Raw genomic sequence first — 72089 nt, 5'->3', positions numbered from 1 at the left:
AAAAGTAGTTCCTGAGATTAGCGCTTTCAATTAAACAAACATACAAACTCTTCAACTTGTATAGATGTGAATATAGAAGAAATATATGAAGATAGTTTGTGTTCTGTTTTTAAAAAAATCTGTTCAGTTTTACTATCGCTGTGAAGCTATAAATTAGTTCCGTTGAAATATTTTTTGAGTTTTTTTGTCAGAACAAAATGTTTATTCATAACAAAATACGTTTTACGAAGTATTAAATTGTTCAAAGTCCAAAATAGACCACACACAAGCTATAATATTGTGAAATAAACAATTACAGAACAAAGCAAATAAAATAGAACAAACAAACAAATTATTCCACTAACTGAGGTTAACCCTTTTACAATATCGTGAAAAGTTATAAACTATAACGTAGGTATAAATTGTGAATTGTGGCCACGAAATGCTCGATCAAAGGGGTAGTTTTCGAAATAGTTGGCGCCGGTTTAAACTGGTTCTGAGCTTAGGAATCCAGTTCAATGCGGTGCAAGTGAAAATAAGTAGGAAACAAACCACATGCCGCATATGAAAAGGCGGTTTGGCGTTTTCGAACTTTGTCGAGTTTAAATTTATAAAAGTGTTAATTTATTTTTACGTTTGAAATTGGAATTCTCGTATTACTTCCTTTTTTCTTTATAATTTTCAGATTTTAACCGAGTTCGGTGCTTTTAATTTCGTTCCAAATGTAACAAATTACTAGTTTTTCACACTGCGATATACATCTGACCTCGACAAGTCTTTAAAAGTGAAATACTAATCCTTTTGAGTGAAATATTTTTATGTTTATTTTTTGTGCTATTAAATGGTATTATAACAATTTTTAATATTATTACGTTCAAAATTAGTCCAAGAGTTCGATTTCCATTAATTTTTTTCTTTAATTTTGGCTAGAGCCTTAAAAAAATCAGGAAGCATTTTTTTTAATTTTTAACCCAAAATTAAAGAAAAAAATTAATGGAAATCGAACTCTTGGACTAATTTTGAACGTTACGTTAGTTTAACTATAGTCAATACAACTGAATTTACGAGAAAAAAGAAATTTAAGTGCTAGAGCTGTCAGAAGCTGATCTAACGATTATGCTGGCATGTATTATTTGAAAGTCCTATTGCTAAGTTTTCTTCTTAACACAAAAAAAATGAAATCCAAAGAAATAGCATGGACAAAACTATTTTTTAGACTATCGGTAATCAGTCTTATATTAATACATCTAACTAGATTTACTTTATTTATTCGTAAATGCTTGCTTTTTATTATCTAATTTTATACTAAATCACAATCAACTATAATGAACAATGCAGATATATAATAATCTCTTAAAATATACAATTGAAAAAGGACGAAATCAATGATAGTGATATCAATTGCGTACATGATTATTAAAAAAATAAATTGTAAAGTATACATTAATCATCTTAATAGATGGAAAGACATTCCTCTACTGAATATTCATAGAACTATTAACATATGTATACGTGTATTAATATTCCTCAAAAAGAATATTATAAACGGTGTCATAAATATTAATAAATATCTTATAACATATAAACGGTTGTCTATTCCTATGGCAAGCAACTTAATGCTTGTGTTAGACCTAATTTTTTTTATAAACATACATAGAAATAATACATATATAAATACAAATATCACACCCAGAATAAGGCGGGAATCGAAACAGCAACCCGCGGAGGGCTAGTCAAATGTCACTAAACCCAAAAAAGGGATTATTTATTATTAGGGATTAGGGATTTAAGACAATAAACTATTTAAATATAATATTAGTTATTAAGTGTCATTTAAGGGATCAGCTGTGGTTGTGATGAAAATCATACTAAGTAAATTATTATGTACGACACGTACAATCACACAGTTTGTTCTGAAACCATAAAATTGGTAGACAATTATTGCTGTCGCTTATTTCTTATAGCTTGATTCACATTTCCTGCTTCTTGATTTAATTGTTATTTATGATTCAGAGCGTAGTTAGAATTTATTATTAGTTAGAATTATTAATTTACAATATTGAATATTACAAACTGGAAGTGTTTGTTTTTCAATTCGAAAACGCTCATCTTTGAATTGACCAAAAAAATTATAAAAAATAAATCAAACATGTAAACACACTATCTCCAACATAAAACAAGTTCTCCAACATCCTAGCAAGACATCAAGGCTCACACGTCTTGTGGTGCCTAAGCGTATCCATCGTTTAATATTATGCTATGTACAGCCCTATATTTCAAGGACAGTCTAGACCAAACAGTGTACTTACTAGAAAATAATCTTGGTGTCTTGTGTGGATCTTCTTGAAGGAATGGAATAACTCTAGGCTATTCTGCTCTCATCTGAGAACAGTAAGTTCTTCCAGTGTTCCATAGTCCAAATACATTTTCTCGTGCAAAGGCAAGTCTAGTTCTACGGTGCTGTGGGAGAAGCTGTGGAAGCGCGAGCTGGACGCAAAGTCAAAAAGACGGGAACGAGCTTCAATAGCGGTGCAAAAGCGATTTTTCAACACGTTACTAACAACAAAGCGGTCATCTGTGTCTCGGTGTTTGTGAAGTCCTTGTGGGCGTGCCCATCTTGCCTCGGAGAGCACGTTAAGCCGTTGTTCCCGGCTGTTATCGTGTACATCTGATAGCGATCGTTACTCATAGTAGGGAATATATCCGCCAAGCCGCATTGGTGCAGCGTGGTGGATTAAGCTCTGTTCCTTTTTCTACATGGGAAAAGAGGTCTGCACTAGGCCACAGCAGTGGGATATTACAGGCTGAAGAGAAAAATATTAAAAAAGGGAATAAAGTTTATATATATATCCACCCAAGCACCGTTCAAAAACATTTTTGTACATAATAAAAAAGCACAATAATAAGACAGTCGACAAACACTGAAAACTTTTAAATATTCTAATGTACATAATACTCGACTATAATTTGATTACAGAACGTCGCTTCCTTTCATGATTTCAACGTACATATTGAAAACAAAAAAAAATAAAACTCTTAAGCTCTATGCTTTTGGAATAGAGCGTATTTTTAAATGGTATGTAATATTTAGAGAGAAAATAGTTTTAAAACGATTTTCATGTAAAAGAAAACGTAATGACTACTATTAGTGTTGCGATGTCAGCGTTTTTGAATCGAAATATCACGAAATGTGTAAAAATATAAATTAGGTAAAGTGTATTGCGGATGTTGAAGTGAAACGTTTGTGGAAATGGTAAATCATTTATTCATTTGTCAGTATAGAACTGTACACGTAATTTTTCGTTAATAAATTCACATTAAGATTTTTAAACATTTTATACAATTACAACAATTACAAAAACACGATTGTCTATTTTACTGGTGAAGTACTGTTGAATATGTATGCTGATAATGTCTACTAAATTACTTAATATATAAAGATATATAGCATTATTTCTTATAAAATCCTAATTTCTTTATAATACCAATTCAAGAAATGGTCGATACTTATCAAGTGAAAGTGTTATAATGTACAATAGTACAAAAACCTCAAATAAAGTTCTTCATTCAATTCAGACTTTAACCTACTTACACTTATGCAATATTTTTATTTGTCTAATGCAATTTCTACCTCATAGCTGCTCTATGGTCATAATGATATATATAAAACTAATTACGTGAATTACTTTACATATAACTTTATAGTTTTTTTTTATGAAATTGTTAGTAATCAAACTGTTCCATTTAATGTTCACATATTTGTATTATTTGTGTATTGTTGTACACGAAAACACACACATACAAACACTTATAACAGAGCACGCACACAAAGACCTGATTGATAACATTTTTTATATGTCCTTGTTTTACAAGTCGACAAGGAAGATCTGAAGGCCTTTAATAATTATAGACTAATAAATAACCTAGATTCAAATCTTATTACTAGCCATTTTTACCTTTACATTTTTTTCCAAATAATAACCTTATCTACCAAATTTAATACAGTAATTAATATTTGGAATGTCATACTGATTTTGTTCTAAATTTGAAAATGACAACAAGTCTAGATATAGAAATTAGAAATCTGCGTTGCATCATTATGTTTCGTATTACTGACATCGAAACACAGCGAACTAAACAAAAGTTCCATACGTTCTACAGTAGATGTTTTGAGTAGTTAGTAGTTCGACGTAATAGCATGGATGGTCAAACAATTGTGGTTCTATGCTGTAAGTATCTAGAAACTGTTTTAAGATCGTCTGTCCAATTGTTTATTGTATCTATTAAAGTTGCGATTTCCACTTTTATTTATACTTTAAGAAGGCAAAACAAGCATGCAGCCATCTTACATCCCCTCCCTTTTAACTAGAATCATTTTGCCGTCTGTACTCCCGACCCTCTTAAGGAGGTTTGGCTAACTTATTTATTTATTTATTTTTTTAGGACAACTTACAAAACATACACTAATACAGATTTTAAAAATAAATGTTTACAATAATTTGCTGAGTGTTGTTTTATTTACAAGTTGCCACGGCGTGGTTAAGGACAGTTCCATCTAAGTGGTAATTATTTTATTTATTTTAAATTTAAATAAATATAAAAAACAAAAAACCTAAAAAACTCCAAATAACTAATTCTTATATAAATTAAAATTTACAAAAAGATAGAAAGAAAAAAAAATACAATTTATCTATAAATAATAACAACTTAACGTTAAAGAGAAGAAATATAGACACTCATACATCAACGAAAAACATACATACATGATCGATATTGAAAGACATAGACATTTAATGTTAAGATAGAGAAGTAAAGCTTGCAATAAGTTTATTTTTAAATTTTGGGAGGCTGTCTGAAAAAATATCCACATCAATGTCGTTGTTTTTTGTTATTCGGTTATACTGTTCAAATAATCTATTCATGGTAGCGTTCTGACCTAATTTTGTTTTTGAACGTTGAATCGAAAATGGAACGTATTTACTTGCACGGGGAAATCTAGTGGGCGCATTTATATATATTTTTTCTACAAGATCGGGGCTGTCCAACATACCGTTAACCAATCTATACAGCAAAACCTGATCCAATAAATGTCTCCGATCGAACAAACTATTAAGTTTAAAATGTTGTAAACGACTATGATATGTCGGTAACTGTTTTACTTTATTACATTGATAAGAAAGGTGCCATAGAAAACGCTTTTGGACCCTTTCAATACGCTTTATATGTACCTCGTAGTGTGGTGACCAGATCTGAGCACAGTACTCCAAACCAGATCGAACCAGGGCCGCATAAAGGCTAATCTTGGTCTGCGGTTTTTTAAAATTTTTACTGTTCCTTATTACAAAACCCAGCATTTGAAACGCCTTAGTTGTTATTCTGTCAATGTGTGTGTGGAATCTAATTTTACTGTCCAAACTAACTCCCAAGTCTTTGACAGCAATCACCTCCTGCAACGTCTCATTATTGATAGTATAAGACTGCGAGTTCGGGTAAGTTCCACGTGAGAATCGTATATATTTGCATTTATCGATGTTCAGTTCCAAACCGTTTCTCTCACACCAGTCGACTAAGCTGTTTAAGTCCTCTTGCAGAAGGATAGTGTCATGTTGGTTTTTTATTTGTTTTGCAATTTTGAGATCGTCGGCGTAAAGAAAACATTTGCTGTGTTTAAATATTCCTACAATATCGTTCACAAATATATTAAATAAAATAGGCCCCAGAACTGATCCTTGGGGAACACCTGATTGGGTTAAAAATGTTTGAGACGAGTATCCACTGACAACCACCCTAGAACTCCGATTGCTCAGATACGAGCGAAACCATTCCAACAAGTTACCTGCTATACCAAAGGTTGAAAGCTTGTGAAGAAGAATAACGTGGTCCACGGTATCGAATGCTTTGCTTACTTCTGTATAAATTGTGTCAACTGGGATATTAGAATCAACTGAATCTGTCAAAAAGGTCACAAATGAAGCAAGGTTGGTTGTTGTGGATCGAGCCTTGAAGAAACCAGACTGTTGTTCCGATATCATTTGTTTTATATGCCAGGAAAGTGTGGGTCTTATTAGTCTTTCAAATACTTTACCGAATACAGGTAAAATAGAAATAGGTCTATAATTTTTTATGCACGCAATATCCCCAGATTTTGGGATTGGTACAACCCTAGACTCTTTCCAAGCAGCAGGAAAATATCCAGACTTTATTGATCTGTTGTATATTATTGAGAGTGGTAACGAGAGCGCATCACAACATTCCGTTGCAAAGAGAGATGGTATACCATCAGATCCAGCTCCTTTACTTCGGTCCAAGTGTTTCAAACCAAGTAATACGTCATTTTGTGAAAAGAATAAACTTGTCAGACAATTTGCAAATGAAGAGGTTGGGAATGTAACGTCACTATAAAATTTTGAAAGAGAGGAGGGTGTCCTATAAACGGATGCGAAAAATGACGCAAAGAGATCGCAAACGCCAGAGCCGTTAGAAGCTCGTCTATCGTCTAGATACATCGACGACGGGTACGTACCTTTATTCTGACGTTTATTTTTTAGGTAAGTCCAGAATATCTTAGGATTTTTGGATAAAGAGTCCTCTATGCTATCAATGTAGTTCTTGTAACATGTTTCGATTAATAATGAACAGCGTTTTTTTAATAACAAGAAAGACAGCTCATCCAAAGGATTTTTATATTTGCGATATCTTTTATGTATCTTATATTTTTCCTTTAGTATATGTATAAGTTCCTTGCTGTACCAACAGGGATATTTTTTATGTGTAGTTTTACTTAGTGGCACGTGCTTCTTGATTGCCTCTTTAATTATCCTATACAACATGTCCACCATATCATCAACATTAGTCAAGGTTGAGAATTCATCGACCCACGAAATAGAGTTAAGTTCGCACACAATCTTGCCAAAATCCGCCTTGTGAAAATTAAACTTATCACTGGGAATCATGGGAGGAAGACCAGGTGCATCGTAAAATGACAGAACAAATTCCAAAGGCGGGTGGTATGGGTCAACATTGCTGAGTATGTACTTGCTTACTTGTAAGTGATCAACATTTTCGGTCTAAAGAATTAGGTCTAGAATCTTTCCTTGGTTATTGAGGACTGTGTTTTGTTGCTTTAAATTGTTGAGAGCTATAAAGTCAAGTAACTTGCTACAGAGTGGGTCACGTAAAGAAGCCGGCAAGATTAGAGTGTTATTATTGCTAGGCCATGTTATTGAACTTAAATTAAAATCCCCTAATATTAGTGTGTTATAGTGAGATTCTAAGATACGATTAGTATTGTCAATAAAATGTTCAAGAATGTGCGTTTGAATCGGTGGGGGTAGGTAGACTGCACATAAGTATAATTTATCTAGGAATGTTCGGCTGCGACACATATCTAGTTCTACCCAAAGGTCTTCGCAACCACTCTCGAACTGGGTTAGTCTACGCGACTTAAAGCGTTTAGATATAGCAATTAGGACACTACCATCCGACTTATTTTTATGATATTCACTAGTCTCTCGATCACGTCTATATGTCTCATAGCGATCATTAAACAATTCTGAATTATATATAGTATGGTTTAGCCATGTTTCACACAGCACAATAACATCATAATCACAGCACAATACATTTTTATACAAGTCTAAAGTCTTAGTACGCAAGCCTCTAACGTTTTGAAAATATACATTTAAAGAAGAGAATTCTAACAAAAGTGTAACATTGACTAAAGATTAATTCACAAAAACAAAAATCAAACTTATCAAAGGATCACAACGAAAATCGTAAGCAGTATTATTTAATTGTGATCTTCTGATAGGTTAAGCGGACCCAGTCGGACTTCTCCTAATATTGAACAGACAATATAACAAGATCAAAATTATTTCGAGCTTTCGTGAGTTACAATTTTTTTCAAATTTCAAAAATGTTCACAAGCAAAGAACGTGGCACGTTGGCTTCCGTAAACATTACTTTATCAAAACGCGAAAAACGAGGTAATTTTTAAATTGAAATAAAACACAAACCGTAAAAAAAATACACACAAAAACCGTAACACAAAGCCCTTCCTTATAACAGACTTAAACATAATTTAAACTTGCATGCAAGTACCGTTTCAAAACTTTTTTCCTCGAAATTCCTGCGAGATAAACAAGCTTACCGGATTCAGCTCAACTTCATGAATATTAACCGTATAATTAGGAAATGCGGATAGCCCACGTAATGTGACTTACAAAACGTGTGGTTAATTTAATTTCCCTCGCTTATACGGTTGTGGATGTTAGTCGATTTTATTTAAATGTCATGTTATTATTATTGTTAGTTAAGGAAGTTGATTGAGTTAATTTTTCATACTTAAAGTAACAATTAGATATTGTATTTTAAACCAGTGTTTACATTATATATTGTAATCAAACATATCAGCTATATACTATCATTTTTGATTTAATACGTGAAGCATTACACAAAAAATTACACACACTACCGTGTATTTCACACACAAACGCATATATATATATATACTCTTTTGTTTATTATTATAGAAGTATTACCGTTGACAACAGAACCTCAATTATGTTCAAACTTAATTATGATCGAATTTCGACCACTGGGTGACCACTAGTGCAAATTAATTTATAAATCAAGAAAATAAATTAAAGTTTATATTTAAAATTATTTAATAGGTTAAGCATATTATTCGGTTCGAGATTATAGTAATCATAAATATGTGTGGGTTCAGTATAGCTGTATTACACGTAACACATGAATCAAGTTAAAGTCACGTCATTTTAGGCACCTTAGCCCCAATCTACGAAAAAATTCCTAGTGAGCTGAATTTTTGTATACACCTTAATTACTGCGTTGTAATGAAGATGTGAAAAATCGACATTGATATCGTGCCGGCTAAAAAAGTTATAAATGTCAAAAGATCATGAAAAAATCATGTTTCACGAATATCTCTCGATCTCGGAGGTCAATAGAGGTCATTATAAAAATAGTTTGTCGTAAAATAATCTACAAAAAATGCATTTTACATTTTTCAGTAAAATTAATCGTTTTCGGAGTAGAACGCTGAGAAAGCGACTATAATGCACTCACTATTGTTTTGTATACACAGATAAAACCTAAAATGAGTGGACTATATAGTGATAAACGGTATTTTCAAAGACTAAATTGCCAAATAAATATTTTTGCCAGTTTTTTTTTTAGGTTCACGATAAAAATTCTACTTACTGCTTAGAAAAAGTTTTTACAAGTATTACATGTACACAAAGCTTCCCTTCACATCCTATTTTATAAGCAGTCAAAAGCTCGAACACTAATATTTATTAAATTTTTATCAATTCACTTATTTTCCATTGTAATATTTTATAATTCGATTATAGGACCCCTATGCTGCGTACAATTTAAAATCAATAAATTGATGAATATCGTATTATCTGTAATCGCGTAATGACAGATAATGGTGACAAATTGAGTCATTTCCATTATAACCTGACCTCCTTTTATATTTGATTAATATCTTACGCGGATGTGCTTGTCTAGGAAAAAATCTATAGCAATTGACAGTAGTAATTTCATTCTATTTTATCATTGGTTCTTTTTAACTATTAATAAACATACTGTCTGGATAAACATATTAGAATCAGATTTTAAACTAAATATTTTGATGGATTAATTGATTTAGCCTTTTAGCAACTCTTTGCCCATGAAGGAAAAAGTTCTGTGAGCTGGCGATAATTAAATATATATAGGTAAATTCCCCGACCTTAAAAAACAACACAGAGTTACAACTAAGCGAGCAGTCTCATAGGTCTAGCCCACAAAATGTGAAACATAAATGTCGTATATAAAGAGGTCGTAAATTTATGTACTATGTGGCTACGGTCCTAAAGAATATAGCCACCCCCTCTCTTCCCGTGGGTGTCGTAAGAGGCGACTAAGGGATAACACAGTTCCGCTTACTACCTTGGAACTTAAAAAGCCGACCAGTGGCGGGATAACCATCCAACTTCTGGCTTTGAAATACACAAGCCGAAGACAGGTGAACTTGTGGAGCCTATGTCCAGCAGTGGACTGTATAGGCTATAATGATGAAATTGATGTAATGTATTGTACATTATTTTAGCCCCTCTTTTTAAAAATTATCAATTTCTACACGAGTGAAGCCGTGGGCAGTTGCTAGTTATATCTATGTAAACTATATTTTGATTTTTAAATTAAAATGTGAATTTTTTGCAAAACAGCCATAACCATCTTCATGACAAATCTTAGCGTATTGATTAATTGATGGATTTACACATTCAACATAACAATGGAACTTTTTATATTTTGATTTCGGATATAATATATACTAATCTAACTGAGGTAGGGCACAGCAGGAACTTCCTGCTCAAAATATGGAGCAGCCCGACTGGGGTAGTACCTCGACCTTACAGAAGATCACAGCAAAATAATACTGTTTTCAAGCAGTATTGTGTTCCTGTTGGTGAGTAAGGTGACCAGAGCTCCTGGGGGGATTGGGGATTGGGTCGGCAACGCGCTTGCGATGCTTCTGGTGTTGCAGGCGTCTATAAGCTACGGTAATCGCTTACCATCAGGTGAGCCGTACGCTTGTTTGCCGACCTAGTGACATAAAAAAAAAACTAGTCTAAACTTTAACAATTTTAGTATCACATATAGAAAACAAGTAGAAAGTCATAGTAGTGTTCATTACCTTTCTTCAGGTTTTAGAAAGCAGTAGTAATAGACCGACCGGTTTAAATCCTTTTCAAAGTAATTTGAAGCTTAAGAGACAAAGAATCCCATTTGTATCAGGTGTCTTTTTATTTCAAAACTGTTATTTTATAATTAAAAGTGCTGCTGTATATTGTCATTACATGTTACTAAGCGCTGCGGTGAATATAACGTTTTTATTTATTAAGATTCTTTGGTCCTAATCTAGGTCATGAAAGTAACCTGTCTTGTGTTTTGATTTTTTATTCTTAAACCAAATTGCTTCCGATGTCATAATAGTAAACAACAAAGCGTCAAATTTGAATTACTATGAAAAGTAAAAAGACTAGATTAAGTTATTTATATTGGATATTTCTTATGCTCACGCATATTATTTTATCTTAACTTGCTGAGCCCAGCGCTTTCACCCGCGTAATTTGAAAAAAACTCGCACTAAAATATTACAAGTCTATAGACTTTTTCGGTAAATGAAAACTACCCACAACAAAAAGAATTTTTCAATTGACTATTTTTTTTTTGTTTTTTTGTTTAGTACCTTCCGTGGGCCTTAAAAAACATACGAAAAAATAAATTAACCGTATTAGTCGAGCTGTCCTCGAGTAAAACGCTTAGCAACACTCATTTCTATCAAAAGTTAATAGGTTTTTATTTATATATATTTTTTTTAATTTTTAATTTTTTTAGTATTTAAACCTTCCGTGGGCCATTAGGAACATACAAAAGAAATTAGCCGAAGTGGGCCCAGCTATACAAATATTTTCGTTTTGGTTTACTATAATACTGTACCAAAAATGACTTCTCATTACGAGGTACTATTTTTCTTTACAACTTTTATGGTTTATGTCGAAAGAAATTTGAAGTGTGTGTGCACAGCAGGAATTTCCTGCTCAAAATATGGAGCAGCCCGACTGAGGTAGTGCTTCGACCTTACAAAAGATTACAGCAAAATAATACTGTTTTCAAGCAGTATTGTGTTCCTGTTGGTGAGTAAGGTGACCAGAGCTCCGGGGGGGGGGGGGGGATTGGGTCGGCAACACGCTTGCGATGCTTCTGGTGTTGCAGGTGTCTATAGGCTACGGTAATCGCTTACCATCAGGTGAGCCGTACGCCTGTTTGCCGACCTATTGTCATAAAAAAAAATTGAAGAACTTTTATCTATACCTAGTGTAGGTGAGTAAAAAAGTATCCATAATAAGATCACTAAGTACAAATTATATTTAATGCAATTAATACCTTTTTTTTAGTAATAAAAGAAATTAAGCTCTGATTTATTTATTAATATTATCTTTTGCTACAGTAAAATAATATTCTATCGGCCACTTTCAGTACTCAATCTGTCTCTGAATTTGCTTACTAAAGATAGAATTTTGACGTAAACTCTTTAAAAATTATGTCAAAAATCTGACCAAATAAGGAAAACCAAAAATAAATAGAATATTGAAACCGGCCGTAAGTCGTAACGGTACGCTTAGTACGCTTCTTACGTAATTAGATTTTTTCGTGACGTTAAATGTTAGAAGTTATAAGATAAATTATATCTTAACATTTTTTAATATCATATCAAAAGTCCGTTTCAGTGGGGATCGAACCTATAAGAAAATGTTTCATCACTTTATCATCATCACTTCAATCTATGGCAGTCCACTGCTGGACATAGGTCTCCCCAAGTTCGCGCCAGACGTCCCGGTTTTCCGCAATTCAAAAATGTTTCAATGTTTTCATGTTCAATTCAAAAAATGTTGAGAGTTTCCTAATTTGTGGTTAACACAAAAACAATAATAATTAAAAATAGTATGGTGTCGTCTCCTGTCAAAGAATTCATTGAAATATGAAACTTTGAATAGTTACGAGTGCCCTAAAGGAGTCACTATATATGGCGCCGCAGTCGCTTGGAACCGAATTTAAAATCATCATATCAAAAATTTCGACCTAGCGGGTTCATCGTTCCATAGCGTAATTGGCTAAAACACTGACACGGTTAGTCGGAGATGCAGGTTCGATCCCCACTGGAACGGATTTTTAATACGATATTAAAAAAATATTTAGGATTCTCTAATATGTGGGTAACTCAAAAACAAATATTAAGAACTTATATCTTATCGCCAGTTATCTTTTCAACGCCGGAACCACTATAATTCCAAGTTACTTATGTTGTCAGTAAAACCGTTAACTTGTATATATACATATTTAATTTGTTGATAAGAAAACTGGTACGTAGAGACACACATCAAAATGGAGGAATATAAGCTTATAATGTCTGAAAATTTCAGATTCTACTGGTTTGATTTTAAAACTACACTTGACATTACCAGAACAGATATTGATGTTATGCTACTCAAATCTAAGCAATCTTCGGCTGAAGACACTTTTTAATACGGCAATCCAATGCCACCAAATTGGGAGTAAAGTTACCTTATTTTGTTATAGAAAGTTTACCTTACAGTTGAGTTAAACAACTTACAAGGGATCAGTACGCTAACTTAACTACATGACAACCCTATAATTTGTACGGACTGGGAAACAGGCAATCTATGACTTGAGGTGTGGCGGTGGACTTGATGGGGATTTTCTGGGTCATTCTCTCAGCTAATGCTATGGTTTTTAATTAAAAAAAATCGAAGAAGTCGATTGAATATGTTTATCTAACAATTCTATTTATTAACATTGTCTATTCTATCGACATTTTATTAGAAAACCTAGTAGATATATAAACGATACATAATATTTCATATATAGTGGGTGATTATCCTTAAACACACGATTTTAAAGATGTTTGCGAAATGTCGTAAATGCTAACTAGCTTATACTCGTATTTATATAACACAACTACCTGAGGCTGTCGTAAATAAATGTCAAGATATTATCTGTTTTATATAGACTTATAAAAAATCATTAAAATCAAACCAGATTTAATCTTTATAAGGATAAATAAAACCTATGTAATATCTACAAAAGAATTGTAACCGTAAGCAAGATATAAAATTAACAGCACTATCTGAATGTACGATTTCACGATATGAACAAAACAGTCAATAAAATCAGATTGCTTCATTTAATATTCTATCAGTTAGAAAAATAAGGTTTCGAGTTGGATGCACTTTTGTCTATGCGCGGCTGCTCCGCTAGAGCTACGAAAAACAATGGTCTTTTGTCTTTAAAATTTTTAAGAAATTTCTCTGTAAGCAGTATTTTAATTTCACTACAATTGTGAAAACGGAATTTTTGAATAAGGAATCGTGCATTCAAATGTTCTGGAATAAAAATACTTTAACCCTTATTTCAAAATCTTTTCGATTATTGTTATTTTTAAGATTGTGTTCATTTTACTTATTTTTTATAAGAAAAATTAAAGCAAACAAAGCCCTTTCACGATTGAATATTTTATTTTTATTTAGAAAACAATATAAATCATTTCAACAGCTAAACGAAAATTTTAATTGTTAAATTTAAAACACACCGAAAAGTCTAAACATCCAAAAGATTCTAACTCGGAACCCGAGTCGCATTTCAATTAGTTTTATTAACGAAATGAACTCGCGAAAATTATAAAAGGTTGCGGGTGAATTTTAATTAAATAATTTATTGAACTAAATTAAGAAACGCTCGATTTAAAACTTTGCTACTGTTTCTCGAATGACCTTTGTAAAATAAGCGTTCGCAAATTCTTTGAGTTTGTTTAAGTTCATATTGTTAAATCAATTGAACGTGCTTAAAGCTTTATTTTAGAACTTGATTTATTTATCCAAAATGAAACAGATAGTAAAAAAATAATTGTGTTTGCAGACAAACGAAGAAAAACCGACCCTAAAAAAAAAACCCTTCAATTATATCGACAAGTAATACAACGTAGGTAGACGAAAAAATAGTCACGTAAATACGTATTATTAAAGATTACTCCAAAAGTTGTAATCAGATCTCCATGAAATTTAAATATGACCACATGATAAACATCGGCTTTCGATTAAATTAAAAATCATCAAAATCGGTACACCTAGTAAAAAGTTATGCGAATTTTTGAGAGTATCCCTCGATTTCTCTGGGACCCCATCATTAGATCCCGGTTTCCTTATCATGGTACCAAACTAGGGATATCTCCTTTCCAACGATAAAAGAATTATCAAAATCGGTTCATAAAAGACGGAGTTGTCCCCGAACATACATTTAAAAAAATATACGGTCGAATTGAGCAACCTCCTTCTTTTTTTGAAGTCGGTTAAGAAACGAGTGTGCTTTAGACCACTCATTCGTGTGTAGTAGAAGTACGAAACGTAACTTTCTCTCTTTCTATCTTCACGAACTTATATCTTCCTCTCAACTTCCGTTCGCCTGGCCAGATCACACTCTTAGTTACGCTCTCGTCACGTATTCACCAGCTTACTCCCCAAGTCAAGCGTGCGTAAAGAAGTTTTACTTAAATAAATCAAGTAAAAAATAAACAGGAACAATTTAACATACCCACTGCATAAAATGAACTGAAACTGTAAAGATTCTTCTGCTAGTCTTAGCTCTCTTTTTTCGTATATAAATATATATATATAGGTGTCTGTGTGTATGTGTGAGTGTGTGTGTGTGTGTGTATGTGTGTGTGTGTGTAAAGAAAACACTACACTCATTTTATATTTCGTCACTGTTTATTTTATTGTCAACCTTTTTGTTTTTTTTTATTGTCAGGTCCATTATTCGGACCTTTGTCGTGATGACAGAAATATTTTTACCTTCAGATTGTAAGAAAATTATAATTTAGTTTAAATGCTAAAAATTGTAAAAATGTAATAATATAAATAAATTTCTTGTTTTAGAGAAACGCAAATAGCACGTTAAGCCGTCGGTCCCGGTTGTTATCATAAATACCTGATAGCTACCGTTACTCATAGTGGGGAAGCAGCGTGGTCGAAAAAACTCCAACCCCTTCTCCATGGAAGGAGATCCCTATCCTTCCTTCCTATATGGAAAGAGAGCCCAGTCACATGCTCAGCAGCGGGATGTTACAGACTGAATCGTACCGTGTAACAACATCTTGTCACATTTACATCTTACGCGAGATTTAGAATATTATTATAAATAGGCCTCATAATATTTTATGTATTATGTATGCCTTTTTCCGTTAAATTTTAAGTAATATTTTTTATTTTACACCTACACACTATACTTTCTTCCACATGCCTAGGTCGGCTGGTAAAAAATGCATTAGCGTTAAGCCCGCCGTTTGTACACATTTGTATTAGTGTATTTATTATACAATAAAGAATTTCAATAAAATAAAATAAATACCTTAAAACTATTAATTATAGTTTTTAGCCAAAAAATAAATAAATAAACGTACGATTGTGGAATCGACTCGATTAAGTAGATTTGGGATCAACAAATTAGCTGTTTACGTGTATAAATTTGTGCCTAAATTCTTTGTAATTGCTATACCATGAAGGTCGAAATAGACTAGTCGCTATACATATAAATGATATCACGTACTCTGGTGGAGACGTCTGAAGAATGACAGAAGCTGACAATACATTAGATTGTTATCAATGAAATCAATACAATTCTGGTTTATTTCGTTAGAATCTCTTTATAGGATTACAACATAACTGCTTAACTGCGTAAATGATATCGTGAGAGATAAATAAAATGAACTTTGATAAGAAGAAATTATATTAGTTACAGTCAGTTCAGTATACTGCATTCCACTGCTGGACATAGCGCTCCCCAAGTTCGCGCCAGACATCCCAGTTTTCCGCAATCCTCATCCAGCCCATACCGGCAATCTTACGTAGGTCATCGGTCCAACAGGCCGGAGGACGTCCCACACTGCGTTTGCCAAGAATCGGTCTCCACTCCAGGACCCGTCTATATTGGTTACAGAATTAGTTTAATTTTTCAGTTGTTTAAAAACTATAAATACCTTTTCGTTTTTGTATATGATATATCATTAAAATTAAATCACAAAATAGGAAGGTTACGATTGATAATTCCATTGTGTAAACATTTGTTAATCAAATTTAATATTCATAGAAAACAATAACTTTTACATCTCGGGAACGATGCATTAAAAAACTGCGATACGCCACGGACAGAACTTTCTCGCAAATTTGTCCCGGATGAGATAAACAAGCCCGCCCGGAATACAACGCGTTCACTTCATGAATATAAACAGTGGAATTAGGACGGGTTATATGATATACAGCATACGCGGTTAATTTAATTCAACTCGCTTAGTGCTAGCTATCTTATTTTTTTCAGGACAACGTAATTTGGTCAGGTTATTTTGCTTTGTATGTGCGAATTCTAATTTATCTAACACAAAGCTGAACCTCGTGATAATTGCAATCAACTTTGTACTCAGACAAAAGTTAATCAAAGATCCTTTCTCGAACGATAAATTAATCCCCTCGTACATTAAGTAACTAAATTACAACTTTTCTTGTACGTAAAAAGTATAAATTAGTTATTTTCTGAGTACAGCATTACAGTAAACTAAGCACAATGTTCATGTAATTATAATTTGAATAAGTTTAAAATACTCTCAACATTACATAAGAGTAGTGGCACACATTAAGTTAAGACATGTGCTCTATCCGGGGCTATTTCAGTTGCTGCGTCGCTGAGTAGCATTAGTTCCTGCTATTAAGCGCTGACAAGGGACGGCGGACGTGCGACTACGCCTCTGAAATGTCTTTGTTCTAAGCTATTTTTATAGCTTTCACCTTTAAGATTGTGAAAACTGTCTTCCTATTTTTTACAACTAGATATTTTGATTATAATCTAGATTTTTTAAATTCTTTTGAGAAAGCAAATTAATTCCTTTTATCTATACTAATATTATAAAGAGGAAAGATTTGATTGTTTGTTTGTTTGCATTGAATAGGCTCCAAATATGTTAAATCGATTTGAAAAATTCCTTCACACGGGCGACAAAGGCTATATTATATTTCTTTTCGATTTGGGAAAAAATGTTTTGGAATTTTTGTTAAATAGCCGTCCGAAACCGGGGCGGGATGCTAGTTTATTATACAGTAACACTCACAGGCTATGTTATAAGTATAGCTTTGAAGAGAATTTACAAACGATATTCATAATAAAAATAAAAACAAAGACAACAAAAAAATATACCGGAACCGAATGTGGCAAATATCATATCAAAATAAAATATTGGTATATTGATAACACTTCGAATAACACATCGATGTCTCTAATTCGATCACGGCTTAAAGGAATGGAAGTCGATGTCGCAATTTGTTTCACAAATGAAATCCAACCGTGAGACAAAGAAGATGGATTAACGCGAAAACGTCCAAGTAATTGTGAAAAATGCGAACCTTTTCGTTGGAAAAATAAAGATTTCAACACGATTTCAGCGTCAGAGAGTAGCGAATTGAAATTTAAACTTTACCGCGAGAGTATTAAATCACATTCGGAGTCGTGCGTGTCAGGATGATCGGGATAGGTGAATGAATTCTAAACATTTTCGTTAGCGTTTGTTACTAAATCCATTCGAATGACGTCCCACAGGAATAAATGATGAGAATATCCTCTCAACAGTGCGACTAAACTTTAATTAGGCTGTATTTCGACTAAAATGGGCTTCTCTTTCACATTTTAATGTCTTCCAGTCAAATACCTAACTTTGTATTTGAGTCCTCTCATTTCGAATTCTGAGCGTTTTATATGATCGTGTTAAATGTCATGAAGCGCACTTAACTTTCAGATTTAATTTTTATTACAGTTATTTGAGAAATGCTACTATGCATGCTATGTGGCACTTTTAGTGTTAGAAATCTTCATTTTCGAATTTCGGCCTTCCTTGAATAAATCATGTATTTAATTTGCCATTTTGGCATGTTGTGTGACAGAAACAGGAATTGTGATTCCATATATCCCTATCATAAAATCTCCTAATAACGCTATGTAATATCAAGTATTATTGCACTAATAAAATATTATTTTCATAGAAGCATCACAAGAGACACTCGAGTATGTCTGGCACTAGCCTTGGAGACCAGCGAGATTTAAGCTACAGGCTTACCAAGTTATTTGATCAGTTTCTACTCTGAAATTAAACTCTATTACGTATGCAGTAAGGTTCGAATGAATGTATATAGATATTGGTGCAAGTTGCACATTTGGCAGGCGCCCAGCTGAGATTCGCTACGTTTCAGAGACAAATCGGTAGAAAACAGATTCACGCTGCCATAGCACGCGAAGCCTCTTCAGTTATGCAGAAAATATTGTTGTTTGCTTCACGATATGTAATTTACATTTCTAGATAAGGAACAAGATTCGAAAAATAAGTTAACTAATGTAGAATAATTTAAAAATCTTGTTATGTTTTCAATAATATTTTCTTATTCATATTTTTGTGAAATTATTTCATAATCGGTTTTCTACAGTGTAGTACTTACAAATCGGATTGACCCAATTATCGCATTGAATAGAAATAAAGCAAGGCACCAATTTTTTTTTAACTAATTAATGTGAACTTACCTTAATTAAGTTACTTTTATTATGTCACCTTGATTCAATACTGAATTCTTAAAAGTGCTCAAATGTTAAACAACTTATTTTAATGAAACATTATAAAATGTATCTTTTCTTTTTTAAATTTAATTTTCATCGATTCATTCAATAAAGAAAGTTCAAAGAAAATTCCAGTTATCCATAATTAAGTCATGACGGTAATATCTGTATTAATATTATAAAGCTGAAAAGTTTTTACGTTTGTTTAAATGCACTTATCCAGTTATATTTTTAATAAATACAAAATTATGGTTAGAAATGTCTTTAATTAATTCAAATATCAACAATAAGAAACTAAGTAATTTTAAAGGTTAATACAGCGTGAATAAATCATTAGTTGCATTACTCATAGTACTTAAAAAAGAAGAGGTCAGTAACCCCTTTTGACGTTGCTAGCATTTATTTTAACAGATCATCATATTTTTTTAAACAATGTAAAATTTTAATTAAGTATTAATTGCATTTAAATTTCATATAACATTTTACAATCATATTTCGAAGGCAAATGAAATACAATTCAGACGAAATGTGATGTGAAAATATAGAACCTGTATTATCATAAAGATGAAACAACTAAAGAGAATAGAAAGAATAATGACAAAATGGTAACTTTAGTACAGCTTAGCGTCGAATGCACTAACATTAACAAGCATAGGGAAACGTAAGCAAGCATGACGCGATACAAAAAGCTATCGGAGCTAATTGTGTGCCAACAAAAAGAGAATTTCGATGGAAAAGCCCAGATTGCCTTTGATAAGGGCCCATTACCGTAAACTTGCTGTGTTTCACAAGAAACTTTGTACACACGGCCCTATATTTAACTAGTTCTAACGAGTTCACTTTTATATTATTTTCGCGTGCGCGTATTCAGGAGTCGTGGTTTAAGGTTTTTTTTTTTTAATCATAGCGCGATTTGTAGCCTTGTTGGTTAGCTTCGCTAGTTATGATATATGGCTTTATTATTGTAAAGTGAAAAATTCTTGTTGAGGAAATATGGTGCAAGCTTTTTCGTTTGGAAACTAGAGGTGTTAGTTTTTTTTTATAGCTAAAAGTTTACGATGACTTATCATTGCACCATCTTAAAAGAATATATTTATTACAATCATCAGCTAATGTTTAAAATTACGTTTAATTTTATTCCAAAATTATTTCGTTTTTAACAAAATATTCATTTTCCGGATAATATCTTGAAGATTTAAATTAGAAAATAATCATGATTAAGAATTTTCCTGTAACGAGTAGGCTATGTCACTATATGTTTATTTATGCAATACAAGACAAATTTTAAACAAACTTCGAACAACTAAGAATAAGAAGTTTTAAGAAAAATTATCCGCCAACCCGCAGTGGAGCAGCGTGATGGATTAAGCTCCAATCCTTCTCCTGCGGAAAGAGGCCTCTGCCCAGCGGTGGGATGTTACAGGCTGAATGCGTAAGAAAATATAAGATTAAAAATATATAGCAGCCGGACTGGGGACCTTACAGAAGATCACAGCTAAATAATACTGTTTTCAAGCAAGGTTGTGTTCCTGTTGATGAGTAAGGTGACCAGAGCTCCTGACGGGAATTGGAGATAGGGTCAGCAACGCGTTTGCGATGCTTCTGGTGTTGCAGACATCTATAAACTTCGGTAATCGCTTACCATCAGGTGAGCCGTATGCTTATTTGCCGACCTAGATACATAAAAAAAAGTACCTGCTAGGCCATTTTGACATATAAGTATAAAATCTCAGTTATATTTACACCCTGCCTAAATTATGCCCGTGTTTAACTCATTACAACTTAAACATAACCAATTAAACAACTATCTTCCTTTTATAATTAAATTTCTGAATATACATTTCACTGCGGCTGATACATACGAAACCTTTTCCTTCGTTAGTATCCGAATACAATAAATTAATCCACACAATGTTTTAGAAAATTTAAATTACAGACCCAGAATTATATATAAGTCAGCCGCATATATTTACGCCATACGTTCTGGCATTCACAGTAAATAAAACACGAGCTCACCCGTGTCAAACAAATGACATGTTTTGGAACTCATCGCTCAAGTATTCTCATTACGAGAAATGAGAATATCTGAAAGCAATTTTTAGTTAACCACAAAAAATCAAAAGCTCCGCAAAACAACGACTTATACAAAAAAAAATCTGCTTTATGGAGATTGGATTGATAGTGCGTCAATCAAAAAACTCCCGATGTATGGAATGTCTGAAATATTGTCGGTGTGTACTGTATCTGTTCAATTTGTTAAGTAAAAATCATTTTTTTTTTCTTTTTATAGTAATATCGAAAAAAACCTCTATCTGGTAGTTAAATTAGGTAAAAATATTTTCATTTTCTCTTAAAATGAAATCTTTTACTAAATTCTAGTTACTGGTAAGATAATTTGAATTTTCATCTCATCCCGAGTTTAATTTACGACAGTTTTCGTATTGTCGACAAATACGAGAGCACTATAGAGGCAATAAAATGGGACGTGACTGAATGACGGCGCAGAAGCGCCAGAACTCCGTATTCCGTATCCGGGTATGTAGCTGGCGGAATTGTGTGAAGATTGTCAACAACTTTATTAATACTTGGTGCACCGTGATGACACCGCATTGTTTCATGATTCATTTGTCTTTAGGAGTATTTCGTTTTCATTTACAATTTTCACAATACACTATTTAGTTGAATAAATTTTGTTTGATATTAACTTCATAAGTTTAGCTTGGTTACTGCAGTAACTTAGTTACAGTTATTGTTGGACTTATTCGAGTTTAGGAGTGGTTTTGATTAATTTGTGACAGCACAACTAGTAATTTTAGAAATAAACGTAATCTTTAGAATAATAATCACTTTATAAACCTAGCTCGTATTTGTATATATACGAATTATTTTTGTTATTTTGGCCGAAATGCAAAACTAGCTCCGATGTGCTTTGTTTATGCTAAACAAACTCATGTGTATTGCCCATAGCTACCACGCTGGGCAGGCGGGTTGGTGACCGCAGGGCTGGCTTTGTCACACCGAAGACGTTGCTGCCTGTTTTCGGCCTGTGTATTTCAAAGCCAGCAGTTGGATGGCTATTCCGCTATCGGTTGGCTTTTAAGTTCCAAGGCGCTAGTGGAACTGTGTTATCCCTTAGTCGCCTCTTACGACACCCACGGGAAGAGAGAGGGTGGCTATATTCTTTGGTGCCGTAGCCACACAGCACACAATACCTACATAATATGTATAATTATATCGTTACAATTTTTCTATAAAAAGAAAAAAAGAGTTATTGACGATAAACTACCATTGCAACATTTGACACCGCATCGTAAGTATAACGGCACACAGAACGACACAAACTTTTGAAAGCTTTAAAGCATCAAAAGAAAGCCATGTATCGAAATTCCGCTTTTCTTTTAACTTTTCCTCAGCTGTAAGCTAATGCTATTGTATTGTTTTAGATATTTTTTGTTATTTAATATATCATTGAGGTCATTTTTTTTCTATTTTTTTTAATAAATTATGGATTTAATTTGATATGCCTTTATGGTTTTAATTTAATTTATAAGAGCCTTAGCTATAACACATATATATATATAAACAACTTCAAATAAATTAATAGTACAAACAAACCTAACTAAAATAAGAGAAAAAGTATCAAAAATCATCCATACCATTTAGAAATTTTTCTAGAAGAATCCAAGTACCGATAGTGAAGTAAGATTTTAAGCAATTGCATTTCTTAGACTAGGTACACACCATTCACACACACGCGCTCGGACTTTTACCTTCAATTTGCAGAATCTAAAATTAGCAATTATGTGTGTCGGAGGACTGATGGATACTGAAGCAGACTGTAGTGGAAACGGCGTGTTGGTGAGAGCTATGTGTGACGTCCTCCGGCCCGCTAGGGTGACAATCGACGTAAGATTTCCGACGGAGACTGAGTGAGGATTGCGGAAAACTGGAACGTTTGGCGCGAGCTTGGGGAGGCTTATGTATAGCGATGGACTGCGATAGGCTGAAGTGAAATTTTTCACCACTGCAGATTCTTTGGTATTACCACCAATGATAGTAATAAATGCGCGCATGAGTATTTTTAACTGTGATGGAAAATATACATTATGAGCGTGGTTTTATGTCGAGGGAGCGTACCGTTTTAGAAATATTAGTTTAGTGCACAGATTGCATTTCTGTCACAATATAGTCACCACGAAATTATCTCATAAATCACAATCAATTTTTAGTATATTACTACTACTTTCAACATAAGTAAGAGAGAGACAGATGGAGAAATAACTAGAGGGGATAGCGACGAAGCAAATAAGTCGCTGGCAAGGACTCTGTTCAAGATGCTGAGGGCGGGCGTGGGGTTTGATATACAAATAAAGTAGATATAGATATATAATTATGTAGGTGTATTTATGTAAGTACGCAATGTAGTGAAATTTAAGTAAATAACAAAAATAAATAAATCATAAATAGATAAATATAAATAATAACAATATATAAATAAATATATTAAAAATAAAAAAAAATCCCTTACTAACAGTAACATAGGTTAAGTGTATATTGTAAGTAGAACATAAGTGTACATATTTGGTAACTAGGAAATAAGTTTACATATATGATAACTAGCAAATAAGTGTATATAGACATAGATAAAAAAAAATAATAATATGTTCAGAAATTACAAATGAATGATGTGTATACTTTTCCATAAACAGTATTTTGTAAAAAAAAATCGTCAGCGTCGGACCACGTCCTAGTTTTACTAGGCAGTCACAGGACTGTCGCTCTTGGTAATAATGAAAAATCGCCTATGGTATTATTATAATGCATGCTTGCCTAACAAAAAGCATGGGCATTTTGAGCCCGTGGATGTAAATTTTTAAATAATAATAAAAAAGATAAAAAGAGACGGAGATTGAGAGATAGGAAGAGATAGAGATAATATGCATCATATTTTAACATTTACTTGTCTTTTTAGTATAAAATTAGTAATTTTAGTACTTTGTGAAAATATTTGCCAAGTTTTTGTAACTCAATAATAATAAAAGTAATATAATATTTATTAAAAATTGTTACGTTTGTAAATTGTTTTTATATATTTAATTCTAAATAAAAGCACACAATAATAAAGTTCAGTTCAGTTTGTGTACGTATCCTAAATCGCCCGAAGGTTCTTTCGAGCCATATGTTGCGACTTGCGATTTCTTCTTGCATTTTATTTATACATGAAGTACGATAAATTCGAAATGAATGAATCGTATGAAATAAATGTGCCGATAAAACGTGTTTTATATTTAATGTTCGGTATATAATGTAAGATTTATTTTAATTTATATTTTAATGTAGAATTTTGTGCGTGACAAGATTACAGTTTCATGGAGTTTTAACACGATTTAGTTGTTGAGTTTTTTATTTTGATTTAGAAGAAATTTGATTTTGAATTTAATTTTATTTTCTTATTAGATGTTTAAAATAGTACTTTTACTTTTATATATAGATTGACAAACAAACATACGGCTCACCTGACGGTAAACAATTACCGTAGCTAGTAGATATAGTTGATTGTAGCTTTAGATATAGTTGCAGATGGCAACACCAAAAGCATCACAAGCGCGTTGCCAACCCCATCCGCAATTCTCCCCAGGTGAGTAAAGTCATCATCTCTGGTCACCGAAACACAAATAAAAAATACCGAAAAACAAGAACACAACACTGCTTGAAAAAAGTGTTATCTATCTGTGATCTTCTGTAAGGTCGAGGTACTACCTCAGTCGGGCTGCTCCATATTTTGAGCAGGTAATTTCCTGCTGTGCCCTACCTTAGTTAAATAAATAATACTGCGTGACAAACATTTTTATATTGTATAGCAATAAGTCATTTTACGAATTATTCGTATTTGTAGAGTCCATATAATTATTAATAAAAAATAAATTTATAGGTATTTTTTTTTATTCAAAAAAAGGTGTTCTATAGAATATCCAATGCTTAGTAGGCAATGTATATAAATAAACAAATAAAATAAATGCCTTAAGCGGGATGCCTTACCTCGCAATGTAGAACCATGCAGTGACCTTGTGACAAAATGTTACTCACGCGTTCTCTTTGTTATACTTTTTTACTCGGCTTTTAAAAAATCTAACGTACCCAACCCTTAGACTCGGAGAGATGATTGAACCCAGAGACCGACTGCTGGAGCAAAAGGATTATTGCTAAATTCCATGTCAGGAAAACAGCTTTAAAAGCGGGAGTCGTTGCGAAGAAAGCTGAAACAACTAAACGGTTCAAACAATCTTTACTAAATCCAATTGCAGTAAAACACTTGATCCTTGAAGTAGCAGGGAAAATTATTTTTTAAAGATTTAACTCCACGTCTTATTGCCTCTACTGGTTACAAGAGAGCTGGTCCATTTTTTACCCAGAGTATTGCCATAGCGATTCAACGGCGAAATGCTGCCCGCATTCTTGGCAATATTCCACGCGGACATGATTTATACCGGAACTATCTTTAAATATTTAGTTCTTAAGTTGTGAATTGTTAATATGTATTAAATTGTAAAATTTCAAATATAATTTATAAATACCAGAAATCGCGTTTTACAGCCTAAGTAACCAAACTGTGTATTGACTAGTCAATGTAATACGTATAATATAAACAATATTTTATACATTAGTTAGACGAACTCGACATTATTTAGAACAGTTTTGGTATTGTGTAGAATGCCAGATTTGTATAGCATATACGTACGAACTAATGTACGAATTTCTTAAAAGTACATACACCCTTTAATTATCTAGTTTATCACCACAGGGACATTATTCTGAAAATTATTTTTCGATATAATTTTTATACTATGCACACATACCCGCCAACTCACAGCATCTGCCGACCCGGAGTGAAGCAGCGTGGTGGATTAAGCTCAAACACTTTACTTACATGGAGAAAGAGGCCAATGCCCAGCAGTGAGATATTACAGGCTGAATCGATCGATCGTACAATTATTCTCCAACCGTTTTTGTTCACGGATTTCGTTTCTCGCTAACACATCTTTATTTCATTGTACTAATCATGAAAACTATTACACGCTCTAGTAAAAAAATATAATTATATATTATAATTTTTTTTTATATAATAGTATTTTGTATAAAAAAAAAACATCTCGTTTTATATCTTTATTAAATTTTATGAAATAAATGTAACAACAATCACAAAATTTCTTTTTTAAAGTTAATCTGAAAGTACAAAATGTTTTCCACGAATAAAATATAATGATTATTTGATTATATCTTACATAAAAACCCTCTATTATGTTAAAACGTAGCGCCCAAGCACAGCGCCGCTTCAGCGTCCTCGCTACACCTAATTAAATTTTTAATATACCTCAGTACAAGGAAATTTATGACATAATAAGTTATAACAGGTGATTTAAAACTTCCCCCTTAACCCTGACATCGTAAATTTCAACATGTTTACAAAATAACTATAAAATCACCATAAACGTTGACTTGTTAAAAAATCGACCCCATTTCACCTTTTGCGTGAGAAACGTACATTAGAACCCTATGGTTTTAATTTTCACATATCACACATATGTTGTATATAATTATTGTGACAAAATAAGCTCTTATTGCCTTCAATATAAGGTTTAAAATGTTTGTTACAATTGTTAAATTCTTCGGTTACATGCTGAATGTGAGTTAGGTTTTTCTCACGGGGATTAAACGAAAGCTGTCAGTATTTTTATAACTCAGTTAGCCTTTTCATTTAATGCTTTTTTAATTCTTGCATAATTTTAATTTAACATTAATAATAAAAGATAATAAATTTTTACGTATACAATATTATGCAAAAATTACTTTTAACTTTACGACTTGAATTTCGAGTATTTTGCAGTAAGATCGAAAAACACAATTTTACTAAAAGTTTACTAGTGAATTGACTGAGATGCGTTCATTTCTTAAGAAGGCTAACATTTCTAAAGAATATAACAGCGAAGTAGGTAGTTATTGTATTTCAGATTAATTCCTATTTAATCCCTGATGTATTTTGATTAAACATAATATAAATATACAAATTAAAACCTAGTTTTACAATTCCTTTCTATGAAAACAAAATATTTAACATTTATTTTTTTAGTAAAAATCTCAATTCTCGTCACAAGCGTACATTCCGTGAGATAGGCTTTTAAATTAATTTCTTGACCAACATTTATGTAAATAACTAACTGACCCGGAAAACGTTGTTTTGCCATATATGTTATAAACTCCCTTAAATTACCCCCCCCCCCGTAACTTAAGGATATGAAAAATAGATGTTAGCCGTTTTTCAGACCTACCCCATATATATATGCAAAATTTTATAAAAATCTGTCCAGTCGTTTCGGAGGAGTATTGTAACTAACATTGTGACATGAAAATTTTATATATAAGAATAGCTCAACCCGCAAACGTTGTTTTGCTATATATGCTATTGACCCCGTTGATCCCTTCCCTTATAACTTAGGGGTATGAAAAATAGATGTAGGCCGATTCTGTGACCTACCCTATATGCACACAAAATTTCATAAAAAATTTATCCAGCTGTTTCGGAGGAGTATGGTAACTAGCATTGTGGGACGACAATTTTATATATAAGATATATTGCTATTATAAATGTCTCATTGTAATTAATTATATACTTAGTGCATAGGTCACTTTGATAAATAAGTGAAATAATTCTCCACAGGGAAATCAATTTCCAAATATAAAAACGTATCATAATAATTTTAACTTATTTCATACATTTACCTTGAATATATTGTACATGACTCACTTATGAAAAAAATATTATATCTGAAATGATATTATACGATATATTTTTTCTATTACAACGTGTAAAATATATTATTAGTCTAAGATCCGAGCTAGATGATCTTCACCCATTTGCTTAATAATTATCTTCTTTAATATGTTAAAGGTAAATTACAACAGGATTGACTGGAAAATTCCTGGCCAGGCTATATTATATTTGACAACCGCCATTCAAACCAGACTTTTAGTAGCCCTATGCCATCATATTTGCAATGAAACAGCGCTCATTTTGATGTAAAGTTTATTAACTAAACATGCGAGTGAAAGTATTTGGAACAATATATATTAATATACTGTTTATATTGTCTAACCCAGTAGTTATGCCAGGAAAATAATAAACAACCTTTCCATTTACTACTATCTACAGGCTTCATACTGTCGGTAGGTATTTATTTTTTCCTTTAAGCTCGTAGGTGTATTTTTAAATAAAAATAAGTCTAGCAATTTTGAATTAATATAGCCTAGGCAGGAATTTCTTAGCCAACCCTTTCGTGATTTTCTATTATACTCAAATATATTTAAATTAATTTTTGTTCACTTAGCATATGGGTGAAGTTCATCTCTAGTTCAGATCTTATATCATATGTAGAAATATACATTTAATATGTTGAATCAGTCAGTTCTTATGTTAAATCTTATGTATTATTAAAATATGTCTTATTTAATTTATTTATTATTCTTATTTTATTATATTTATTTTTCTAATTTAATTTATCTTATTTAATTAGCCTTTTTCATCCAGCCAAAGGATTTTCAATAACTTGAAAAGTTTTCTAAGGGCTTACTTTATATTTTTAACTCTAGTTTTCATAAGAATTACAACAAAATATCAATTTATTAAAACTTAATTGATCTTTTGTAAGTTTCTCTTATAACTTTATTCAGTCGAGGGTTTTCAACGTTTTAATGTGACATTTATGCAGCACGATAGCAATCTTACCGTAGAACTGATTTAGCTAAGCGGTAAACCCATTACCTTCCAACTACTCGGAAGACATGAAGTTCTCGGTTCTAGAGAAATCTTCATGACGAACTCGGACATTGTGAGCTAAAATTAATTTTAATTCAATCCCGCGTTTGCAAAGTTTGTTAAGGTAAGTCTGGTAAGTCGGGTAAGACGGGTGAGTCGTGTAAGTCTCAGACAAAGATAAGTTTGAATGTTATCTATTGCATATACGACTGCGTCCATTTCCCGTTCAATTTACCGAGTTCGTGAAACTTGCTTGCGTAGTTATTTTAAGGTTTTCCGTTGCATTTCGTACGTAAACACCGTGAAGTTTGTTTGCTGGATACAGAAAGTTTTAAAATAACATTTATGTCAAAGTTTATTTTAGTTTCGATACGAAATATGTTCTTAGATTATTTTAATTAATGATGGAAATAATTCGCGTGTTTTGTTCAATGTTACTGGTAATGTTTTTATTTACAGTGCCCGTGGGGCAAGTTTTCCATACTAATTGTCATGTTTGCGTTAACGCGTAATGTATAAGGAGAAACTCGCAACGCCCCTGATGGATTGTTTAAGATAAGAAAATTATGCTTTTTTTAACCTAACATAGAAACGTGACTTTAAAACGCGTGTTTTATTAAATAGTAAAACTACTCACTTTTTGATATATAAAGTTGGACGTAAGTTATTACATAAATAAATAGTCAGTCCAGTTGATACTGAATTTCATTACGAATCGTAACATATTTTTTTAAGGTTCAAAAGTTTAATGCTATTTAGTATAATTGCAAACAATCTCACTGCAGAGCAAAGGACTCGTTTTCTTTAATAGTAAAGAAAACCTTCAACCATTCTGCGTATTCAAACAGGATTGACGGATACTCATATTTCATAACTTATCCCGAGATGTCTGTATTTCTTCATTTGCTTCTGACATGCCCTTCATTCATAATCCCAATTTGACCTTTTAAATTATATTTAGTACCAGAAATCTGGACTTGGATTTGAGTATTTGTAACAAAATTCAAACGTCGTATCCACTGAATCATCTCATCGAATAAAGTAGGTAGAATATTCTATTTCTATGAAAAAAAAAGCACACAACACTCCGAATGACACTTATTGAATCACCTAACTCCATTTTATGTATATTGTCATCACCCTCAAAGCACACACGAAAACACCATAACGCCTCCAAATAGAATAATATAATTTGTTTTATAAGAGTTGTTTTTGACGTCAAAATGTACTGTCTGTTTGTCCTTTGTGCGTTCTTTACTTAGGGCCGTTAGATATGCCGTATGATTTACATAATAAAATTATATACGTTGTTTGTTCCGTTAACTTGATTATAATGCAAATTTGATAACAGTTTTTTTTATTAATATTAAAATGAGTGTAGCTGAAATGAGGCGCTTCGTAGAAAAAAGGATCAATACGAAGTAGTAGTGTTCTTAGATTAAATATTTATATATGTGTCTGTAAAAAAAAACTCAGTAAATGAGTTGTAATAGATAAATATTTACATTAGATTTTTATGGCCAAAGATCATCTTATCAAAGACCAGTCTTTCATTATTTCAAACTTTATACGATACAGTAAATTCATCATAACCTAACATACTGTAATAAAACTTTACTGTAACTGATCCAAGATTCTTTTCTTCGAAGATCCCGCTATGCTTGGAGACTAAAGTCTTCGAGCAATGCGCCTCTGTTTTAACATATTGTACTGAGATGTGAACACTGACGAAGGGATTAGTACACAAGTTTCAAGTCACTCAACGTGCAATTGTATGAAATTAAAAAAATATATATAAATTAGACTATCCATGAGAATTGCCACCGAGTTGGCGCAACGGTTACAGCCATGGATTGTACCTACCTGTTGCGCTGGCGGTTGCGGGTTCGATCCCCGCACATGACAAACATTTGTATTGGCCATACAGGTGTTTGCCGTGGTCTGGGTGTTTGTGCAGTCCTTGTGGGGTCTCCCCACCGTGACTCGAAGAGCACGTTAAGCCGTCGGTCCCGATTGTTATCATTTACACCTGATAGCGATCGTTACTCATAGTAGGAAATATATCCGCCAACCCGCATTGGAGCAGCGTGGTGGATTAAGCTCTAATCCTTCTCCTACATGGGGAAAGAGGACTATGCCCAGTAGTGGGATATTACAGGCTGAAGCGTATGAGAATTGCGGAATAGTTCATACTATGTGATGACATGCTATGACTATGTCACAATATGGGGTAGTTTCCGTCCCGAAATTTATTACGATTAGATTGGGGGAGAAAATGTAAGTCGCAAGTACACCTTGTATAGAATAAAAGAAATCAGAATTAAGACGCTTCTCTTCACCATTTTCAATACGAGATGTAATGAATTCCCAAGCGAATAAGGTCAGTCAGTAGACCTCATATCTTAATTTATTGTTATCATGTACCAAAAAAAGCATTTCTGCCCACATCAGAAGATTTGCAACACCTTAACAGATCCTCTAACACCTCATCTTAGTAAAAACCTTCTGTTTTTCAACTTAAGGTATATTGATAATTAAAAAAAAAAATCAAGACAGTTTCATACTTACACAAAATATTCAGTAGTAATAAAACCCGATTTTTAAATTTTTGGTGTTTATTTTTTTTTTTTTTTTTAAATAAGATAAATAAAATAGCAAATGCTTATATAATGTATCATATGCTCTATAAATTATCGATAAAAGTATATCCAAATAATTTTACTAGCAATAATTACGTCGCAGTAACTTAAGCCAGCAATTCAAGTTTTTTGCCTGTCCAATTATGATGCGTTAGAATAACTGCAGATGTGAAATTTTCATGCATCATTTCGACTTGAACCGTGTCGTGGAACTTTAAAGAAGTCGAAGTGTTTAAAAACTCATTTTCCTACGAGTATATTTTTACCAGACCGCTGTAAAAATAGCATTTTGTTTCTTAAACATTTTTCCTTTATTCCTTAGATCTATATGTATAAAAATGTGGTAGATTTTATTTATGGTTTTCAATATTTTGAAACGTATATAAAAAATCTGCTCCCCCTCTCTTCCCGTGGATGTCGTAAGAGGGTCGCCTCTTCGGTTGGTCGGCTTTATTAAATTGTAATTAATATTCTCTGTCTTTAGGTGTTTTAGAATCATTTGAACAGTGTGAAATTAAATTCCTATGAATAAGAAAGTTTGACTGTATAGTTATGGCAGTAAAAGATATAGCCCCTCTCTTCTTGTGAGTATCGTATGAGGCGACTGAGGGATAACACAGTTCTACTACCACCTTTCAACTTAAAAAGCCGACCGATGGCGGCATAACCATCCAACTGCTGGCTTTGAAATACACAGACCGAAGATGGACAGTCATCATCACCAACTCGCCTGCCCAGCGTGGTGACTATGGACAAAACGCATGAGTTCACGCCAACTTGTTTAGACCTGTGTCCTGCAGTGGACTGCGATAGATTGAAGTGATGATGATATAAAATCTCTTTCCATAAAATATTATAATAATGTATTAAAAATATCAGTATCGCTGTTGTAAGAACCACGTGTTAAGAATAAAATGATGAAACAGCTCTAGCTGAATGTTCTAAAATTACATTTTTTTATTTACTTTTTGTATTGTCTTTATTATAATTTAACCTTTAAGTATGGACGTGGAGTCTCACAGGCTACTCGCTGTTTTCGTTTTCCTAGTTTCACCTATTTGCCCTAACTGCCAGCGGTTGAGCGGCTCAGTAGCTTTTGTTTTAGTTGTAAAACTACCAACAAGAGAGGAGGTGGCGTCTTCCAATGAATATCACCTAAGTAATGACCATCAAAATATTGACCGGAGCCTGTCAGGCTACACGTCCATTTTTGCCCTATGATATATTTTACAAAAGCGATTACGTTTGTATCAGATTTTGAAGTACAAAATGTCAAAAAACAATAAAGCCGGTAGTTCAAATCAAACCGACCATCTACGAGTTCTGTTCAGCACTCTGTGAGAAAAAATTTTGTGCAGGAGATCCACTTTTGTGGTGAAGTGAGTTAGTTGTTATTAGCTTCGGATCAGTCTGACAATGAAGAGAGTACTGAAGATTTTTTTTTTTATATTGGACTCCAAACTGATACAAAATCATGAAAGTGATAGTGATGATGACCAGGACCAAGACCAAGACATAGGAGAAGAATTTTGTAGTTATAGAGATAGCCTATGGTGTCGCTATATCGTGTCCTAGACTTGAGTACCGTGAATGCGTACATCTTATATAAGATGCACCAAACAAAAGCTGCGGAAAGAGATTTAAAAAATTAGTACATGTGCTTGTGGTGCCTTATTGTCCTGGCAGTCGTGTACTTATACGTTTTATAAGTACACGACTGCCAGGAGAGCTGAGGTTGACCATGACTCTAGTTTTAGGTATTTATATGGTTACAGAAGATGTCTAGGATCAAGAAACCAGTCAAGAAACCAGAAGAGCATATAAAATCTGTTCCACGAAAAAACATAGGATGATTATCCATGTTTGTATTGGGTGCAACAAACCTGTGTGTCTCCAATGTTCTAGACCTTTGTGCACTGACTGCCAATAAATTTACGTTATTTGACTGTTGTCAAATTTTTTTATATTTGTTATATGAAGTAGTTTTTTTGTGTTTTTGGTTTGTTATACATTATATTTTGAGAAAAAAGACTTATTTTGTTATAGGAATAAGTTTGGCTGCTTTTATTACCTAAAAATGTAACCTAAGTAGATTTCGATTGAAAAGAACCATAATTTTGGATTTTTAATATTTCTATAATTTTTTAAATAAAATTTGATTATATAAGCACGTTATTTAATTGCTAAACTACATAACTTTAATATGTAATTAGTTTTAAAGCGATCTTATATTAAATTCTCCAAAAAAAATTGTGTGCATATAGGAGCCTATGAGACTACACGTCCACAGTAATGTTAAGAAAAAATGACGTCCATACTTAAAGGTTAAGTATTACTCATACATTGCCGTATGGTGTCGGTCGAGTAGAATAGCACCACCCCTTTCCTTCCCGTGGGGGTCGTAAAAGGCGACCGAAGAATAAACCTGGCCCAAAATCATCAGGGTCCTAGAGAAGGAAAACTTCATTTGAAACCCGGAACGGGGTCTCTGTCAAGCATTCGTGGGAAAGCTCTAAAATGCGAAAGACGTATCGACTCGTAGTCCCTGTGGGCCTAGCCAGTGAGGTCGAGAGGGTGGAGCAGAGCTTAGGCAACTCTGCGTTTTCCTAAAGAGTGGCCTAGGCGCCACAGTGACTGTCTGACACTGTCTAAATCGTCTGCAATAGACGGACTAAGGCCAATGAGACTCATACATTATGAAGTATTTTGTTATAGCAATTCTTTGGTTGATAACTACTACTAGTATCTTTGAATAAAAAAGTCTTTAAATTTCTTACCACTGGGCGAAAGCCTTACAAATGTCGTTTTAGATCTTAATATGTCACGCTTTTTACTCAATTCTGGGTTGATGGATCACTATTAGGTGTCTATGTCTATAACCAAGACCATAGCTTGAACGTGTTCTCTAAGGTGTGGGGAAGAGGCTAATAAAAATGAACATTTAGGCCATTTAGACCACAACAAGCTCCAACGTCTAACATAAAAATTAACAGTTCATACATATTTACTTACATTATTATACACTAAAACCACATAATATTCATTAAACATAGTGTTTTGATAGTTTCTGATTATGTAGTACAATAAGCGGACTTATGGCTATTTAGCCATTTGTTCCAGATGAGCCAATATTAAACTACCTATTAGTAAATGAGAAAACAAAGTAAACAAGTAAGCAATTATTTTGCAAAGTAATAAACCACGGTCAGCAACTTTTTGAAAACATTTTGAATCATTTCTGATTTACTTACAAACTATGAGAATTGCTAAATTGTATATCTTCACGGTTAATTATCGATTAATGACTACATTTTGTTGGGATATTTTTTTTAATATATATATATATATATATATATAACTAGGTCGGCTAACAAGCGTATGGCTTGAATGATGGTTAAGCGATTACCATAGTTTATAACGACTGCAACACCAGAAGCATCACCCAATCCTCCCAGAAGCTCTGGCAACCTTACTCACCAACAAGAATACAATAGTGCTTGAAAACTGTAATATTAAACTGTAGCCTTCTGTAAGGTCCAGGGTACCCCAATCGGGCTGCTCAATATTTTGAGCAGACCTGCTGTGCCCTACCTCAGTTAAAACTCACATGGTTACTACTCAGTTAAATTTATATGGTACTAGCTGACCCGGCAAACGTTGTCTTGCCGCTAAACGCTGTTTAAAAATAGGGGTTGATGGTAGAGGGTTGAAAATTTAGGGTTGTATGTATTTTTAATGTTGTATCATAAAAAAATAGAAATTAAAAATTTTGTCTAAAAAATAAAAAAAATATTTAGGGGTGGACTACCCCTAACATTTAGGGGGATGAAAAATAGATGTTGGCCGATTCTCATAGATACCAGATAAGCACAAAAAAATTTCACCAAAATCGGTCTAGCCGTTTCAGAGGAGTATGGCAACGAAAACTGTGACACGAGAATTTTATCTATATGGTATAAAGATCAAAAAAAACACTAAAAAAGAATAACCCGGTATATCGAAGTTAATAAGCATAAAGAAACATTGCATGTTATTTTTGTGGAATTTTCCTTAGATTCCAGCAACATATCCTATCCCATTAATCTAATTTTTTTTTTATATCTTGATACTAATCAAGAGCCAACATTGAGTTACATTTTTCTCTGAAACAGAAACTTTTAATTTAAATAAAATGTCGACGAGCATACAAAAAAAAACATTCAGATAGACTCCTCATTTTTATGTCGGTCAAAAGAGTAATGAGTTGAATTTAGCAATATTTCCTCTTTCCCCATAATAGAGTAACATTACGAACATTACTCATACTTGTGAGTAAAAGATCTAATATACAATTATATAGAACGTTTGTATCCATATTTACTAACTTAGTTGAATGTGCACAAAGTTTATACTCCGAAGTCTATGGCACAAACAGATGCAAGTTTAATGTCTTAGCATCCATACAGTCGGTAATAAAAGATTTAGTGTAAGTTAATCTAGAGTTAATTGTAAATGATGATAAGATTCTTTGTTTTCTTGCCAACGCGAATCACAAGACTTAAATTTCTGATATTATTTGTTTGTCACAAAGTTCACTTAATTTTTTTTATTAGTATCAATATAAATTAGTAACTTTATCTCGATGAGGTAATGAAAATAGTAGCTTGAAACAAAAAAAAGTGTATATCCCAATTCATATTAAGAAAAAAAATTATCTTGTGTAGATAGAAAATTTAGAAAGCACTGGAAATATTCAGAATATAATTGTGTTTGCTCGCAAACGAAAAAAAACCGACTTCAATTACATCGACGAGTAATACAACGTAGATCGACGAAAAAATAGTCAAGCAACTACGCGTTATCAAAGATTACTCAAAAAGTAGTTATTAGATCTCGATAAAATTTATATGTGACCACATGATAAACATCAGCTTTCGATTAAATTAAAAATTATTAAAATCGGTACATCCAGTAAAAAGTTATTACGGATTTTCGAGAGTTTCCCTCGATTTCTTTGAGATCCCATCATCAGATCCTGGTTTCCTTATCATGGTACCAAACTAGGGATATCCCCTTTCCAACAAAAAAGAATTATCAAAATCGGTATATCCAATAGAAAGTTATGCGGTATAATACAACGTAGGTCGACGAAAAAAGCGTCAAGTAAAAACGCATTATTAGATATAACTCGAAAAGTAGTAGTTAGATCTCAAATAAATTTAAATGGGACCAATTGGCACACACCATCTTTCGATTAAAAAAAAAAATTGTCGAAATCGGTCCACACGGTCAAAAGTTCCGATGTAACATACATAAAAAAAAAATACAGTCGAATTGAGAACCTCCTCCTTTTTTGGAAGTCGGTTAAAAATTTCTTTCAAGAAACATAATCTATGACATTAAAAAGAAAATTAAAATAAAATATAAATGACTTATTTGTCATTTCTAATTATTACTTAGTTTAGCGTAGATAAAGTCGCAGTTATCAAGTTGTTAATTCGAAAATAAAAAGATTTTTATTCATTCGACACAAATATTAAACAATGTTTCCTAAATTATTAAAATGGAATATTATATTTCGTTTTTTTTACTCATATACATATTAACAAGAATCGCAGTAAATAATACTGCCATATTAAGACATTTTCATTTCAACTGTACCTCCGTATGATACATTCAGTGAAGTGACGTGAGCGCCTCATTTTCTCGCCGTACCAAAGCTATGTTCTCATAACTTACAAATTATTAAAACATGAAATATTATCATACAAATTTGTTGTCAACAGTCTTATAGTATAATAATAGTACGGTAATTATCATCTGACTGTTGTGAGCCCACATACGAGAGTTATGTTTCTAGACATGTACATACTCGTAAACGTGTTACTATATATTTTGGCTAACTTTTCATAGGCTGATCTACTTCTGTTGTATGGTAAATTGTCTTATATCAGGATATTTTCTCAACAGTCGGGTTTCTCTTGTACTTGTTACCCGACTACGGAAAAGTTAAAATGAGATTAGAACTTTAGCAGTCTATGTATAAATGTTCTCATATTTAGATAAATGAGGTATCATTCGAAGCGTCTTAATTATACGCTGCTTATTGGCTATATGACGTCACTTTATATTAAATGTGGTACCCTCTATAGTACATAAAGTGATCTGATATATATATATGTATATATATATATATATATATATTCGTTGTCGAGTTTTAGTTTTTAACTTTTCTCGTGTATAATACTGTGTACATTCAACGACAACCTCTGCAGTGTAGTTTTGATATAAATATACGTGTACATGCTGATCATACCTCCAACTTTACCAAGAAATTTTTATTAACCTACTCATCACTACACAACACAAAAACACAATTACAAAACAGTATTACTTGAAAGTAACAATATCTGTCTACGATTTTCTCCAAGACACTTTAAACTACTTTTCCAGTCTGGCCGCTCAAGTTTCGGAATAAGCCGATAGCCCATAGGTTCAACTATAACTTATATTCGAGTATCATATCTCTAAAACATATGTGAAGGAAGCCTTATACATACGAAGCGGAAATCAAAAATGGTACAAAAACCCGATATTATAAAATCAAAGGATTGCAAAAGGAAGCTTCCCAGTCATAGCACATTTTTTTTTTCATATTACAAACTTCAAAGAAACCTCGTTAGAACAGCGTGCCCGCAAAAAGGATGCTAATAACTATGGATGTATTTTCACGTTTATATAAGTAAGATATTAATAAATTCAACAATTAAGAGTCAACTGCGACTGAAATAAGAATAAGTATATTTAACATAACAGAAATATTACATAGCAAATTGATTTTAACAAAGGATAAAAAGGTACAAGGACGGATCGCTGAAAGACGATCTCTATGCTATTGTGTTTTCTCGAACCAATATAACATATATTAATACTCAGACAAGACTATCTTTTTATTTATCCTTTGGTCTACTACGTAAGCTACATAGATTGCTAAGATTATTCAAAAGCGGGATATTTACCATATTTTTTTTTTTCATTTATTTAACGAGCACGATAGCACGTTAGTAGATAGTTTTAAAAGATTAATATAATTTTAGCAATAAAAATAACCATGTTCATTTAAAAAGCTATATATATATATATATATATAGTAATATTATAAAGCTGAAAAGTGTGTTTGTTTAAATGCGCTAATGTCAGGAAATAATGAATATAATTTTTTGTGTTGGATACCCATATTCACCGAGAAAGGCTATATTTTTCCTGATATTTTTTTTTTTTCGAAAATACCGAGGGGTACAGCTAGTAAATACTATAATATGTATAAATATATAAATATCTACACAATATATCGATATATCTACACAATGAAGTGAAATATAAATTTCGATCAAATGACTATATAAGAAAATGTTTTCTCAGAGTATTTAGCTTGATGTTCAACTACGACGGTACAGAATCCTTCGTTTGCGAGTCAAATTAGGAACAGGTCAGTTTATATTATTTACATCAAAGTATTTATTTATTTATTTACTCTTTATTGTACACAACAATATGCAAATACAAAATAATAATAATACAGACAACTTAAGAATGTGTAGTACAAGAGGCGGTCTTATGGCTAGTTAGCCATTTCTTCCAGACAACCCGAAATAGGATTGAGTATTAGTTATTTGAAGATCGGGTAGGTGGTGCAGTTATATTATAATAAACTTACAAATATCTACACATTAATACTTACAAGCAATGCATATATACATCTGAATAATATAATATAATCTTAATATATATAAATCTCGTGTCACAATGTTTGTCCTCAATGGACCCCTAAACTACTTAACCGATTTTAGTCAAATTTGCACACCGTGTGCAGTTTGATCCAACTTAAAAGATAGGCTATATTTTATTTTGATATATTATGTTATTATTATATTTCAGAAAAAAATAAGGTGATACGAAGTTCGCCAGGTCAGCTAGTAAACTAATAAATATAACAACAGTATCTCATAGCACTTACAACCAATTTCGCCATAAAAATTAAAAATTAATTAATTGTGTTTGCTCGCAAACGAAAAAAATAACCGACTTCAATTATATCGACGAGTAATACAACGTGTATCGACGAAAAAAAAGTCAAGTAACTACGCGTTATCAAAGATTACTCAAAAAGTAGTGATCAGATCTCAATAAAATTTATATGTGACCACATGACAAACATCAGCTTTCGATTAAATTAAAAATTATTAAAATCGGTACACCCAGTAAAAAGTTATTGCGGATTTTCAAGAGTATCCCTCGATTTCTCTGGGATTCCATCATCAGATCCTGATTTCCTTATCATGGTACTAAACTAGGGATATTTTCTTTCCAACAAAAAAAGAATTATCAAAATCCGTACATCCAGTAGAAAGTTATGCGGTATAATACAACGTAGGTCGACGAAAAAAGCGTCAAGTAAAAACGCATTATTAGATATAGCTCGAAAAGTAGTTGTTAGATCTCAAATAAATTTAAATGGGACCAATTGGCACACACCACCTTTTGATTAAAAGAAAATTTGTCGAAATCGCTCCACCGAGTCAAAAGTTCTGATGTAAGATACATAAAAAAAAAAAAAAAAAAAGTCGAATTGAGAACCTCCTCCTTTTTTGGAAGTCGGTTAAAAAAATAATAAATAAAATAAATAAATAAATTTAATTGGAATCGCACTCAGTATTAAGGTAACGTTTTTTAACTAATTTTTTGAAGTATGTAAGATCAATCAATGTAAGTATCATAGATCCATAATATTTTTCGTTTCTAAATGCTTTCTATTATGAGTAACACAATAAATGTAGTTTTATAATTACATAGAATATAGGATTCGGCCTTACATCCAACATGGAGTCCACAAAATAGTAAACATGAAAACGAAAATTCAAATTATCTTTCAAATAGCGTTGACAAGTCCAGTGCAAAGCTACAAGTCCGTAATTATATCGCAAACTTTCTGAAATCATATTAAAAATGGTTCGTTAGAACGACTTACATCTTATTCTATGGTAAAATTTTTAAAAGTGACAAAGTTACGAACTTGAGTTACGTAGAAACTTACGAACGAAATAGATTTCGGATTGTATGTTAGTTGAAAATTATTAATGTACTTGCTATACCCGTACGAATAATTCTCACTAAATAAGTATAATATTTATCACTTTATAAAATTAAAAAAAAATATATATGTGAGTTGATTTGAAACTGAAAAATTTATTGATCGTCAATCGTGTTGACGTTGATTCAAAATTAAAACCGTCAAATATATAATTTTAATAATTAATTAATTTACAAAAACAAAAGCAATAGTATATTTTTGAGTTGTTGATTCCGGTGGAGCAAGCAATTATCTATAAAACTATATAAAATCTATGCGGAGTTATTGTGATTTTTTTTTTCTAAAATGGGAGGCAATATATATATATATATATATATATATATATATAAATGATTGACTTGCACGCGTCAACTAATGTAATTTGAATGAAATTATTTTGTAAATAGTGCAATTTCACACACATTGTTTTACCACGATCACGCTAATATCAAGATCGCATGGCTGGGCAAGGGATTATTTCTCCATGTAGGAGAGTTTTATCATAACTTGTATAAATATTGCTTTGATTGATGAGGAAATAAAATAAACAAATAAATGCCTTATACTCAAACGTAACAGTGAAATAAGATATTTAATGATAACTGGATGCACACATAAAATAATCAGTAACGCCCAGACCAGGACAAATGTTTGTTTCGTAAATACAAACATTCGGATCTACAGCCGCGACCACACATAATCGACGATAAGACATTTTCGATTAATTCCTAATATTTATTTTACTTATTTTTAATTTTATTTATTTATACTTTTTTCATAACAATACATAATTGACAAAGTACAGAATTACAATTGTAAGTACAATAGTCGCATCAGTTGCAACAATTGGATAAGCATAATTGGCAACTTTTGGGATAAGGAAAGTGTGTGAACGGGCGAAAAATATACGAAAGAAAGAAAAACAAATAAATAAAATATATCTAAAATATAGTAGAAATACTTACAAACAAATAAACATACATACTTATATACATACATACACAAATGCTATACATCTATACGTATAATAAAAGAGTAACTAAACAAATGAAAACGAAAGGCAACATCAAATTCAAATAATCTAAGTAATAGTAATGACATTATTTGACATAATTTAAGAAGAAAAATACATCTCTTTGATGATTTTCTTAAAAGTTGATGATTGTGCGCGTTTTATAGTGAGTCGTAATGAATTCCACAATCGACAAGCTTGTAATAAATATTTATTCGCCCCTGAACTGTGATGTTGAATGTGGTTTTTCCGCGCATTAATCTTATAAAATTGACAAACATTTACTCGACTCCAACAGTGTACGACTGCTTTAATTTAAAAAATATTAAATAAATAAATAAATAAATATTTACACAATAACACACGGTCGTCTGTTCCTAAAGTAAGCAACTTAATGCTTGTGTTATAGGTAACAGCCGACTGGTATATAGCTACATTTTTTTTTCGATAAACATACTTATAATTAATACATATATAAATATATAAATAAATATTTATATTACACCCAGACTCGGGGTGGGAATCGAACCCACAACCCTCGGAGCAGAAAGCAGGGTCACTACAAACTGCGCCAACGGGCTAGTCAAATTAAATTCATATTTTCTTTTACATACCGCTACATTATCTCCAACTGTTTAAAAGTAACATCGAAGGAATGTAGGGTATTTTTTCATTTATTTATCATGCAATGTTTGACACCAAAATCGTATATTATTTGAAAAAAAAATGTCACTACTATATACTAAAATATGAAATTTATAATTTAGGATTTGCATGTTGAGCTACTAATATATATTAATACCATATATTTTTGACAGGACGTCATAAAAGATCTTGTACTTGTTCATACCTTAATAATAAAAAAAAAATCATGACCTTGCATGTATTCTTGAGAAAATTTATATTATGATCACTGAAGCAAGTTTTTTTAAGATACCGTAGAAACTATATATAACAATTTCTAAAAATATAAATACAATACCGAATGTATAAATAGATCAGATATACGAAAAATGTTTTCTGCTGTGACTAAAAACCAGTTTTATTATTTACATGAATGGATATTTCTGGTAACAAAACACATGATATATTCCTTTCGAATTAAACGTATTTCATATAAAAAATACCGGACACAGCTGCAAAAACAAAACAAAATTATACTTTATAAATCCTACGAAATTATACTATACACATTGCGACGGTCTAAAAACCATTCTAGTGAACAAGTGAAAACTAAAAAGCTTAAATAAAAAATATATTTCCATTACAATGTTCGGTGTATTTCAACGATTTTAAAAAAATATTCGAAAAATCTAACTGCTGAAAATATTGACTTCTGAATCACAGCAGCGTGAGTTTTTTTTTTTTTTTTTTTGTATTTCTGATTCATTGAAAAATTTTACGGTGAGATAAAATAAATTCTTTACCGGGTAAGAATTTTAGGTAACTTGGTACATTAACTTTTTTCAAGTACCGTTTTACCGAATCGTCTGTAATGATATATGTAAAGTATCACGTTTTATTATAATGAAACAACTTTTTCGGATTTTACCGGGAGGAGTCCTCCCGTGACTATGGTTGCTGGAAAATATCTGAAACGTCGGGCATTTAAAAAACTTAATAAGCCGTGACAAAATCCAAAACATTTGTTTCATTATAATGAGTGAAATTTGCGTAAACATTAGAAAATAATATATCACATTTTATTTTCTCATTTTCACTGATATAGCTGCAGTTCAATTTTATGATTAAATTGAACAAAAACGTAAAATATTGAGTAATAGTTTTTAAAATATTAATTAGTTTTAACTATTAATAAACCGTGATAAAATCCAAAAAAGTTGTTTTATTATAGTGAATGAAATTCGCGTAACCATTTAGAAAGCAATATAATCACGTTTTATTTTCTCATTTTCATTGCTGTAGTTCAATTTTGTGATTTAATTCGACAAAAAACATAAAATATCGAGTAATTGTTTTTTAAATGTTTCTAAATTTTAACTACACTTATAGAATATACACTACGTAATTTACTAAGCAAAATTGTACACATAGGATTATTATAAAAATTAAAAGTCAATTTTAAATATTTTTAAAAAAGGAACGTGCAAGGATCGCTCGCAAACCTAATAGGAATTTCGCTTTGTTCGTCTTAACTATTTGCAGCAATGACTGAAATAAAAAGGGAAAACAAAATCACAATCCATTTTAATGACATCCACAAAACTTTTGACGACAACAAAAAAAATATAAACCATACTAGAAATTTTCCTAAACAACTTCGTCCAACTTCTCTCATATTAGTGGGATTAAATATACCAAAAAATCTGAACCGCGCAAGTGAAAGGCAAAAACAGGGAAATACGTATTTCGTCCTTAAATCACGCTGAGACAAGGTTAATGGGGTTGAAAGCCCTGGCCCGCGGGCAGTCACGTAGCTTAGACGAAATTTAATAAATTCAACTCAATTACAATTCTTCGAGCACACGAGGTGGTCTGTTTACATTTAATATTCGAAGAGGTGAGTTAATGAAACGACCGTCTTTTACGCTAAAACTTGAATTTATAACGCAATAAATTGTAATAAGCACCGCCTACTATGGCTAAAGGCTTTCAAATCAGTGGGGCTAGATTCAGAATGTAGACGTTTAAAAATGTCATCGAGCATAACAAAGAATTTTATGTCACAACAAATATGAAAATCATATTAACGTTATCTAAACTAACCATATACGAAACTATGTAAACCTACAAAATTCAAATGTATTTTTGAATAAAGTAAATCTATCGTGCCTTTGTATCACTTTTTCATTTCCTCTGTTCTAAGGACCTAATGAAACTTAGAAGTATACACGCTATACTCGCCTTGTAAAGATAGAGTCGAAGTACTTAGTTTAAAGTAAAACACGTTTACTTTAAAAATAAAAACTTGAATTTCTTGTAAAGTAGTAAAACAAGTTATTACTAAAAATTTACACATATAAAACCTTTAAGCTCATGGTTTAAAATAGTTTGTATTAAAACTAAAAAAAATGACATAGGTTATATTAAATAAAAAAATATATTGTGCATATAAATTATATCATCTACAAAAGTTTATTTAAGGGAAATTTTCGCCACAGAAAAAGCTGACTGACCCAACGCGTGTCAGGATGTACTAGTTATATAAGCTATGTTGATATGCGCGATCCTCCATGCTTCTGACCTCAGATCAGAATCAAATCTCAAACTACCGGGTTGCTCTTTTACTGGGGTTTTTACTTAACCCTCCGTTGGTCGCGTGGGGTCTTTGAAAGCCCAGGTGTTACAGAAATGTAAAATTTTAACATTTAAAACCATCTCAGCGATTCAATATTTTGGGTACCCTCCTAATTTGGATTATACTTGCTGCGTATACCCATTAACTTCGGTTCGTGTGTAAGTGCCGTGAGATACAAACGTGTTTTGTGCTCCTATAATTGCTGCAATAATTTTAGTGTTATTGTATATAGATTTATTAAAAGGAGAAGTTCCTGCATTTAGTTACATTAAAACATTTTTTTTTTTTGTGATTGTGATCTCAAGGAGAGAAATTTAGGTTCCTACTTTTAGATTGTAAGTTGAAGGCAGAAATAAAAGAATATTTTTACGTAACTCGTTGTAGTTATATTGTAATTAGGTTAATTACCAATAATTTGCTAAGATAGTTAAGAAAATTTAATTAGATAGTTGTTTTTTTAGGCTGTTTATTTTTGGGGTCTTGAGAGACCCCACGCGACTAACCGCGTAAACAAAAAATGCGCGACTGACAGAAGGTTAAGGGCCCTTTTCCTGGTTATATTTAAATATTTAGAATAAAATAAATATACTTTATAATTATTTTATTCGGAATAAGTTGACTTAGAAATAAAAACTTTAATAAAAAAACACCCTATGGCCTATCGCCCGTACTGTTTGATCATACTCTAGTGTTAAGCAAACGTCAATAGAGATTATTCACTGATTTTATATATCGCCAGCTTTACTGACAGTCTGCCTAGCAAAAAGCTGTAGGATTAGTTTTAGCTTTTGATCCTTTGTCAAATGAAAACCGAGCAATCTATTCTAGATAATATAATTTATCAGGACCAGTTAGACCTTAATAAAGTCTAATCTAAAACTCAATTTAGCTAAACAGTGACCTTGAGCACAAATTAAATTTCAGAATATCAAAGAAATAAGTATTTCAGCATAAAGGATTGCCGTCGATTCCGTTTAAATTTTAAAAATAAATTCGAAAAGAAGCTCGTATTTTTTTTGTTCGTTGTATAATTTTTGACAATTCACAACCCACCTGTCAATCGACTGTCGTAAAATTATTCACAATTTAAATTATTAAAGCGTCAATTGTCGATCAATTTTCTCGGAAAATTAACCGTTGACTATCAAAAGAAATTATTATCAAAGACGTTCCACTGTCCACACCCGCGGCGCTCGTTTGAGAGTTATTTTTCCTCCTCGAACAGATCCATTAACTCCGGGAATAAAGAAGTGTCGATTACCATGGTTAATAATGAAAATGTTCTTTAAGCTCGCAACTAGAAGTATTCAACCAGTACCACTAGCTGTTTTAAAGTGAAAATGCTGTCTGTTTTCTGTCTGCTTTACGTGTCTGAGTCACGTTTATTTGAGAGGTGAAATTTTTCTTAGTGCTACTAAATATAATATAGAGATTATGCAATAGAAACTGTTGCAAAAGCTTTCAGAGATAAACGTGTACGTTTTTCATTAGTTTATCATGATATTGTAGATAGAACGTGGTTCTTTAAAATTCGAAAATAAACCACTGAATTTTATATAAAAAAAAAAAAACTTGACTAATACTACTAATAAAAAATCTTAAAAAGTGGAGATTTAAAGCTACTGACAGAAAATTATATAATTATGTATGTTTGTATACAAAGACTTCTACCCTTATTAGAGAGATAGTTTGGACATTGTTGAGCCTTCAATCTTCGAGCGCTTGTCAAAAATTAGGTAAGTTTTTTTAAAACGAAATGTCTAGGAATTCGTACCAGGTGCATTTCTAACACAAAAATCTTACAGTTTGCGATGAGGCTTACATATTACGGTTGTAACAACTCGAGTAGTTCTTTCACCGTTTGAAAATTCGATTTGAATATTTCCTACCGTAAAAATATGATAATGGAGAAGTGGAGTAATGTTTGAGGTTCACTTCATTTAATATTAAATTTCTTTTATCATAGCAAATCATTTTATTCTAAAGTCGAAATAATATTAGTAACTAGGTATTTCAATTTATAATTGTACGATAAATAATGCCAGTGGAAAGAAAACTTGGTACTGGATTGTAAAAGGATAAAATATAGCTGAATACTATCCCAGTTTGGTCATACGTTCATATTCGTTTTCTGACAAAAAAAATCGTAAAACTTTAAGTTATTTAATGGTCTAATTATTTATAATTAAACTACGTTACTCTGTTTCTTCTTTTTTATCTAAAAATTGTTTGCAAAAGTAAAATGATTAATCAATTTTAGTAGTTTTAAAATTTCGTTTAAATAAAACGTCATTTGTCCACTTAACCGATGTGAAAAGTGCTCGCAAAAATTTCTCTTCAAATTTTGTCACAAGGCCAAAGCACGTAATGTATTACGGAAGAATTTAAATTTGGAACAACGCAAGTTTGCGTTTAAATATGTTAAGCATTTTATATGAGAATCTTGTATACCTTTATGAAAAATAGAAAAACTTATCACAAATAAAATAATTTATGTAGATTATTATTTCAATTCAAATAATGGGACAGTTAAAATGAAAAAGTGATTTAATTATCACTCATATGATATAACTAGATTGAAACTCATAAAAATCCTTTTTTCTTACACTTTGAAAATGAAAGACCATTTTTGGAAATTGAGATTATGAAACGGTCTGGGACTCTTATTATTTAGAGGCTATTTAGAAGCACTGAACAGAACTCAATATTTGTTTGGATCATTATTGTATTGTTGTACTTTTTTCTTCTTCTTTCTTTAACAAAAGATGTAGCTCACACCTTCTGTGCTAATTACATTTGCATTCTATGGAAATGTGAATAGGCTAAAATAGTTTAATGTGTTCAAAACATGGACCTGTATGACAATATTATAGATTTTTATAGAGAATATTTCGTTTTATACATGTAGTCCTTGTTACGGTAAAATAATGAATGAAAAAACAAATTATAATATATGAATGTAGATAGAGGGAGATTGATAGTGAGAGAGTGAGAGAGAGAGAGAGAGATATTATAGTAGAGTAAGGTGTTAAGACATTTTGCTTCATTGATTTGGACAAGATTAGAAATATACCGTAAAAGAGCCTAAAGTTGGTAAGAGTTGAAAAAAGCGAAGTTAACGTTGTCTTAATAAGATGGAAAATCTCGTTCAAGAGACAATTTTTTAGGGATCTGTCCCGAAATATGCCAATGGAACCGTACTTTGACCCTGTTTTACAATTTTTTTATGACAGATATCCATCCGTAACTTGGCATGCACATAGTTTAAAAACCGGATTAACGAATAACCTACTTTCAATACCGAAACTTCCACGGGATCTGGATATACGCAGCAAAACTCTAGGGTATTACATAGCAAAAACGTTACAATTACAACTTAATGTACCAATAAATCGTTTTCGTGATATATTGTTTCAGACGATATCTCAATATCCACTTACCCAAAATCCGTACCTAGACCTAGCTCTTTATTCAATCAAGATTGATGACCAGCGTTCGAATCGACCACGGACCGAGGGTCTGTAATAAATGGTTCACTTGCGATCCATTCCCATTACAAGTTAATCACCTCGTGGTAATACGGCACTTGACGCTTGGTTTGCTGAGAGCGTGACATATCGACGATATTAAGCCAAGTAGTGCTTAGGTGCTGGTTGGCTAATTTTTGTTTTTATGTTTGATTTACGTGTTTCTAAATTCTAAAGTTCTACAAATCGAACTCTATTGATTGAACTAGCAGTTCTAAGGAGAGATTTTGGGACAGACTGGACAAAACTACAGATATTAAATTTGAGGAAACGCTTTATATGTCCTATCAGGCTGTATAATACGTGCAAGTAAAATGGACAGTTAATATGTGGCATGTTTTTTGACCCACAAATTACTTCTTTTAAGATTATTTTTATGAGCAATTATGAGTTTTTTAATTTTAAATAGACGTTTTTCTGAATAGAAGCAAAGGGTGATTGAACTTTAATTCAATTTTTTTAAGTAAGAAATCCCTCTCCTACATGGAGGAAGAGGCCAATGGCCAGTAGTGGGATGTTACAGGCTGAATTAAGTTATCAAGTCAAGTAAGAAGAAGCTTAGCTATAGACTATTTGCTGGTTATTAAATTACATTAAACCCAAAAACATATCACAGATGATATCTCAAACAATTATCTATCAGATATAAATAACTGATATATCCATTACCGTAATTAATTGTTCACATTATTAATTTACTAATGTTACTTCTATGACGGCTTTTATTGTGACTGTTTAATTAACGTATTTATATTACAAATGACTCAAAACGATTATAATCATATTATTTGCTTTGTGAACTAGTATCAAATCATTTCATGTTTACATTAAAACGATGTAAATTGCTATTAATATGATGATAAAATACTAAAATGTTTTTCGATCTTAGGTCAAAATATTTGTCAGCAATTAAAAAAGTTTATCAAAGTTATGTGCGTCAGGACATTCTTGTTTTTTTTTTAGAATTAAAAAAATGTCATGGTATCAAACGCCGTATTTTTTTAATAATTTTTCAAAAAGCGCTAAAGTTTTAAATAATATTTATTAAATTGGATGTCAACTATACGACATCGACCATGGATAAGCTACATGTAGATCAAAGTTCTGATCAAAGTGTATAAGCATATAGATAGCATCTCTCTGCAATATGGTCAAATAATTACATCAACGGTAGGTCTCAAAAATGTATCTGAATTTCTGTTGAAATTCCATTAGAATCAGATAGCTAACGCTCAGTCAGTCATCCCCAAGTTCGCGCCAGATATCTCAGTTTCTGCAATCCTCATCTAGCCTCCACCAGCAATCTTATGTAGATCATCGTTCCAAATCCTTTTGCAATATAACAACAAATAACTCATATATATCGCTAATATACAATATCTGAGATAGGTCGGTTGTTAATTCTGCTAACTGATGAGACATGTCAATTTGATTAAACACTTATCTTGCTTATAATCCAAACAGGGATAATAAGCTCTACATAAGAGTGATGTATAAAGAAATATTTTATAATTTGTAGCAACACACACATATTACAACTCTTTAAATGTCTATATACATGTGCAATCACATTCCTAATTTACTTTAGTCAAAGCACACGTAACATTTAGGAGAAAATATGAATCGGACCCTAATTCGTTTTCCCTCTCGCTTTAACACGTGTCATGTGGCAGCTGTTTCTCTTTGTAATATGACACTTTCGCAGTAACGGCTTATATGTGTCCCGCTGAGAACACTGTCGTAACGACGTGACATTGTTATAAAGAGTTGAAATTTTCGTTGTTAAAAATGTTTAAAAGAGATTTTAACTTAATACTCTGAGTCACGATATAATAAATACCATAACTTTAGTCTTATCATTTTATGCCATGTTTTATTATTACAATGGTTGTTTTGTGTGCTGTATTGTTCAGAGTTTTAATAATTTATTGTAGGCAAGCATATCAAAATTTTCTGCTATTAAGTAGAAGTTCACGAAGTTTAACCAGCACTCATTGCACTTCAAGTTACATACTATGGTTACGTATATGTTCCCGCTAACAATCTATTGCGATATAAGAATAATTTAAAACACACATAGCACTTGAAAATTCTACGCCTTGACTGTACATACACATCGCCTGGCGAATACCATGATTGCATTATGTAAAACCATAATATTAAATATAATGTGTTATTAATTTTAAGAATTTCTCGTAGACATCAATGCAAATTTCAAATAGGTAGTGTTTAGTAATTTACAAGTCAATATTTAGACATACTTTTAGAAAATTAAGACCCGTAAATTCAAAAATTTAGACATAAAACAAAAAAAAAGTTAAAGCAAGAACCTTCTTTGAAAAACTTAGAAGATAAAAATTAAAATGTTTCAAAACAAGTTGTTTCAATTTATTTCACGAAAATTGCAATTCTCAATTATATTCATTCAACTTTGACGGTGTTCTCAAGCTCATTAATTAAATAATTACAGTTCTTTCATTCTCTTCAAATTGAATTTTAATACCAGTAAAATTGTTCATTTATGTTATAGTAATAAAAGATTTTTGAACGGTAAGTGTAATATTTGAATTATGGATTTAGTTTAAAACATATTAGAATTTACACATCCCTTAGACTTTTCACTGCTGGGCATAAGTCTTCAAATAAGAGAAAAGTTTCTTCTCAACCCACCGCGCTGTAGTTAATATACTACCTGGGGTTAGCAAGTGACTCTCCCAAAAGTTACCATCGTTATTTAATGTTTATGATACCGACCGAAAATTATATATTTCTTTGTTTTCTGAAATAAACAATATATAATGTTGTTTGTTGTGAGTAAGGTAAGGCAGCCAGAGTTCCCAAGGTGGGTCAGAACTAGTATTGCTACTGTCATTGTCATTTGATACTCTCGTACACTAAAGGATTGAAGAGTTTTCGTAACATTAATAATACTTAGTGACGTGGATTACAATGAGATATGATAGCTTTATAATACTACTAGCTGTGCCCGCGGCTTCGCCCGCGTTGAAATCAGTTTGTCACAAAGTTTTCCCGGCAAACTTCCAGTGAAACTCTCATCAAAATCGGCTTTGCCGTTCCGTAAACCTTCCTCTTGAAGACCTCTCTCCATTTGTGAAACCGCATGAAAATCCGTTAAGTAGATTTTGAGGGAATCGGTCACATACGCTTTTGGGAACTTTGTTTTATAATACACTAACTGTTGCCCGCGACTACATCCGCGTGGTTATGAAGATATGCATTACTATTAAGATGCTTAACGCAAAATTATTTTTTTTTTATTTCAGTCACTTGAAATGCTTATCACTCTGAGTAACTTTTTCAAAGGCACAATTTAGTATAATTTAATAGTTATTTTTATAAAACCTCTCTATACACCACATTTTTAATTTTATTTTCAGGCTGCAGTATGAATAACCTATCAGACGCACTTGTTGCTACTGTATATGTTTCATACAAACTATCAACCCCAATTAAACCCCCTTAGCGATGGAATATCGCAAAATCCATTCTTAGCGGACGTCTACTAACTATAATCTACCTCCCTGCCAAATTTCATCTTTGTCCATCTTGGATGGATGGACCGACCATCCAGCGGTTTTTGAATTCTCGTCATGTCAATCAGTGACCTTTCTCTTTTATATATATATATAGATTACGATGTATTATTTGGACACTTCCTCGCCATCTATAGAGCATACATTTTAAATTTCAAGTCTCTTCCTCCAAAAACATAGGACTTTCATACAAACATCCAACCCCCGTTTTATCCCCTTAGGGGTAGAGTTTCATAAAATTTGTTCTTAGCAAATGTATACGTCCTATAAGAAACGTACCTGCCAAATTTCAAGTTTGTAGGTATTATAGTTTCAGAGATTTCATGATGAGTGAGTCAACCTACCATACCCCATTTTAACCCCAAAAGTGAGGTGATTTCTAAAGATACATTATTTTAACACCTTCTCAACATCTATAGAGCATACATTTTAAATTTCAAGCCTCTTACTTCAAAAACATAGGATTTTCATACAAACTTCCAACCCCCGTTTTATCACCTTAGGGGTCGAGTTTCATAAAATTCGTTCTTAGCAAATGTATATGCCCTATAAGGAACCTACTTGCCAATTTTCAAATTTGTAGCTGTTATGGTTTCGGAGATTTCGCGATGAGTAAGTCAACCTACCATCCCCCGTTTTAACCCCAAAAGGGAGTTGATTTCTAAAGATACATTATTTGAACACCTTCTCACTATCTATAGAGCATACATTTTAAATTTCAAGTCTCTTCCTCCAAAAACATAGGACTTTCATACAAACATCCAACCCCCGTTTTATCCCCTTAGGGGTAGAGTTTCATAAAATTTGTTCTTAGCAAATGTATACGCTCTATAAGAAACGTACCTGCCAAATTTCAAGTTTGTAGGTATTATAGTTTCGGACATTTCGTGATGAGTGAATCAACCTACCATCCCCCGTTTTAACCCCAAAAGGGAGTTGATTTCTAAATATACATTATTTGGACACCTTCTCACCATCTATAGAGCATACACTTTAAATTTCAAGTCTCTTACTTCAAAAACATAGGACTTTCATACAAACTTCCAAACCCCGTTTTACCCCATTAGGGGTCGAGTTTTGTAAAACCCGTTCTTAGCAAATGTCTACGTCCTATAAGGAGCCTATCTGCCAAATTTCAAGTTTGTAGGTATTATAGTTTCGGAGATTTCGTGATGAGTGAGTAAACCTACCATCCCCCGTTTTAACCCCAAAAGGGAGTTGATTTCTAAAGATTCATTATTTGAACACCTTCTCATCATCTATAAGGTATACATTTTAAATTTCAAGTCTCTTACTTCAAAAACATGGGACTTTCATACAAACTTCCAACCCCCTTTTTACCCCCTTAAGGGTCGAATTTTGTAAAATACGTTCTTAGCGGATGTTTACGCCCTATAAGGAGCCTTTCTGCCAAATTTCAAGTTTGTAACTGTTATAGTTTCGGAGATTTCGTGATCAGTGAGCCGACCTACTATCCCCCGTTTTAACCCAAAAAGGGGTTGATTTCTAAAGATACATTATTTGGACACCTTTTCACCATCTATCTATAGAGCTTACATTTTAAATTTCAAGTCTCTTACGTCAAAAACATGGGACTCTCATACAAACTTCCAACCCCCATTTTACCCCCTTAGGGGTTGAGTTTCGTAAAATCCGTTCTTAGCGGATGTCTACGTCCTATAAGGAGCCTACCTGCCAAATTTCAAGTTTGTAGGTGTTATAGTTTCGGAGATTTCGTGATGAATGACCTTTCGCGTTTATATAGATTATGACCTTTCGCGTTTATATAGATTATAGATTGATCATTGGATATTTTCACCTCGAGTAGCGAGCATTTGTCGTTCTCGTAGGATAACGGGTAAGACAGCTTCCTTATACCAAACTGGAACGTGTAGTGATGGACAGTTGTTAAGGCTGACAGTCTCATTCATTTTTTCTCTTACTTAAAAATACTTTACTTGTGAACCTTCTCAGTTTCATTGTTCAATAAATACAACTTAGGTATAATATTTTAATGATAATTTTGTTGAAATGAAGTTTTCTCTAAAATTACTCGCTAACACTTTAATAATCGATGATAGCAAGCTGGTGCCAAAAGGGTTGGTTGGTAGCACGAGCTAATGGGTTGACAAAAGGGAACAACAGCTTAAAATTTGATTACATATTGTTAAGATCAAAACTCCTTTAATTTCAATTTATTTTACTAGTGAAAAAGTAAGTATAGATAATAATATCTTTAAAGGAAACTAATCCAACATTAAATTAGATTTACGAATTCAACTTATAAATATGATTAGATATGTTTTCTTGGATAACGTCTAAATTTCATTATGCGCGCGATCTAAACCCAGCATACAATTAAATTTCAAAGGCGCTCAAATCAATTATAGATCTGATTTGATTACTTTCGGATAGACTGCTTCAATGGATCTTTACGAGGTTTCCATTACATGAGTAGAACGCTCAAAGTGGCTATGAATTTCAAGTACTTATTTAGCTGGGTGCTCAGTATTATACTGCCCTAGCTTTTAGCTCACGGTTTTGCCCGTGGAAATTACACAATTTAAGTAGTTCCATTTACTCCCATTTAAATCAAGGCATTAGATATTGATGACGATTCGTATGCTACTCGGTGATAACGTAAGGCTTTCCTGGTGAAATAATTATTAAAAAAGTTCAATAATTTTTAATTTTATCTTTTACAAACAAAAAATAAAAATGTTTTCTTTATAAACTATTAGTATAGATCCGCCAACCCGAATTGGAGCAACGTGGTGGATTAGGCTCTGATCCTTCTCTCACATGGGGAAAGAGGCTTTTGCCCAGCAGTGGAATATTACAGGTATTATGTAATATGTTATTGTATATCTATAAGCGTTTTTAAATGTATGATAATATATTCTATACGATTAAAAAAAATTACATACTGGCGTTAATATTGGTGAACACATTTTACGTTTGTATTTATTCGTTGACATAGCATATCACACTACGGTGTTTTGATATTATTTATTTGTTGTGATAGTTTATCGTATTTGGAGTTTGAACAGCAAAAATTTGTAAGTTATTATTTAAATTCCTATACTGCTGATACTGAAAATGTTTTGGCAAAACTCTATTTCTTGAATCCGCAGCCCTTTGATGCCTCTAAAGAACTTTATATAATATAGTGTCCTTAAGTGGAGACCGCATCTTGGAAAAGGCAGTGTGGTCTTCCGGCCCGCTGGACCAAAGATCTACGTAAGATTGCCAGTGTAGGCTGGATGAAGATTGCGGAAAATCGGTATGTCTGGCGCAAACTTGGGGAGGCCTATGTCCAGCCGTGGACTAGAATAGGCTGAACTGACTGACTGACTGATAAAATAATATGCAGTAATATCCAATACATAATATTAATGATACTAAGTAACTTTTTTTACTTATTGTTTACCGTCGAATTTAATGAAAACAGCTCTGTTCTACGTTCTATTACTGTTAAAATTCCTCGGAATTTCTCGAATACCCTCGCTTCTTAAAGTAAAACCCTAAACAGCAGTAATTATAAAACAATTAGGAACATCGCGTGCACAACGGCCTCGTTCAAGCGTTGCAATTCTACGGAGTTTCGGCGTATTTGGAAATTTCTGGATGCCTCGTTTAATTATAATTTTGACGTCCAAACGTGTCATAACATAGAGAATATTTAAACACACACAAAATTACCTTTTATTGTTATGTCACTACCACAAAGTGCATTAGTAATTAGAAATTTAATTAATTTTCATGTACCAACATTACATTTTTAATCGTATTTTTGTATTTAAATAAAGGTAATTTTCTAAGTTTATGGTATTTTGATTTAGTTCTAAGAGTTTATGATGTAATTTTTTTTTAATCATGTCAAATCATCCTGTCATTTTATTTGCCAGATTTTTTTTTAATTCGTACAAGAATGATCTTACTTTTGTTATTTTAAAATTATTGACATACTGTATTTAATCATTTTAATTAAAATCGTAATTAATTATATTAGTAAGTCAGTTTATTTTTAAATTGAAGTGATAGTAAAGGACAATCAACTCAGGTCGGAGTAATTGGTCTTGACTATTTATGTACCTAGTGTAGCTTAATTGAAAACTTTCATCAATAAATGGATCTGAAACGTTTGATTAACGAGCAATATAAATATTGACAGCAAATGTACTGTTGCTATTGTTTTTATTGTTATTTGACAAATAGGATTGTTAAAGGCTTTAAACGACTTCTTTTGGAATTTTTGTTATTTCAATTTTTTTTTTGTTTTTTTTTTTTTTTGTTTTACCGTAATTTATTTCTTTAATTAAATAAATTCAATATATTTAAAAAACAAACATTTTCAATATTTGAAATCCAATTTTACGATGGAAATATTGCCTTTGAAACATCCAAGAATTCCATTTGAAAACGTTTTGATCATTTTTCTTTCAAAAACTAAGAAAATAACTTGCGATTTTTATCGTTCGTAGCTAACGGAACGGAAGGTGAACGATTGACGTGCATTCCAAGAATATTGCTTCATAGCCATTTTAGTTTCTTTTAGGTTACGAAATTAAAGTTTATATTGTGACGTGTATTGTGTTAAGAAAACAGATTTTAAATTTACTAGAAATTGCTTTCACCAACCAAAAGAACCTTTTAATTCTAGTAAGCGAATAAAAGGAACCATGCAATTGTACTGAACTCAACTGAATTGAAACTAGCTGTAAGTGTTTCATCGCACGACAAAGGCCTTCTAAGTGGGGAAAAAACCTCCTAAGTACGGAAAAGGTTAAAAATTAATACGCCACGTTAACCCACTGTGGATACGTAGATTAGGTATATATCAACTAGGTTAGGTAATTACAGTAAGAACAATCTATAATAAATGTGTATAATGCCAAATGCTGTAAACAATTTTATGAGATTTTTAAATGCACATTTGTATCCGCCATAATAAAATAACAATGCTGTATTACTTATATAGTGACTTTTCTTTAATAATAAACTCAAATATCAATTGCGTTTTAATTGATTCGTATTACTTACGTATAAAGTTATACAAATTTGAACTTGATAGCAAAACAAGTAAGTAGCACTTATTCGTGGTTGAAGCCAAGTCTATGAAATGCCTCAATCAATACCTGTTCAACATAATTATTACATCAAAATGTCATAAACTGGCGAGAACATACTAGAATTTAATTATCCTAATGGGAAACCAAATTCCATGTCAAAAGCAATTTATATAACAAAAAACTCAAATAGAATTCAATTAAACTTTTTATCAAAGGACATCTTTATGGATATTAAACAAACATTAAAAGCCACGAGCGTTTAATATCAATCGAAGTCCCCTAAACAAGTCAACAATAAAATCACTGCCGCCCCATAACATTTTATTACTGAGGGTAAGTCAACACTAGTGTAATGGATTCGAACGGTAGTTAATAGGTGTTAGGCTGTAATTATTTTTGCAAACACATTACAGGTTTAACTGCAAAAGTTAAGACGTGTTCACACGCTGTAGAGATTTTTATGCAACTTTTGCGACTGTCGGACGCTTTTATTAATCTTTTATGAGCTCTCAGTTCTAGTAGCAAATACATAATAGCGTTTGTTACTCATTGTACAAAAAGGATACGCCGATTTTCAGTGGAGCAGTATGTTGGATTAAGTTTCCCACCCGTCCGCGTCACCGGCACGGAAAAGGTCATTGCATAACAGCGGTACATGTACAAGCTAATTCAGTTATAACTTCTTAATATTGGGTAATATTAAGAAGTTATAACTGAGTACCTACCTAAAACTGACCTATTATGAGTAAATAAACTAAACACTTACAAAAAATATCCACTTCATTAAGTTATTATTAACTCACATCAGTTCTCAAAACATTTAAAGTAGCGCAATTAAGATCGCTTCACATTATTTTAATTAGGAAATAAATAAAACGCATCACACTAAACGGCTCCCATTAAAATTTACTCCTGTGTCAGCGGTCCTGAAAAACACACAATACACAAGTACAAACGCCCAGACCGCGTAAGCATCTATATAGCCAATACAAATGCGTAAGCATCTATATGCAATGTGTTGGTGATCGAATCTACTACTACTTCGCTTTTTCTTACAAAAGATTCATTCTTCTATTATTTTTTATAACTGAAAATAAAAAAAAATGAGATAAGTAAGCAAATTGGAAAATAAAAAAAAGTCTTGATATCTAAAAACATTATATGACCGTGGCCCATTATGACAGCTTTCAACATCCATTAGCACATTTTAGTTATATTATTTTCTATTAAAGTAAGAAAATTGTTTCAAAACAACTAAGGTACTGTAATTGTGCTTTTAAAAGTAAATTGCCATTTATATACAAAAACATTAATTTAGTCAGTTTATCCTTTTATAACAGAATTTTATGCTTTCACGATAGTGTACCTATCAAAATATTATATATATTTATATATAAAAATAATTAAAATAAAATAAATTCTAAAGATGAAGTGGTTTTTTTTCTAAATATTTGTTGATAATGATTTTTAAAAATTTCAAATTTATATTTATTTTATTTTATTTTATTTTTTGTTTTAATTTCCTTTAAAATTTCTTCATAATAAAAACATTTAAACATGAAATGTAAATACTTTACGCAAACATACGTTTATAGAGACACGCATATTATAAAATTTGCGAGGAAATTATTATTTTTATTCTTTTACAAAAGAAGAGCTTTTAAATAGCCATAAAAGAAATTATGTAAATTAAATCATGAAAGTTTAACAAGAACATTATTCCCTTTCATGTCAAGAGTGAATAAAGACTGTCCCTTGTATTATTTGTATATCAAAGTCGTAAAACCTTACCATAAAGCGAAAACGATTATTCCATCTCTTTCAGACACATACAAAAGTTTTACGTTAGAAAGAGATAACATTAAATCGATGCACCTGTTTAATAATGAGTAATCTGATTAGAATGTGTTACGATAACTTTTCATGACAAGTAAACGTAATATTAATATTCAAAAGCTTATGATCTATAAAATAAGAAAACAACTGTAGGCCGTGTCTTTAAAACATTGGAGCTATATTTAGTAAACACGCAAAACGCAAGACTGTGGAAGTAAAAAAAGTCGTAAATTTCTTCAATATTCATAACTGCTATAAGGGGGACGATTTTTTAGCTCAAAAATCCATAAATCTATTAAAAATCCATGCCAAGGAAAAAGGCAAAGATCCACTTTCGGATTATCATGTTATTATAAATAATAATAAATAAATAAATAAATATATACACAATACACACACGGTCGTCTGTTCCTAAAGTAAGCAACTTAATGCTTGTGTTATAGGTAACAGCCAACTGGTATATAGCTACATATTTTTTTTTTCGATAAACATACTTATAAATAATACATATATAAATATTTAAATAAATATTTATATTACACCCAGACTCGGGGTGGGAATCGAACCCACAACCCTCGGAGCAGAAAGCAGGTTCACTACAAACTGCGCCAACGGGCTAGTCAAAAAATATAGTTGTTCCGTTGACAATGTTTCATGAATAGTGGTGTGCAGATTCCTCCAGCTGACCGACCCAATAGGTCTCCCTACTCCAACTTCCACTACAGCTGATAGACGATAAACCACCTTCAAAGCATAAGAAAATACACTAGAAGTGGATCAAATACGTACGACCTCACAGTTCAAATCCAAAGTCCTTCCACTCGAAGAATCATATTATAAATCTAACAGCATATTTTTCTTAGACATTTCTTGGGCTATAACAGGCCATTATACGCAAGCGGCGGGTCAAGCGTTTAATCGTTCGGAACACTTTACTGACGCGTTCACGCCCCCTACTCTTACAAAACCTGCACCGTGAATGCTTTATATAAGACAGCATTCCATTAGCCTAATCTGAAGTTAGACTAACGGCTTTGCAAATTCTAAGTGACTCTATAAAACCATTTCTGAAATAGGCAAACAACAAAGTTGTTATGTAAATACATTTACGATTAAAACCGTATATATTTGAAAAAAGAATTCAAATAAAGCTAAGATGTGTTTATTATAAATCTGTCCTAATTATATTTATAGAAAGTTTTGTTAAGATTTTTTTAACATATGTTTTTTAGTCTTTTTACGTAAATTGTAGTAACAGTAAATCTCTATAAGTTAATTTCACAGCATGATTATGAAAATTTTCAACCATTCTCATCTATTGATGACATGGATAGGAGGATACATTTACTCATTAGGAAGAGTCCAAGCAAATATAAGACATTCTGCATCTAAATTTTTAACTGACTTCAATAAGAGTTTTTCCATTTGACTGTATTCTTTTTATGTGAGTTAACTTTTTACTAGGTGTACAAATTTAAATCCTATTTTTAATTGTTGCACAGTTTACCGTCTAAAAACTAAACTACCACATTCTGCCTATAACGCTTCAGCCTGTCATATCCCACTGATAGGCATATGTATCTTTCCCCATTAAGGAGAAGGATCAGAGTTTAATCTACCACGCTGCTCCAATGCGGGTTGGTGAATATATTCCCTACTACGAGAAACGATCGCTTTCAGGTGTACATGATAACAACCGGGACCGATGGCTTTACGTGCTCTCCGAGGCACGGTGGGGAGATCTTTCTATAAAAATTCGTAAACCAAAATATTTGAGTAATGGATATAAAGCAATATAAATGTAAGTGATGATGTCTAATGATAACATAAACAAAGAAATTGAAAGAAAGATAGCAAACAGTTGGAAAAGGTATTGGGGTCTAAAAGAAGTAATGAAAGACAAAAATGTACACATAACAATAAAAAGTAAAAATTTTAATGCCTGTATCAGACCAATTGTAATATATAGAAGTCAAACATGGGCCTGCTTCTGTATGATAGGAGTAAAAAAGGGGGAAAGAAAACGAAATATTGAGATTAGGAAAAAGACCAGGATACAGGACGTAGCTCTAAAAATAAAAATACTAAAATGGAAGTGGTCGGGACACATCATCAGAGGAAAGGACAAGTGGAGCAAAATAGTTACACTATGGTACCCAAGGGAAGGTAAAAGAAAAAGAGGTAGACAACAAAAAAGATGGGATGATGATATCAGACAGGTTGCAGGTATAACATGGAGTAGGGTGGCCAGAGAGAGATTACAATTGAATAGGTCGGAGGAGGCCTTTGTCAATTGGCAAACGGACTTACAGAAAGTTAAAAAACGCCATATGTGTGAATAATTTTACAGTGTTATATATGGAAACATAATTGTAAATGTAATGTCCGAATAAAGGATTTTTATTTTATTTTATTTTTATTTTATAAACCAAAATTTTACGCATTAGAAACATCTACACTTTATATATAGGTAAATTTGAAAACAAAACACGAATTTAATTTTTAAGCTAATCCCTCTTTAAAACCTACAATCATCGGGCTACTGATGTTTATTAATTACGCTCTCCTACGCCCTGAACAATTAAAACCTGAAAACAGTAAATAAAACGTTATTTATAACTTAGATATATACATGGTACAACTACATCTAGGGTATAGCGTGACGCTGAACGTGAACGGCGCACGTGACTGATTGGTCTAAGTTGGATAATTACGATCGTTGGATCGTTGTGAATTGTGTGCTAACTGCGTGCTATTTGATACACTATCGCGGAACTAAGAAAACAAACTTTGCTATTTGTTTTTTTAGTATTGGTACTCGTAAAATATTCACCAGTTAATTATGAGGCAGTGTACTTATTTTCAAAGTATGGGAGGTATTTTTTTGAATAAATAGTTGGTCGTAAATCGTTGAAAGTAAAGAAGAACATAGAAACTTAATGTCAATGGAGATATTATATTGAAACGACGTTTGGTATTCTAACCTTAGCTACTTTGTGCAATAATAAATATATATAATGGAAACCTAGTCTAATTTGTTTTGCTAATAGGGTTAGAAAATCAGAACTAGCTTCAGAAAGTCTAATTACCGAATCATTAGGAAAAATGTTTAAAGGAATATTGCTCTTTGATAAGCTTTCTACTTCGGATTTCTTTATATAAATTCGAGCCTACATAGAAATCCCTAAGCTAATTTCGAATTCCGCTTGATCGTAAACTTTAAACCACAATAAAACTAGGTTGTATGTAAAGCGACCAGCTAATTGTGCCTGCTGTAGTGGCGGAGAAGCACGCCTTTAAACCGAACCTTGATTTTACTGCCTCGTAAAATATAGGAATTCAAGAAAATAGATTTACGTTTTCCGATTTTTTTTATATCTGGGGACGTTTTATTTATTGTTTTTATAGCATTTACGGTTTTTATGATCGAAAATTTTAACTACTATGTCAATACTAAAGTGGTTTGAACATGAAATAGTAGTCGTAAGATCGTAAATAATCAGTTTATGAATAAAAATTTCGTCTTCGGCAACTTTTTAACGATTATTTAGTAAGTCAAGGGTATGCTTATTAACTTCGCTATGGACATTCTTTCCGGTTTTTCCTCACATTATTAACGTTATATGAATAACATCATACTGTTTAATAAACAAACAGCTGACCCCGCAAACATTGTTTTACCATATATTATAATATGTTACTGACCACCTTAACCCCACCCCCCTATAACTTAGGGGTATAGAAAATATATTCTCAGATTAACCCGATATGCACACAAAATTTCATAGAAATCGGTCCAGCTATTACGGAGGAGTATTGTAACAAACATTGTGACACGAGAATTTAATATATTAGATAACGCTGACACAAAACAGCGTGTCCGATACAAATGTGGTCGAAATCGTCAAACATAAAAAGAAACGAAGAGGTGCAATTTAAAATAATGTCCAGGGTCTGGATATTTATACAACGCGTAATACAACCCTAAATTAAAACGGTTCGGCCAGTAACGAGGAAAACGGCCAAGCAAATTCAATTTAACGGTCGAACCAGCATCGACACGAGTCCATTAGGGGCAAGTGAAGAAAAACGTCTATAACAGATGTTAATTAATCGTATAAATCTATTAAAAACCGGTTTTCCGTAGTCGTAAAACATTTCAAAGGATTATTTTTTAGGAATATCTTTGTAGCGATTGTTGGCCGTGTCTCCGGTACTAAATGAGTATTATTGATTTAATTTTATGTGATATATCAAATTTCATCTGAGCTACTACGTACAGTTAAAAAATTAAAAGTGAAAACTTAAAAAAAAATCAAACTTTTATTTTACATGCGCTAAAAAGAATAAAATAAATTTTTTCCATAAAACTTTTACTGTCAACATATAACGTCATTAAACAATTAAATCAACATAGGTAAATGTTGCAACAAACTTTTATATCATATGAAAAGTAAAGGTTATATAGAAAAAGTTAATTTTGTTCTTATAAGCGCATGTAAAACAAAATCTTATTATTATAAACTTTTTTTACTTTTAATTAAGTTTTTTTCTTTTTAGTTATTGCTGGCCAGGTTCGTCAGTCTAGTATTCTCAGCAAATCTTTTCATTTGATACCCGTAATGTAAAAAAAAAAAATATTTCACCATGTTAACAAGTCCACCAAATTGGATTTAAAGTAACGTCTCTTGGTTTTTCGAGCTACTCTCAGCAAGCCCTTTTATTTAATATCCAAATTATTGAAAGCATAAAAAACTTAGTCCGCCATCTTTAAAAGGCCGATATATTGCATTTAGAGTAACCTGACTTTGTTTTTTGAGCAATTCTTAGCAAGCCCTTTCATTTGATACCAATATTGTTAGAGTGCATTAAAAATAACTAGTCCGCCATCCATATTGGATTTAAAATGACATCACTTAGCTGGCCATGCATTATCAAACTAAATGTGTATACAAAATTTCAACTCAATCGGTTAAAGTAATATGCTTCAAAATTAAGTTACAAGTTCCACCCCAACAAACTTATATATATATACATACATACATATATACATACATACATATATACATACATACATACATACATACATACATTGCAACTTAAATAAAAGCTTTTAAAATTTATTTCATCATTTGTTGACAATACACAGTATATTTAAATTAAGAAAAAAAAAATGATAGCCATTGTTATTTCAGATGGGCTTAAATCAATAGCCATTGTTTCTAGAGAAATCAATAATTGTGTTTGCTCGCAGAGAAAAAAAACATTTCAATGACATCGCTGTCGATGTACAACATAGTATAACGACGTAGGTGGATGAGTAAATAATCAAGGAAATAAGTATTATCAAAGATTACTCGAAAAGTTGTCATCAGATCTCAATCATATTTTAATGAAACTACAAAAAAAAAGCATTGGCTTTCAATTAAAATAAGAATCATCAAAATCGGTACTTCCAGTAAAAAGTTATGCGGTATATAATGCAACATAGGTCGACGAAAAACTGTCAAGTAAATACGCATAATTAGATATAACTCAAAAAGTACTTGCTAGATCGCAATTAAATTTAAATGAAACCACATGACACGCAACTCCTTTTGATTAAGAAAAAACGATCGAAAGTCGATCCACCCAGTCAAAAGTTCTGAGGTAACACACATTTTAAAAAATCAAATGAGAACCGCTTTCTTTTTCGAACGTCGGTTAAAATGTCTTTATTGCAATGTTTAATTAAGTTGTCCAAAAAAGTTCGACCTTCAAATTCTTACAGTAACAATTTTATGACGTTAAAAAAACAGTTTTATACGATTTTATGGACATTTTTTGCTATTTTAGTGATTAAAATACCCAGGTCGAAAGTGCAAAAATAAGATTATGCCCCTGTGTCCCTTCGGGAACTAATGTATATATCAATGTACCTATATGTTATCAATATTATATCCAATAAGGCTAATGGAACCGACATTCGAAGTGCAAAAAATGTATCATTAATTAAACAGATTACTGTCGGGGCACTTGGAAGCCATTTCATATTTCCATATTTTTCCACGCATATTAATTACGCAGTTAAGGTTTGGGGGAAACATTAGCTTAATTTGATAGCGAACGTTTCGATTTTATTAATTTAACTGAACGATCTGGGAAGGGACATAAATATATTAGATGCGACCTGTTTAATAACTTATTTTAATTAATGTTATTACGAAGATCAAAGTTACTTAATAGTATTTTTATTAAATAATAAATAACAAGGAAGCTAAGTATTGTTTATAATATTATATATATAAAGAGCAAAATAAAAATATTGTTGTTTATTGCATAACACTAGGTACTTTTTTGAAATATAGGTTTTTTGGTTATATATATATATATATATATATATATATATATATATATATAAGGCACATACTTCATCAACCTTATTATGCTAACAATAATATATATATATATATATATATATATATATATATTGTTAGCATAATCTCGATTATTTTAATACGTTTCGTGACGTCGTGCAACAGTGTTAATAAAAATAGTTCCCTACCCGCTAATACGTTTTGTAACGTCATGCAACAACGTCAATAAAAGCAGTCCCTACCCGTTCAGAGGGCTCTTTTGCTTCTCGGCTTTCGGAACGATAGGTCGTTGTTTCATGACGAGCGCGTTGATCATTTTTATATTTAAAGTAACGGTTGTTTGCTTGGTTAATTTAAATTGTAATTCTCGGTCATTATTTTCGATTAAGTTAGTGGTTAAGGTTAATTTCGTGATAATTGTTATATTTGTAAAAATGAGTAATAAATAGAAGTTAAGTGTTCGGTTTTCTCTCTTTTTTTTAAATAAATAAGTTTGTTTCTCCTAAAAAATATATAACCTAACCTTTGCAACGTATTATATTTATAAAAATATAATCTACATACGGAAAAATAGACATTTATTTATTAACTGATCGATGTGCCTTAAATAATGTAACACTCAGAAACGGTCAAGTACTAACGTTTCTTAAAATGCCGGCTTAGAAAAAAAGTGATTTCTTTATCGAAAAGTCTAATTTGATACACATATAATAAGATTCCCATTGCATTTCAATCTGCCTTTACAGATATTTAAAAAAAAAAAAAAAAAACTAAGTGAACTTTGTGTAAAAAGTTTATTACGATATCAATGAATACTTTAACAATGAAAATATATTAGATTGAATTAGCCTTGACAAGGTATAGAGATATCCATATTCCGTCCTTTCATTAGATACGGTTCCAAATATTGGAAACAGGTGGCAGGATTCCAGCACACACGATTGGCTGTCTCGTGTTTGTTCTTGTCATTTCATGGTCATACTATGTTTTTTTTTTTTGGTAAGGCTTTTGATTAAGAACCGTCGAATTATCTAAGCTCAAAATTGGACCGTTTATCGGCATAATTTCGTTAAAATAATGCGGTTCTTAGTCTAAAGCCTAGCCATTTTTTGTATAACAAACTTAAATTTGAAAAGAGTGACGAGAGTTTTTTCCCTCCATCTATTTTTCCTCTCGGCCAACACTAGTGTCTATTAGGTTAAGTATTTTATTGTGATATTTAATAAAGCCGGTGACATAGTAGATAGGCGATATCTACCGAGACACAAGAAATTAGATCAAAATCATAATATTGTTATTTATTTCGTAATACTGGGTAACACATACATTACATAACTTTGTAATGTAACTATTGTTAACATTGTAGCTATTTTGAAATTGTTAGCTACTATGACTATTATTTTTTTATATATATAATTTTTTTTTTGTTGTTTGTTAAGTGTGGTCCGTATGGCAAAATAAATTCTTATATTTCATTTCATTTCATTTATTTGACATGTTTCTAGACAGAATCTAACAGTTCATAGTACATCGATAGTAATTTTTATGGTAAAACTGTTAACCATTTTTTGTCACATCTATTGAACATATCCATGTGTAAGGTCGCATGGGAACGAAATATTATGGATTCCCGTTATACATACCAATATGTCACAGGATCGGGCCGCCTGTTTTTTATTGACCTTAGGGCTCAGGTACGCTGACGCGGTCCACCTGTGTCATCCAATACACGTATTGAAAACGTGTGCGTTCGGTTCCCTTTTCTACGAGTATAATTTATTTTATTATTTTCAAATTATTTATACTAGTAGATATATTTTGTGTATGCGATTGTTTTACTTTTATTTCTTTTGATTGTAACGCCTCTCATACTTGATGATCCGGAAACACAGATAACTCGAACAAACGCAATGCGACCATAAGAGCATTTGGACTATACAGCCAATTGTAATTAAATTCAGCCATTTGATGTTAGTCGACTTCAGTGGTTCTATTTTCTTTGAATAGACAAACCTCTATCATATTGTCGATTTATCTTGAATTTGTTTTAAAATATAAAAACAATATGAGGAAAATACTAAAATAAATGACATGTTAAAGATATTTAAAATGTATTTATATGTAGCTTCAGTTATGATGATCATTATAACTTATGGTCATAAAATTTTAAAAACACGTTTTGTATAGCAAAATAGATGAAGTATTTACCTGACTGACGCTTAGCAGAATATTAGTTAATTTGAGATAGCAATAATTACTTACGTCAAAGTAATATTTACATAGGTTGTCTTATTCCACGGTACATTACCGTTAAAATGTTCTTTATAATGAAAAAATAATACCTGCCTGAGTGCTATAAAATGTATTTCTTATATACACAAAATTACACATTTCTCTTTACCCGCAAATGAAGTGATTTTATGTGCCTTGATAACGGTGTCGAATGATTGAAAATTTTATTTTATAAACAGCTAAATATAAACCTTATCGTCTTTATTTTAAAGCTTAAATTGTAATGATAAATTTTTACTCGGAAATGAAGTAGCGAATTTTTCAAGCGACCAAAAAAAGAAATATATTTGTTTTATGCATAACGCTAATGTTCAAAACAAAGACTTTTGAGTGCTTGTTAAAGTGCCTGTTAATTGGAGCGCGATGAAAGGAATCGTTTGGTGTACACGACAGGTTTTACATTTAATAATAATAATAATTTACTCTTTATTGTACACATAAAAAGAAGTTTACAATTTATTAAACTATTCACGAAAAGAAATGTACAACAGGCGGTCTTATCGCTAAACAGCGATCTCTTCCAGACAACCAGCTTGGAGAAGATAATGTGAAAAAAACGGAAAGGGTGTAAGACTTAAAATAAAAGAAGACAAGAATAAAATCAAATATACACACATACATGCATACATATATATACACATACTACAAACAATATTAACTATAATAAAAATTACAGAACGTATTACATAAAAATATATAAATACACTACACACATAAATACATATAAACATATACACATACAAACATACATACTCATATACACATATATATACACATAATATTATACATAACTATACATTGTTACAGTAGTAGAACAAATAAGTGTATATCAATATATTAACAAATAGCAGTGACTAATGACAAAGTGGACGATAGTAATTTCAAAGTCTTAAGTAGTGTTTCTTAACCTTCTTTTTGAAAGATTCCAGTAATGTTGCACGTCTAATGTATAATGGTAAAGTATTCCATAACCGTGCAGCCTCAATGCAAAACTTGCTGTAGAAGGCAGTAGAGTGTTTACCGATTTTCAAAGTAAGATTTTCACTAGAACGAAGTGATCTATTGTGTGAGTCACAGAGAAATTCAAAGCGTTCTTTCAAATAAGATGGAAGGATGGGATTAAATAATATAGAATATAGGAGAGATAGCACATGAGTATTCCTGCACAGACGTATAGGAAGCCACTTGAGTTTCGCACGGAACTCAGAGACGTGGTCGTACTTGCGGAGACCAAATATGAAGCGAATACAGAGGTTTTGGAGACGCTCAAGTTTGTTTAATTGATCCTTTCTTAAGTCTAGATAGCAAACGTCAGCGTAATCAAGGATAGGATGAAGAAGAGATTGGGCTAGAGCAACTTACCAACCTTCTTAATAAACCGATAGATGCAAAAAATTTTTTGCTAACTTCACAAATCTGTGGATCCCACGACATAAATTTGTCAAACATTATACCCAGGTTTTTTACTTTTTCACTGAAAGGAATTATAACACCGGCAAAAGTTATTTGTATCAAATTCGGCCAATCAATTCGTGAAATAAGCTGTGGGCTTCCGATAATTATAGCATTTATTGCAATACAATCATTCCTAAAGAAAGGTTGAACAAAAATATATGAAAAAACACAGTTGGAAGATATAGTACCATCTTATATTATGTAAGGTGCTGTACAAATATAAATAGTAACATACAAATATAGCAAAAAACAGTCGCGCTTGTATCTTACATTATTAGAAAAGGTTATTGTTGAAATTGACGCAATGTTGATGCACTGGTCAAAATGTCTACACTAAAAATTTTACATAGGTTCGAATTTATTAAAAAATTTCGTTCTTGAATTCTTCGTTTTTGAATTTTTGTCCTTGTTAAGCGATTGCTAGCCCAAGGACGGGATCCTATCCTTTTAGTCTTTTTGTGTGACGGAAATTTTGTTAGGTCCATTTTCACAATATTTATTTATGTATTTATTTATTTATTAGGGACACACAGCACAGAAAAAGTATATAAAAATAAGAATGAAATATCATTATAATGGCCAATTGATGACCATCCAACTATTTAAAATTAAATTAAAAAACGAGAAAATAAGAAAAGAAATAACATAACAAATAAGACGATAAAAGAGGCAAAATAAAATATTTACACATTAAACCAATAAATACCTTTGGGAAGTTTAAATTACAAAAAATCAACGTTCAATTTGAAAAAATTTAGCTGATTAAAGTATGATTTTAATAATAAAATTCCAAATAAACTTTATATTACTACGAACTTAAGTCAGACTTCTAACCTGACTTATAATCTAACTAAAAACTGATTTTCTTCTGCCAATCGTTTGCAAACACTTTAGTCAAAACACTTCGTTTATGATAATTCTTACAGCTTCGATATTCGAGTAGGTATATTGCCTGACTTACTTAGTCAACAGCGGTTTTAGCTTAAGCAATTTGCAATTCTGACATTCGGACAATATTGATGAACCGCCGAACAAACAAATAGCGTTAGGTCACATAGATAGAGCTAATTCTACCGACTACGGTTAAGCCACGGAAGGTGTGCATACGTTTTATTTACGTAGATGTGAGGATTGGTATGGATGAGCTTGTGACAAGTTATCTGAAGAGCAATTGAGTAATGGTGAATGGGTCAGAATGTAAGCAAAAAATAGAAATAAGAAGATTACATAAAATCAGTAAATAGCTTTTAAATTCAATACAACTTGTAACAGGATTATATTCACGTTTACACGGCTTTGTTATTTTTTATAGATATCTCAGAAAAAACCTCGCCTTTATAGTGTTAAGTCTTAAATTTTTATCAGCGATTTATTCAATTATTCCTAAATCCATTTTTTCAGGCATTATTGATGAAAAAAAAACAAACGCATCATAAGGACTACTTCAAAGCACACTATCATGAAGGAGTAATAGGAGGCCGTGGTATTACATCATTTAGAATAACATTATTTTTTTTTGTTATATAACTAGGTCGGCAAACAAGCGTACGACTCACCAGATGGTAAGTGATTACCGTAGCTTATAGACGTCTGCAACACCAGAAGCATCGCAAGCACGTTGCCGACCCAATCACCAATCCCCCCTCCTGGTGCTCTGGTCACCCGTCTGGTCAACATATTATAATAACATAAAATATAGTCTGATAATTTTTCCACCTAAAACCACACATGATACATAATACCTACAATGCTCCGATTTTGAAGGACGAAAATAAAATTTGTCATCTGTGATTTCCAGAAAAATTTTGAGCAAGTAAAATAATATCGTAAAAGCAAAATATAATTAAGAACGATCTTTGCACGAGAAGCTGCAGTGTAACAGCAATTCTATTTCAACTCCTTTATGCAGGCAGGTAGCTTATTTAATAGTTTCTTAATTACTGCTAATCTCGCTGCACCGTATCCACCTTGTAATTTCCTCTATTTAACCCTCTGACGGACTGAAATGCGATTCACGCTAAATTAGAAGTAGGATCTGGCAAACGAATTTGAGTACGAGTACTTAAAAACTCTCAAACGTTAAGGGCGAAGTTGGTATGCGATGAAGTGCATTATGTCTAATTGGAGAGCAATGTTTTATTTATTTTAAGGCTGCTTTTACTGATCAAAGACAGGTCTTGCCGGTGTCTCTGTTTACTTTTTTCGGTCTTTACATTTGGTTTCAGGTTATTTCGAATTTATTTTATCGGAACTTATTGAATTAGATAATTAAGGAAATATTTCCGTTTAACCAGTAAATAAATGGTTTAAGATTGAAGAGAGTAAAGCGAATAATTCCATATTTTATTTGAAAAAAATATTTCAACGTAGTGACTTACCTAGAATATTTGTTTTAGTAAAATATTTTAGTGGTAAAAATATGAAGTTGCGTTATTTGTAAACATGCCAAAAATCTTTTTGCGGTTTCTATATCAATCACTATTTTTTATAAAAGGATTGGTGTTGTAAAAGTGATGAAAAATTTCCACTATCTACTGAATATAGACAATTTTTATAAAACCTTTAGTACAGGTATAGTATGCCCTCTAAAACTGAAAGGGTACCTTGTAATAGGTAACAGATATTCTGTTTATTTAATATTATAAAATATACTTGACTCAGCTGGTAAATATAAATATTAGTCCGTTGGTGCAGTTTGTAGTGACCCTGCTTTCTGCTCCGTGGGTTGCGGGTTCGATTCCCACCCCGAGTCTGGGTGTAATATAAATATTTATTTATATATGTATTATTTATTATGTTTATCGAAAAAAAATATGTATACCAGTCGGTTGTTACCTATAACGCAAGCATTAAGTCGCTTATTTTAGGAACAGATAACTGTGTGTGTATGTTGTAAATATTTATTAATTATTATTATTAAACTTATCATATAATAATTCTGTCATCTGTGAC

General features: G+C 31.9%; 1 long non-coding RNA gene across 1 annotated transcript; it reads left to right on the top strand.

The window, feature by feature from the left end:
- The first annotated feature begins 34068 nt into the window (after positions 1 to 34068).
- Positions 34069 to 53595, top strand: LOC123670499. Its single transcript, XR_006745917.1, has 3 exons — positions 34069 to 34193; positions 40611 to 40613; positions 53586 to 53595. It is a non-coding gene; the product is annotated as an uncharacterized LOC123670499 (long non-coding RNA).
- Positions 53596 to 72089: the final 18494 nt, after the last annotated feature.

This window comes from Melitaea cinxia, chromosome 4, assembly GCF_905220565.1.
Source record: "Melitaea cinxia chromosome 4, ilMelCinx1.1, whole genome shotgun sequence".
Taxonomy (NCBI): domain Eukaryota; kingdom Metazoa; phylum Arthropoda; class Insecta; order Lepidoptera; family Nymphalidae; genus Melitaea; species Melitaea cinxia.
The sequence above is the reverse complement of the archived record's forward strand: the minus strand, read 5'-3'. Positions and strand labels throughout refer to the sequence as shown.